Raw genomic sequence first — 72,089 nt, 5'->3', positions numbered from 1 at the left:
ACGCACAACCACTTATGTCTCCAGATGAAGAGGACATGGGAATACCACCACAGCAGAGTCACCGACTCTCTGATGATGACGAAACACAGGTGCCCACTGCCGCGTCTTTTTGCAGTGTGCAGACTGAACAGGAGGAGGTCAGGGAGGGAGACTGGGTGGAAGACGATGCAGAGGACGATGAGGTCTTAGACCCCACATGGACTGAAGGTCGTGGCGATGACTTTCACAGTTCAGAGGAAGAGGTAGTGGTGAGACCGAGACAACAGCGAAGCCAAAGAGGGAGCAGGGGGCCAAAGCAGACGAGCCGCCGCCCCCAGAGTTCGCCTGCTACTGGACATCGCCAACAGGGACCCAGCCCCACAAAGGCAGCTTCAAAGAGTTCCCTGGCATGGCACTTCTTTAAACAATGTCCTACCGACAAGACCCGAGTGACTTGCACGCTCTGCCATCAGAGCCTGAGGCGAGGCATTAACGTTCTGAACCTCAGCACAACCTGCATGACCAGGCATCTACATGCAAAGCATGAACTGCAGTGGGGTACACACCTTAAAAACCAGGCACTCGCTGAGGCTCCCCCTGCTCCCTCTACCGCTGCTGCCTCGGCTTCCGCCTCGAGAGGAATGTTGCCACCTGCCGAGCAGCAAACAGAGGATGTGCCACCGACACCACCACCACCGCCACCGTCAACTAGCGTCTCCACTATATCACACAGCAGCGTTCAGCTCTCAATATCTCAAACCTTAGAGAGGAAGCGCAAATTCCCCCCGAGTCACCCTCGAGCCCTTGGCCTGAACGCCAGCATTTCTAAACTGCTGGCCTTTGAAATGCTGTCATTCCGGCTGGTGGACACAGACAGCTTCAAACAGCTGATGGCCATGGCTGTCCCGCAGTATGTGGTTCCCAGCCGCCACTACTTCTCCAAGACAGCCGTGCCTTCCCTGCACATGCAAGTGTCCGATAAAATCAAGTGTGCACTGCGCAACGCCATTTGTGGCAAGGTCCACCTAACCACAGATACGTGGACCAGTAAGCACGGCCAGGGACGCTATATCTCACTAACTGCACACTGGATGAATGTAGTGGCGGCTGGGCCCCCGGCGGACAGTTCCTTGGCGCACGTCCTTCCGCCCCCTAGGATCGCAGGGCATCATTCTCTGCCTCCTGTAGCCTCCTCCTCCTACTCGGCTTCCTCCTCCACTGCTTCCACCAGCTCATCCGGTCAGCCACACACCTTCACCACCAACTTCAGCACAGCCCGGGGTAAACGTCAGCAGGCCATTCTGAAACTCATATGTTTGGGGGACAGGCCCCACACCGCACAGGAGTTGTGGCGGGGTATTGAACAACAGACCGATGAGTGGTTTCTGCCGGTGGGCCTCAAGCCAGGCCTGGTGGTATGCGATAATGGGCGAAATCTCGTGGCAGCTCTGGGACTAGCCGGTTTGACGCACATCCCTTGCCTGGCGCATGTGCTGAACTTGGTGGTGCAGAGGTTCATTCACCACTACCCCAACATGTCAGAGCTGCTGCATAAAGTGCGGGCCGTCTGTGCGTGCTTCCGCCGTTCACATCCTGCCGCTGCTCGCCTGTCTGCGCTACAGCGGAACTTCGGCCTTCCCGCTCACCGCTTCATATGCGACGTGCCCACCCGGTGGAACTCCACCTTGCACATGCTGGAGAGACTGTGCGAGCAGCAGCAGGCCATAGTGGAGTTTCAGCTGCAGCACGCTCGCGTCAGTCGTACTGCCGAACAGCACCACTTCACCACGAATGATTGGGCCTCCATGCGAGACCTGCGAGACCTGTGTGCCCTGCTGCGCTGTTTCGAGTACTCCACCAACATGGCCAGTGGCGATGACACTGTTATCAGCGTTACAATACCACTTCTATGTCTCCTTGAGAAAACACTTAGGGCAATGATGTTAGAGGAGGTGGCCCAGGTGGAGGAGGAGGAGGAGGATGAGGGCTCGTTTCTAACACTTTCGTGCCAGTCTGTTCGAAGTGGCTCAGAGGGAGGTTTGTTTAAGCAGCAGAGGACAGGTTCACAAGTCGCCAGCCAAGGCACTGTACTGGAGGACGAGGAGGAGGAGGAGGTGGAGGGGGACGAGGATGACGCAAGTTCACAGCGGGGTGGCAGCCCAGGCCCATCACTGGTGCGTGGCTGGGGGGATACGGTGGACGATGACGATACGCCTCCCACAGAGGACAGCTTGTCCTTACCCATGGGTAGCCTGGCCCACATGAGCGAATATATGCTCCAATGCCTGCGCAACGACAGCAGAGTTGCCCACGTTTTAACGTGTGCAGACTACTGGGTGGCCACCCTGCTGGATCCCCGGTATAAAGACAATGTGCCCACTTTAATTCCTGAACTGGAGCGCGACCGTAAGATGCGCGAGTACAAGCGCACGCTGATAGAGGCGCTCTTGAGAGCATTCCCACATGTCACAGGGGAACAGGTGGAAGGTGAAGGCAGAGGAGTGGCAAGAGGTCGCCAACGCAGCTGTGTCACGGCCAGCTCATCTGAGGGCAGGGTTAGCATGGCAGAAATGTGGAAAAGTTTTGTCTCCACGCCACAGCTATCTGCACCGACACCTGATACGGAACGTGTTAGCAGGAGGCAGCATTTCACTAACATGGTTGAACAGTATGTCTGCACACCCCTCCACATCCTGACGGATGGTTCGGCCCCATTCAACTACTGGGTTTCGAAATTGTCCTCGTGGCCAGAGTTAGCATGTTATGCCTTGGAGGTGCTTTCCTGCCCGGCGGCCAGCGTTTTATCTGAACGCGTATTCAGCACGGCAGGGGGCGTCATTACTGACAAGCGCAGCCGCCTGTCCACAGCCAACGTGGACAAGCTGACCTTCATAAAGATGAACCAGGCATGGATCCCACAGGACCTGTCCCTCCCTTGTGCAGAGTAGTCCTTATTAACTGCCTAAAACATGTCTTGTTGTGCTACGGGCCACTTCTTTATTTGATACAAATTTTATGAAACCCACAGTTGAATGAAACTCTTCTCTGTCTGGGCGCCGGGGCCTAACCAGATGAAAGTGGCCGGTTAAACTAACGGGTGACATGAAGCCATAACCTCTGCCATGCTACCTCTGTCTTCTGTCTGGGTGCTGAGGCCTAAGTCAAATAAAGCGGTCTTCTGCTGTGCTGGGGGATATGAAGCTAATCTCTGACCTCTCTCCTCTGTCTGGGTCCAAAGGCCTAAATCACTGAAAGAGGCCTTCTCCTGTGGTGTGTGATATGATGCCAGAATATGTGCTGTGGGGCCTCTCTCCTCTTCCTGGGTGCAGGGGTCAAATAAACTAAATTGTGGCCTACTCCTGTGGTGGTTGATATGATGCCTGATTCTCTGATGTGGAACCTCTCTCCTCTGTTTGGGTGAAGGGGTCAAAGTAACTAAATGGTGGCTTCTCCTGTGGTGGCTGATATGATGCCAGAATATGTGCTGTGGTGCCTCTCTCCTCTGTCTGGGTCCAAAGGCCTAAATCACTGAAAGAGGCCTTCTCCTGTGGTGTGTGATATGATGCCTGAATATGTGCTGTGGTGCCTCTCTCCTCTTCCTGGGTGCGGGGGTCAAAGTAACTCAATGGTGGCTTCTCCTGTGGTGGCTGATATGATGCCAGAATATGTGCTGTGGTGCCTCTCTCCTCTGTCTGGGTCCAAAGGCCTAAATCACTGAAAGAGGCCTTCTCCTGTGGTGTGTGATATGATGCCTGAATATGTGCTGTGGTGCCTCTCTCCTCTTCCTGGGTGCGGGGGTCAAAGTAACTCAATGGTGGCTTCTCCTGTGGTGGCTGATATGATGCCAGAATATGTGCTGTGGTGCCTCTCTCCTCTTCCTGGGTGCGGGGGTCAAAGTAACTCAATGGTGGCTTCTCCTGTGGTGGCTGATATGATGCCAGAATATGTGCTGTGGGGCCTCTCTCCTCTTCCTGGGTGCAGGGGTCAAAGTAACTCAATGGTGGCTTCTCCTGTGCTGATTGATATAAAGCTGATGGTTGTGCCATCTGACATGGTTGCCAGGGTCTGATTCAATGGGGGCCTACTCCTGTGGTGGGTGATCTAAATGCCTGATTCTCTGCTGTGAAACCTCTCTCCTCCGTCTGGGTGTAGGGGTCAAAGTCTTTCAAAGTCGCCTTCTCCTGTGCTGATTGATATGAAGCTGATGGTTGTGCCATCTGACATGGTTGCCGGGGTCCCATTAAATTGTGGCCTACTCCTGTGGTGGTTGATATGATGCCTGATTCTCTGATGTGGAACCTCTCTCCTCTGTTTGGGTGAAGGGGTCAAAGTAACTAAATGGTGGCTTCTCCTGTGGTGGCTTATATGATGCCAGAATATGTGCTGTGGGGCCTCTCTCCTCTTCCTGGGTGCAGGGGTCAAAGTAACTCAATGGTGGCTTCTCCTGTGGTGGCTGATATGATGCCAGAATATGTGCTGTGGTGCCTCTCTCCTCTTCCTGGGTGCGGGGGTCAAAGTAACTCAATGGTGGCTTCTCCTGTGGTGGCTGATATGATGCCAGAATATGTGCTGTGGTGCCTCTCTCCTCTTCCTGGGTGCGGGGGTCAAAGTAACTCAATGGTGGCTTCTCCTGTGGTGGCTGATATGATGCCAGAATATGTGCTGTGGTGCCTCTCTCCTCTTCCTGGGTGCAGGGGTCAAAGTAACTAAATGGTGGCTTCTCCTGTGGTGGTTGATATGATGCCTGATTCTCTGCTGTGAAACCTCTCTCCTCCATCTGGGTGTAGGGGTCAAAGTCTTTCAAAGTCGCCTTCTCCTGTGCTGATTGATATAAAGCTGATGGTTGTGCCATCTGACATGGTTGCCAGGGTCTGATTCAATGGGGGCCTACTCCTGTGGTGGGTGATCTAAATGCCTGATTCTCTGCTGTGAAACCTCTCTCCTCCGTCTGGGTGTAGGGGTCAAAGTCTTTCAAAGTCGCCTTCTCCTGTGCTGATTGATATGAAGCTGATGGTTGTGCCATCTGACATGGTTGCCGGGGTCCCATTAAATTGGGGCCTACTCCTGTGGTGGGTGATCTAAATGCCTGATTCTCTGCTTTGAAACCTCTCTCCTCCGTCCGGGTGTAGGGGTCAAAGTCTGTCAAAGTCGCCTTCTCCTGTGCTGATTGATATAAAGCTTATGCTTGTGCCATCTGACATGGTTGCCGGGGTCTGATTCAATGGTGGCCTACTCCTGTGGTGGGTGATCTAAATGCCTGATTCTCTGCTGTGTAACCTCTCTCCTCCGTCTGGGTGTAGGGGTCAAAGTAACTAAATGGTGGCCTACTCCTGTGGTGGGTGATATGATGCCTGGTTCTCTGCTGTGGGACCTCTCTCCTTTGTCTGGGTGCTGTGGTCAAAATAATAGTAAGTGACCTTCTCCATTGGTGGGTGACTTGAAGCCTGATTCTGTGCTATGGGACCTCACTCCAATTAATATTGTTTAATTTTTATTTATTTTATGTTAACTCATCATTTCCCTATCTACATTTGTTTGCAGGGGATTTAACTACATTTTGCTGCCTTTTGCAGCCCTCTAGCCCTTTCCGGGTGTGTTTTACAGCCTTTTTAGTGCCCAAAAGTTCGGGTCCCCATTGACTTCTATGGGGTTCGGGTTCGGGATGAAGTTCGGGTCGAGTTCGGATCCCGAACCCGAACATTTTTCGAAAGTTCGGCCGAACTCGTCGAACCCGAACATCCAGGTGTTCGCTCAACTCTACATAGAATAAAAATATAAATACATAAATAACAAAAAAATGGGCATCACTGCGTCCAATTTGACATTTATCGCTTCTCTTACCCAAAACAATGTACTGCTGTACGGGCACGGCATTACGCAGAAGGGTGGAAGACAGGGAGATCCCAACCAAGCTGCGGCAGTTCGTGGGGTCGGCAGTGCTTACGGTGTCAAGTGGAGTGCTTGGAGTCTTCGGGAAGCATTGGAGCATCCCTCAACGGAGGTACCCAGTCGGGGTGCCAGGAGAGCCGCTACAGTTGTGGCAGCAGTGGGATTGCGCCCTAAGGCGAGGAGAAGCAGCTCGGAGACACCGTTAATGTGTGCAGTATATTGAGGACAACGCTAGTATCCGTACAGCGCCCCTAGATAGGGCAGAATGGAATCTGCTATTCTCCGGACAGCGTTCCATGACGAGGAGGAGGAGGCGGCCGCAGACTACAGAGATGCAGACAGAAAGGAAGTCTGGTATGATGCCCTGGAAAATGCACAGTGGCGGCGAGGTGAGAATCTCCCCAGTTATGAGCAGCGGCTACAGAAGTGTGTGGCGTTGCGGATGGGTCTCTTGGGAGAGCAGCCCCTGGACGAGTGGGTAACAGAGCTCCAGAGCCTGGTATGTAAAGAGATTTGGCTAGAGGATGCTTACCGGGCCCTAAGGTGGCATGTCATTCAACATACCCCCTGGACGGCCGAGCACGACTTACCCGAAGGGAAGGATTATGATGGACCTGGATTACTATGGGAGGCCTTGGAGGAGGACATTGATCTCGGCAGCACGGAGTCTAGGTTTTGGGACATCTACGACTAACGGATGGGCGTGCATGTTTATGCTGACGGATGGGAGTTGAGCAAAGACATGACCCACCTGGTAACAAGGGAGTGGGAGCTGGAGCAGACCTACCAAGACCTGCTCAGCTCCGTTCAGCCCCAACCTACCCAACAAGCAGAGCCAGATCTGCCATCCTACAACTGGGAAGACTGGGCGGGATACCCCCTGCTTCCCTACCAGCTCCCAAAGTAGGGAACTTCATCGACTGGTTCTGGGAAGACCTCCCGATGGCAGGTAGAGATGGGACCAAAGTCTCTCCACCAGCCCTACAGGGATGCTGGGCAGCCGGCCCAGATCCCCAACTACAGTCACGTTACCCAGAGTCCAGACAGTCGGTCTGACTCCCCAGCGGCAGCTTACCTTACAGGGAAAGATGACAACCGGTCTTTCTCCCCAGTGGCAGACAGGATTTCAGGGAGAGGAGATTGTTGGTCCCTCATCCCAGCAGCAGCAGGCGGTTAATCCCCAAGCAGCATTACCGGGAGTCGAGACAGTCTGTCTTACTCCCCAGCGGCAGTGTTTTGTAAAGGGAGAAGAGACAACCAGTCTCTCTCCCCAGCGGCAGTGTGTCCTACAGGGAGTGGAGACTCCTGATCCCATGCCCCAGCGGCCGTGTACATTACAGAGAGAGGGGACAACAGGTGCCCCTCTCCAGCAGCAGCTGCTCAACCGAGTCCTGGGGGTAGTGAAGGAGACATTAATACCCACTGACACCCTTCCAGCAGATGAGCTGGCATCTGGGCAGAGCGCAGCCGGCCTCTGCCCTCCCCTATCCTCTTGTCCAGAGCCTGACTCCCCACAGGCTACCCCAGCGGAAGAGCTGGCATCTGGGCAGGACAACAAGGACAGGAGAAGCAACAGAAGACTTGGAGTAGCGGTTTAATATCAGGGGTCTGAGGAGAGACACATGATTGGAATTGGAAATGTAGAGAGATGTCAGAAGACAGCGCTTGTAACAGGCAGGGCTGACTTGAGAAATAGGTCTTAGAAATCAAGGAGCAAATTTGAAAGATGACATCTTGAGGTGAATATTTTTTCAAGACAACCAGATCTTGTCACCAGGGGGATAATTGTGGGGCATTTCTTCATCTATTATCTTCCTTTTTCTTAATAGATATTGCGGATTGAGAAAGAGCAGCCTCAGTCTCCCGCAAGATCTGGAAAAAGTCCCTGATTGTGGCATACGCAGTTGGCACATAAGCTTCAGGCACCTGAAGATGTTGACCATAAATAATAATGAAAGGAGACTTGTCAGTAGATTCATTGGACTGATATGGCAGAATTCAGCCCATGGGCGCAGAGAAACCCAGTTGTCTTGCTTAGCAGAAACAAAGAAGTATAGATAGTTCTCAAGAACCTGGTTAATTCTTTCTACCTGCCCGTGGATGATATGCAGATGAGAAATCCAATTTTACTTGCAACAACTTGCAGAGGAAACTCCAGAATTTAGAGGTGAATTGTAGTCCCCTATCAGAAACAATGGGTTTAGGAAGACCGTGCTGATGGAAAATGTGCTAAAAAATAAGTGGGACAGTTGTCTAGAAGTTGGTAATTCAGGTAAAGGGACAAAAGGTGCCATCTTAGAGAAGCAATCTAGAAATAAACTGTCCAACCTGGACCCGATACCCCAGAGAAGAATATTTTCTGACTACCTAAGGGAACATAAGTCTTTCCTGGAGGAATATTTTTAATTTGTACTGGAGCAATGGAGATGCAAGTCAGTTCTATAATATGTTGAAAAGGTTCCCCTTGATCAGTGAAGTCAAAGGATCTAGATAGGGCACCTGGTTTCACATTCTTGTCTGGAGGACGGAAAAGCCACTAATAATTAAAACAGGCAAAAAACAAGGGCCAACTTGTCTGATGAAGATTAAGTCTAAGCTGATAGCAAATATGTCAAGTTTTTTTGATGTGTATAAATAATGGGATGATTGGCACCCTCCAGCCAATGACGCCACTCTTCCAAGGCTAGCTTGATGGCCAGCAAATCCAATGGAGTAGTTGTGCTCAGGGAAAACCTTTGAGAAATAGCCACAAGTGACCATTTTACCTGTGGAGGTTTTCTGTGCAAGATCCATCCACCTCTAAGAAGAACTGTTTAGACATGTCAGGATGATGGAGTGCTGGAGCTCTGGCACCAGTTTGAGTGTTAGAAAAGTAGATTCGGTCTCGGCCTCGGCATATTTTGGGATCCATTCCTTTCTTGGTCAGGGCATAGATAGGCACTGTCAGAGTGGAGAAATAAGGAGTGAACTTCTTGTAATACTTTTAAACCCCAGAAAATGCTGTAAAGCCCAATGGCCGGTGGGTTGAGGCCTATTCAAGACTGCAGATAATTTTTCTGGATCCTTCTGTATACCCTGGTCGGATATGATGTACCATAAAAATAGAAGGGACATTTTCTCAAATCAATTCTTTCTCAACCACTGAAGCACCATGTGTACTTGCTTGTGATGGCTAGAAAAATTTGGAGAATAAATGAGGATGTCATCTCAATAACAATTACACAGGTGTACAGGAGGTCCTGGAAAATGTTGTTCACAAACTTCTGAAAGACATTGGGGAGCCAAAAGGGCATGACCCAGTACTCATAATGACCATGCCTCGTATTAAAGGTGGTCTTCCACTCGTCGTCCTCTCTGATCCGTATCAAATTGTAAGCGCCTCACAAATTCAGCTTGGAAAAAGCTCTGGCTTCCTGCAGCCAATCAAATAGTTCAGAGATTAGAGTTAAGGGATATTGACAGTTATCTTGTTCAACCCCTGATAATCAATGCAGGGTTGGAGGGATCCATCTTTCTTTTTTACAAAGAAAAACCCCTGCTCTAGCAGGGATGAGAAGGGTCTCTTTAATGTATCCAGACATGGCTTGGGCCTCAGGCACCAACAAGGGATAGACACGAAGAAAAATAAAAATAAAAATAAATGTGACGCACAAGAGTAACTACAGCCCCAAGAGGTGCACTCAGTCGGGTGGACTCACCCTGTCCACTCCCAGAAATAATAAATATAGAATAAAATTAACTGGGAACTCTCAGGATATCTGCACCAATTGAAATTTATTAGCATATATTACAATAGCACTGAACAACAGTATGTATTGGCGGTAATAATAAAAAATATATAACAATATATAAATAAACACACAACATGCAGTAATATGTAAAACAACTGGAAAATATAGATCTAAAATGTGATAAAATTGGAATACTCGATAGTAAAATGATCGTATAAATACTCAGCCGAATATTTATATGGAAAAGTCACCTCGGATACTGGTCGCAATAAACGGTGGATAGACACGACCTCTAAGGGGAATAGTTCCTGGAACAAGATAAATAAGGCAATCGTAGGGTCGATTAGAAGGTCCTGTCAAAGAAATCAGCGTAACTACAGGATTGTGGCTGGTAGACTGTACAGACTTGGTGGAATGGTTGTTCACTAGAGATGAGCGAATAGAAGTGGACAAGTGGAATTCGATCCGAATTTCAGGAAAAGTTTGATTCGCTGCTATACATGTGAGGACATGGAGCAAAGAACTCTGGGAACGAGGTATCATCCACAATGCCAGGCATGCAGCCAATCAGCAGCCAGCCAGCCCCTGTGATGTCACAGCCCTATAAATAGCCTCAGCCATCTTGGATTCTGCAATTTTCCAGTGTACTTAGTGCAGGGAGAGACGTCAGCAGGCGCTAGAGACAGTGCTAGGAAAGATTTCATTGTGCTGAAAAAACTATTTACAAGTTCATGGAAAAATTATTCAAGGTGTAGGGAAAGGATAGGGAGGAATCATCTACACTATAAAAGGAGAACAGGGTACAATAGGAGTGTACAACCTGGGTAATAGGAGCAATTCTATTACAGCCTGCTGCACTAATTGGGGATCCAAATTGCTACTTTCAGGTTGTTTGCACTACATGATACATAAGTAATTCCAGCAAACCTTGCTTGTTATTGGGGTGCAAGTGCTGTGTGATGCAGCCATTTACAGGGTGTATTAATAGGAAAGATACATACGTCCTTTTAGCCATTCTGCATTGATTTTATATTGTTTTACATTTTTGGGGAGTGTATTAATAGAAAAAAATAGGAAAGAAATATATGTCATAATTGCCGTTTAGCGGTGAAGTTACATTGTACTACAGCCATTTATGGGGTGTATTAACCCCTTTACGCATTGTCACGTACATGTACGTGGGGGAATGTGGTGGCTTACCGCATTCGCACGTGCGTGTACATGATGGGATCGGGTGGGTGCAGGAGCTGCACCCGCCCGATCCGCAGCACGGGCCTGGCTGTTACTAATAGCCGGCCCCCTGCTGCATCCGCTGGCATCGCTGTATGCCATGGGTGGCATTGTCAGACAGCAGCGGTGCTGTTTGACTCCTGGGTCCCGCCGCCTACTAGGGCAGTGCCGCTTTGTCACCCCATTTTCGCTGCGCCTCTTTGTCAGAGTAGGTCCCACTCAAAGAGGCGACCTTGGCGTGGTGAGTGGGCTTATGCCTTTTGATCAAAATGTACACTAATGCCTCTTGTACAGCATGCAGTATGGGGGGCTGTACACTTTAATATAGCGCTGAGAAGCGAGTTGAATTAGATCAAAGCATAGCATTGTGGATGTGCGATCCAGTTCTGTTTTCTCCCCCTGATAATTGTTATTTGAATCTTCCTTCTTTACTACTGGTATCAGCACTCCTCCTATTCGGCACCGGTGGTTTTAATCACAGAAGTCTGCATCCCCTCAGACACTGACTCCAGGAGTCCTTCCTCGTGCACCTCCGATATTGGATGGGACCTACGAGCACAACTAAGAGCCTTACCTACAAAGGAGGACTTAGAACATTCGGTCTCCCGCCTCGAGCAAACTTACAAGTCAGAGATGGAGGTACTGAAGGGGGAGATTGTACATTTGGGCCAGCGGGTGGAGGCCTCTGAGAAAACGCAGGAGGCTGTCTTCAAACACCTTGCAGATCACCAGCAGGTGCTTTCTGCCCACTCCTTACAGATATCCCAGATTTTATCCCCCATTGACGACATCGACAAGCGTCACCGTAGAAATAACCTACGGATAAGGGGACTGCCGGAATCTGTTACACCGGCTGACTTGGAGGCCTCTGTTCAGAAGTTATTTAGCTCCCTCGAACGATTCCCCCATTGAGCTCGATCGGGTCCACAGGGCCCTTGGGCCTAAATCAGCTGACCCTAACAGACCGCGGGACATTGTGTGCCGGGTGCATTTTTTCAGAGTCAAGGAGGACATTATGAAGGCAGCGCGCCAGTCCGAGGACTTGTCCTATCAAGGGACCTCGATTCAGATCCTGCCTGACTTATCAAGGAGAACACTGCAATTACGGAGAGCGGTGCGCCCTATTCTCACCCTGCTGAAAGAAAGGGACATCATATACCGATGGGGCTTCCCGTTTCAGCTTCATGCCAGGAAGGACGGCAAGACAGCGACGTTCCGAGACCTGGAAGATCTTCAGAAGTTCCTGGAGACTTTCTCGCTGCCCAAAGTTTCTCTCCCTGATTGGCCAGTGCTGCCATCCCCTGAACAGCTGCCAGACAGAGTACAGTGGACACAAGTTTCTCCGCGGTCCGCAAAGCCTAAGAAGTCCCCATGATTTTCGTGGCTAGTCTCCTTATGTTGGCCTATTCCTAGTCCATCTATTAAGTGGACCACTACACCCGTTTTGCATTCTTTGGGCCCATGTACTCAGTTTTCTGTCCATTGGTCTATCTAATCTATTCTGATTGTTTTCGGTTCTCATTTATACTCACCTATGTGTGTTTCCTGTAATATTGTTAGTGCTGGCCGTGCCTAGGCCCCCATTTGGGGATTGCCGTATGGGCAGTACTATGTTATATATAATAGCTATTCGCCTGTTTTCCGTTCATTATGAATGGCGGGAGGGTGTCAGCTCATCCTGGGCTTCCACCGCTCCTTCCGACAGAGTTTGTGTGGCAGAGACTCCCCTGAGATGTCGTCTTCTCATACTGTTTGCCACTGGTTCATGCCTCATGTGCTAAGTGTGAGTTTATGTGTTGTCCACCCTGTTCTGTCCTGTCTTCCTTGTCATTCTTCCCCTCCCCCTTCTGCCCCTGACAATGATGTTCTTTGGTCTCTTGTGCTTACTTCCTTAGATGGCGTCTGTTAGAATCAGTTCTTATAATGTGAATGGATTCAATGAACCTGCTAAGCTCAATCAAATTTTGTATAGCATGCATAAACAAAAAGTCTCAATAGCTCTTTTGCAGGAGACACACTTTAAAACTGGTCATGTGCCCTCCTGCAAAAATAGGTATTTCACGACTTGGTCTCATTGTACACATTCCGAGTCCAAATCTCGGGGCGTGTCCATTGCTGTCCACAAATCAGTACCGTGCGAAATTTTAGACACAGTCTCTGATGTTTCTGGTCGTTTCCTCTTTATTAAGGTGTCCTTGTCGTCAAGACTCTTGATAATCGCTAACGTTTACTTTCCTAATGCAGGGCATTCTTGTTTTGCATCCAAGATGTTCTCCACCTTGATTGACTTCGCAGATGGCTTGCCGATCGTCCTGGGAGGTGATATCAACTTTCCCCTGGACGTATCTCTAGATGCCTCCTCCGGTAGATCCTCTATCTCCCCTGGGGTGGCCCGTGGCTTCAAGAGACATCTCAGATCCCTTAAACTAGTAGACGTGTGGCGAATTTTATTCCCTACCATGAAAGATTACACCTACTTTTCTGCATCTCACAACACATATCACCGCTTGGACTATATATTTATATCCCACTCCCTACTCGACTCGCGCCCAGTTGCAGGGATTGAACCTGCTTTATTTTCAGATCATTCCATGACATGGGTGACCCTTGACATTGGTGACCCCTCCAGGTCATTCGGTTCTTGGAAACTCAATGACAATATACTTAGGGATCCTGTCTGCGCTGCGGACATTAGATCCGCCCTCACCGACTTTGCCTTAAACCACAAATCTGACCCTTCTACTCCGACCATTCAGTGGGAAGCCCTGAAATGTGTAATCAGAGGCAGATTCATTTCACACGTTTCTAGACTTAAGAAAATCAGAGCTGGGGAAGTTAAATCACTATTGATAAAACTAGTGGATCTGGAGCAGAAGCATAAGGGATCACTCTCAAATGAGGCTTTTCAGGAGCTATGTGAGACTCGCACAGCTCTGAGGAAAATAATTGATCAAAAGTACCTGGGCGCTAGGGATAGATTACAAAAGCTCTTCTATGGTCATGGTGATAAAAGTGGCAGACTGTTGGCGAGGATGCTGCGGCCCAAATCGAACGCTTCTTATATTCCTTCCCTGAATCGCAGATTAGGTGGGAAAATACATGCTACAGGGGACATACTCGCTCCTATTACGAAGAATTGTATAACATTAAGGGGAAGTATGCGGATTTATCCATAGAAGCTAAAATTAAAAAGATTAGGGACTATATGTCCAACTTGCTTGGCCCAACATTGTCCGTTGAACAGAGAGAAGAATTAGAAGGAGAAATAACTGAGATGGAGATCCATAAATCTATTAAGGGCTCATAGGCGTGCGCACGGGGTGTGCCGGGTGTGCCTGGGCACACCCTAATCACACCCCTGTGCTCCGCCTCCTGTACTGCCGCCTGCCACTTGAGCCCCGGCTGCCAGCCCTGGACAGCTTCAATGACATACATCTGCTTATACGACTGCTCACTGCTGCTGCGCTCCGTCTCCCGGCGGCCGGCCGCGTAACTTCACTCACTCCGACGTCACGCGCCTGCTCCGCCTGCTTCATTAATAAAGTGGGAGGAGCAGGCGCGTGCGGCGTGACGGAGTGAGTGACGTCACGTTACGCTGCCGCCGGCCTAGTTTGAATATTTGAAGAGCCTGCCTGCCCGCCCAGTGCCCATGCCCAGTGAATATGGTGATTGTGTCAAAAAGAAAAACTGAATACCAGCTGGAGTCCTGTCCAAGTAAGTTAGTAATAGATTAAATAGTACTAGTAGTACAATTTGGCACAAGTTTAACAACACTTTACATAAGGAACGCAGCAGGGTCTTACAATAGTTGCCAGCCTCCACCCCCTGTTGGGGGGTCACTGTCAGGGAGACTGTTATGGGGGGGATCTGTGGATGATGACACATATATTGAACAAGATGCTGCTATATATGTGTCATCCACAGATCCCCCCTGGCCCCCCATAACAGTGTCATCCACAGATTCCACACAGATGCCCCCATAACAGTGCCACCCACAGATATCCCCTTAATAGACTGTTAAGGGGATATCTGTGTGGAATATGTCACCTTTTATGGGGGATATGTGGATGATACTGTTATGGGGGGATCTGTGGATGACGCACTGTTAATAACAGTGCGTCATCCACAGATGCCCCCATAACAGTGTGTCATCCACAGGTCCCCCATAACAGTGTGTCATCCACGATGCCCCCATAACAGTGCGTCATCCACAGATGCCCCCATAACAACCCTAATGTCGGTTTGCGCTGTCTCCGAGTCAGGCTCGAAGTCAAGTGGGCAGCGGCCTCCTTGCTTCAAGTAAATCTAAGCCCGCCCCTTACCCCCTCCTCTACAATTAGATGGACATGCTGCCGGGATCGCGATCTTCTAACGCATGCGCGGTACGCTGCCTGTTACAGCGTGACGGCTGGGCGCACGCGCAATCAAACTGTCCGGAGCATCCGCAGTCAGCAAAATGTAGGCGGGTGAGTGAGGATCGCGTTGTAACAGGCAGCGTACCGCGCATGCGCTAGAAGAGCGCGATCCCGGCAGCATGTCCATCTAATTGTAGAGGAGGGGGTAAGGGGCGGGCTTAGCTTTACTTGAAGCAAGGAGGCCGCTGCCCACTTGACTTCGAGCCTGACTCGGAGACAGCGCCAACCGACATTAAAACAACGTTTTTAACAAGTATGAAGAAACGCAAAGAGCAAAGAAAAATATGATTAGCAACACACTGGGGGATACTGTAAGGTACTGTGGTCGGTTTAATATGCGTTTTGCAGGTGACAGGTTCCCTTTAAAGGTTTCCGTTTTGCATTCCATCTTGCCATTCCGTTATATTTCGTTTGAAATGGAACCTATAACGGAATGGGATAACGCAGATGTGAACCCACCCTTAGGAATAGATTGTTTCTGAATACTCAAGCGTACAGAGGAAGAAAGGAAAACTCTTGAAAGCTTGTCTTTTAAGTATTAGGTTAGTACAATCAAAATTGACACACTGTTGGGGAGGATCTGTGGATATTTGTGTGTGTATATATATATGTGTATATATATATATATATATACACACACACACGGCGTGTGTGTTTGTGCTTTACGGTGCACACCCTAATGCAATAGGCTGCGCACGCCTATGTAAGGGCTTAATGGTCGGCAAAAGCCCAGGACCGGACGGCTTTACGCCTCGCTTTTATAAGAACTTTTTGAACGAGATCTCATCCCCCTTTGCTAGAATGTGTAACTCCTTGGCGAAGGGCTCGTCTTTCCCTCCTCAGGCTTTAATGGCCCACATATGTGTTATCCCGAAACCGGGGAAAGACCCGTTAGTTTGTGGCAATTATCGCCCTATTTCTCTGATCAACGTAGACATATAACGCAAATATGTGGGCTGATCAACGTAGACATATAATGCTAGCAAAGGGGGATCTCCTCTGTGTCTCTTGTCGATTGACGCAGGGAAGGCGTTTCATCGGGTAGATTGGTCCTTCTTATCTGAATCCCTAAAGGCATTCGGTTTCGGCCCTAGCATGATCGATGGGATTCTAGCATTGTACCGTGATCCTAGCGCCCAGGTCCGAGTTAACGGATCATTATCAACTCCCTTCCATATCCATAATGGAACCAGACAAGGATGCCCACTTTCCCCTCTGCTATACATTATGGTTATGGAATTTCTAGCTAGAGCTCTATGGGCCAATGATTCCATCAGGGGCCTAAATACGGGTGATTTGGAGTCAAAGATTGCCATTGATGCAGATGACCTCCTGGTCTTTTGCACAGATCCGCTAGTTAGCTTCCCTAACATTCTAAAGGAATTCTCGATCTTTGGTGACCTCAGTAATTTTAAAGTTAATCTTCATAAGTCTGAGGTCCTTAATATTACTTTGTCCCAGGAACTGGTCGGTAGCCTACAGTCCTCCTTCCCCTTTCGCTGGGCCCGCGGCCACATATCTTATTTAGGTACGATCATTCCCTCCGACTTGACCAACCTCTTTTCTTTGAATTTTACTCCCCTTATTGAGGAGGTCCGTAGGGATTTGAAGGACTGGAGGGGGTTGCCCTTGTCCTGGTTTGGTAGGATTCACACACTTAAAATGAATATTCTCCCTCGTATACTATACCTTTTTCGCACCTTACCAATACCCCTCCCGAACACCTTTTTCAGGACTCTGAGATCTATGATCCTTAAATTTATTTGGGCAGGGTCCTCCCCTAGGTTGGGGATGAGATTTTTGGTGTGCAGCAGGTCAAGGGGAGGAGCGGGGGTTCCGGATCTACCAAATTACCATAAAGCAGCAATCCTTTCTTACATTTTATATTGGTTTCATAACAGGCGCTCTAAAAGGTGGGTCCAGTTCGAGAAGCAGGTGGTGGGATTTCCATCTCAAAATCTACTTTGGATTTCTAAATCCAAGAGGCCCTCGCGACTCCCCTTACTGACCTTGGGTATCTTGAAAATCTGGGATCGAATAGCAATTCCATTAGGTCTCACTCAGTCCCCCAGCCCTTTAACTCCCCTTCTTAACAATCCTGACTTTCCTTTGGGCTTAGGTTGTACGTCCTTTCTGGGGTTAGACAGCGCGGACAATCCTACGGTTTCTGTGGTTTGGGTGAGGGGATCCTTTCAGCCAATTTCCTCCTTCCCAGGAGGGTCAGCTACAGGGGCTTGGCTTAAATACATCAGTTTGAGAGACTTTTTATCCTCACTTGGCCCCAATAACACTTTATCTAGGGACCTTTCCCCATTTGAGGCGCTATGCACCCAAACGCATTTAGTGTCTCTGGTTTACGGGCTACTCCAGGGGAGAGATGATACCATATCTGACCTTCCCTTTGTAAGGGCTTGGGAACGAGAATTAGGAAAATCTTTTCCTCCTGACATATGGGAGAAGGCATTCGAGATATCCTATAAATCGTCAATAAGCAGCAGTCTTCAGGAGAAGAATTTTAAGATTTTGTCCAGATGGTACAGGACCCCGGTCCTGCTGCACTCTTTCTTTCCTTCTTGTCCCAGCACTTGTTGGCGATGCGGCCATGAGGAGGGTAGTATGTCCCATATCTGGTGGTTCTGCAACAAAATCACTCCTTTTTGGGAGGCTATTAATGATCTATACGATATGGTTTGTGGCAGCTCCTCCAGATGGACTCTTGAGGGCGCTTTGCTCTCCATGTTCCCTAGATCTATATCTGCTCTGAAAAAGGGTCTTCTGAGATTCTTTGTTCAGGTTGCACGTCTGGTTATCCCTAGATTCTGGAAGTCCACGCGCGCCCCTCTCCCTAGGGACTGGCTCACCACCTTTAAAAAAATTTATAGAATGGAGGAGCTTTGGGCGGAGGACATGGGCGACTCTACTAAGTTCTTGAAAACTTGGACTCCTTGGATCCTGTTTAAGGGATCTCCTGATTTTATCACGTGGTTGAACAGAGGGGTCGCCAGTCCCTAGGGAGACTACACATCCCACTAGATCTTATTCCACCTGTATTCGGCACGCCTTAAAAGGATATATTTTACATTGTCCTTTCTATCTCTACTTGTCTGGTCAGGGATTCCCCTTCTCCTTTCCCTCCTCCCCCTCTGTGGTCCTGTCCTTGTTTGTCTTAAATTGCAGTGTAATTTAAGTGGGAGCTTCCGATACCTCTTTTCCCGTAACTGGGTCTATGAGATTCCTTTACTTTAGATGTTGGGATCACTTGTTATATATTTTTTTTCATATTCATGTCTACAAAGGCACTTGCTTACATTTATTGTGACCACATACTTGTATGCTGATATTGTAAACAGCCCCGATTTGTAATCGGGCTGTCCTCAATGTAAAGTGATTATTTTGGCTCTTGCTAATAAAAATATTTGAACAACAAAATGTACACTAATGCCTCTTGTACAGCATGTAGTATGGGGGGCTGTACACTTTAATATAGTGCTGAGAAGCGAGTTCAATTAGATCAAAGCATACCTGTATCATTGTGGATGTGCGATCCAGTTCTGTTTTCTCCCCCTGATAATTCTATTTTTTTTTGCAGGGCTACGGAACAGACAGACTGATGCGGACAGCACAAGGTGTGCTACCAGAAAAAAAGACCGGCACTCGCTGTTAGTATATAATCTTGCTGTGATTTATTGCCACATTTCACAGCAAGATTATATACTAACGCTGTTAGTATATCGCTGAATGCCGGTCCTCTTTTCCTGTTATCTACATGGGACGCCTGCCCCTGGACACATGCACCGCCACTGTTTCCCGCAGTGCCGATCGATACATTGTGAGCACAAGGTGTGCTGTTTCATTGAAATGAATGGGTCCGCATCCGGACACGGAAACAAACAACGTTTGTGTGCAAGACGCTGACAGTTCAATTCAGTACAATACATAATGTATTGTACTGAATTGAAACAGGGATCAAACCCTGAAAATGTGAAGTCCCACAGTGGGACAAATATAAAAAGATGAAAAAATGTGTTTATTAATAATGAAAAAAAAATAAGTTTCAAGTAAAAATAAAAAGCGTCCTTTTCCCAAAATAAAGAAAAGAAATCGAAATCGCACCGCATCCGCACTTGCTATGGGGCCTGCGTTACGTGAAAAACGCACAAAGAGGAGCATGCTGCGATTTTCACGCAACGCACACGTGATGCGTGAAAATCACCGCTCATGTGCACAGCCCCATAGAAATTAATGGGTCCGGATTCAGTGCGGGTGCAATGCGTTCACTTCACGCATTGCACCCGTGTGAAAGGGGCATTACATTATGGGGACACTAAAACATGATTTTTTTGGTTTCAAAAATGATATTATTGTGTGAAACTTAAATAAATAAAAAAGTATACATATTAGGCATTGCCACATCCGTATTGACCGGCTCAATAAAAATATCACATGACCTAACCCCTCAGGTGAACATTGTCCCCAAAAAATAAAAACGTGCAAAAAAAATTTTTTTTTGTTACCTTACATCACTAAAAGTGCAACACCAAGCGATCAAAAAGGCGTATCCCCCCAAAATAGTACCAATCAAACTGTCACTTCATCCCACAAAAAATGAGCCCCTACATAGTCGCCCAAAAAATATAAATAAAACTATGGCTTTCAGAATATGGAGACACTAAAAAATAATTTATTTCAAAAATGCTTTATTATGTAAAACTGAAACAAACAATGTCATATTTGGTATTGTGGCATCCATAACAACCTGCTCTATAAAAATACCACATGATCTAACCTGTCTGATGAACATTGTAAATAACAAAAAAATCAAAACTGTGCCAAGACAGCTATTTTTTGTTACCTTGCCTTACAAAAAGTGTAATATGGAGCAACCAGAAATCATATGTACCCTTCAAATGTGACATGGCAACTTAAAATTATCCCAGTAAAATCTGCCTTCCAAAAATAATATGGCGTTTCTTTCCTTCTGCGCCCTGCCATGTGCCCGTACAGCAGTTTACGACCACATAAGGGGTGTTTCTGTAAACTACAGAATCAGGGCAATAAATAGTGAGTTTTGATTGGCTGTTAACCCTTGCTTTGTAACTGGAAAAAAATTATTAAAATGGAAAATCTGCCAAAAAAGTAAAATTCTGAAATTTCATCTACATTTTCCTTTAAAGGGTTTCTGTCACCCCACAAAACTCATTATTTTTTTTTTGGATAGTTATATTCCTTATAGCGCGATATAGGAGAATATAATAGTCTTACTTACTTTCATGCGGCCGATTCTTTAAAAAACGAAGTTTTATAATATGTAAATCAGGGCTCTACCAGCAAGTAGGGCGTCTACTTGCTGGTAGCCGCAGCAGAAAACCGCCCCCTCGCCGTGTTGATTGACAGGGCCAGCCGGGATCTCCTCCTCCGGCCGGCCCTGTCAGTATTTCAAAAATCGAGCGCCTCTGGTCATTCGGCGCAGGCGCTCTGAGATATGAGAAAAAATAAAATGTCATTTTCAAAATGATCCAAACATGAAGTAGACATATGGGGAATATAAAGTAATAACAATTTTTGGAAGTATTGCTATCTATTACAAATTTTGAATTTTTGGTAAATTTTGTATTTTTTTAAAAATAAAAATGAAATATTTTGACTCAATGTTGCCACTGTCATGAAGTGCAATATGTGACGAGAAAACAATCTCAGAATGGCCTAGATAAGTAAAAGCGTTTTAAAGTTATTACCACATAAAGTGACACATGTCAGATTTGAAAAATTAGGCTGCGTCCTGAAGGTAAAAAATGTCCTGAAGGGGTTAATAGGAAAGATACGTATTTCCTCATAGCTGTTCTGCATTGATTTTACATTGTTTTACTTTTTTTGGGGGTGTAATAATAGAAAAAAAAAAGGGAAAAATAGATGTCATAATTGCTGTTCAGAGGTGAAGTTACATTGTACTACAGCCATTTATGGGGTGTATTAATAGGAAAGATACATATGTCCCATTTGCCGTTCTGCGGTGTACTGTGATTGTTATATTTCTTTTTGGGGTGTATTAATAGGAAAAAAAAGGAAAAAATATGTCATATAATTGCCGTTCTGTGTTTATTTTACATTGTTTGACTTTTTTGTGGGGGTGTATTAATTGAATTTTTTTTTAAATAAAATATATATATATATATATGTCATAATTGCTGTTCAGCGGTGAAGTTACATTGTACTAAAGCCATTTACGGGGTGTATTAAAAGAAAATATACGTACGTCCCATTAGCCGTTTGGGGGGGAATTGTGATTGTTATATTTCTTTTTGTGGGGTGTATTAATGGGAAAAAGAATATGTCTTAATTACCGTTGTGTGGTGAAGTTACATTGTACTACAGCCATTTACGGGGTGTATTGAAGTGAAATAAACCTACAACCTATTATCTGTTCGGCAGTGAATTGTGGTTGTTAATTTTTTTTTGGGGGGTATATTAATCGGAAAAAATATATGTCTTAATTGCTGTTTTACGATGAAGTTACATTGTACTACAGCCTTTTTTGGGGGGTATTATTTTAATTATTTTATTATACAGTATGCCAGACAGACAAGTGACAGGCCCTTTAAAGGAAACGGGCAGTGGCCAAAATGTTTCTGTTGCAGGCAGCAGAAGAAGGGGGGCAGCAGGAGTCGCACCAAGAGGCCTGAGCTCCCGGTGTCATCTAGTGGTCATTAGAGATGGCCCGAACTATCCGACGGCGAACAGTTCCCGGCGAACATAGCTTGTTCGCGTTCGCCTCTGCCGGGCGAACACATGCGATGTTCGGTCCGCCCCCTATACATCATCATTGAGCAAACTTTGACCCTGTACCTCACAGTCAGCAGACACATTCCAGCCAATCAGCAGCATACCCTCCCTCCCAGACCCTCCCACCTCCTGCACAGCATCCATTTTAGATTCATTCTGAAGCTGCAGTCTTAGTGAGAGGAGGGAGACTGTAACTGCTGCTGATTTAATTGGGAAATCGATAGCTAGGCTAGTGAATTCAGTGTCCACTCCAGTCCTGAAAGACTCATCTGATCTCTGCTGTAAGGACAGCGTCCTGACAGCACCCCAAAAAGCCCTTTTTAGGGCTGCAACATTAGTCTGCTTTTTTTTTTTCCTTTATATACATATTGCAGTTGCCTGGCCTGCCTGTGTGTGAGGAGCTGCAGGCCCACAGACTGTAGTGTGCCCACTGCCAGTGCTCACCCCTGTCATTCCGTGTGGCACAGGACTTTGCTTAAAAAAAGGCACTTAATTTTTACACTTTAATCTAAGGTTAGTTGCCTGCCAGTGTGTGTCAGGCTGACTTCCACTGACTGTAGTGTGCCCACTGCCAGTGCCCACCACTCATACCGGCTGGCACAGGACTTTGCATAAAAAAGGCATTTAATTTTTACACTTTAGTGTAATTTCAGCTGCTTGCCTGCTGCTAGTGTGTGTCAGGCCGACTTCAACTGACTGTAGTGTGCCCACTGCCAGTGCCCACCCCTGTCATCCCGTGTGGCACAGGACTTTGCTTAAAAAAAAGGCACTTCATTTTTACACTTTAATCTAAGGTTAGTTGCCTGCCAGTGTGTGTCAGGCCGACTTCAACTGACTGTAGTGTGCCCACTGCCAGTGCCCACCCCTGTCATCCCGAGTGGCACAGGACTTTGCTTAAAAAATAGGCACTTAATTTTTACACTTTAATCTAAGGTTAGTTGCCTGCCAGTGTGTGTCAGGCTGACTTCCACTGACTGTAGTGTGCCCACTGCCAGTGCCCACCACTCATACCGGCTGGCACAGGACTTTGCTTAAAAAAGGCATTTAATTTTTACACTTTAATGTAATTTCAGCTGCTTGCCTGCTGCTAGTGTGTGTCAGGCCGACTTCAACTGACTGTAGTGTGCCCACTGCCAGTGCCCACCCCTGTCATACCGAGTGGCACAGGACTTTGCTTAAAAAATAGGCACTTAATTTTTACACTTTAATCTAAGGTTAGTTGCCTGCCAGTGTGTGTCAGGCTGACTTCCACTGACTGTAGTGTGCCCACTGCCAGTGCCCACCACTCATACCGGCTGGCACAGGACTTTGCATAAAAAAGGCATTTAATTTTTACACTTTAGTGTAATTTCAGCTGCTTGCCTGCTGCTAGTGTGTGTCAGGCCGACTTCAACTGACTGTAGTGTGCCCACTGCCAGTGCCCACCCCTGTCATACCGAGTGGCACAGGACTTTGCTTAAAAAATAGCCACTTAATTTTTACACTTTAATCTAAGGTTAGTTGCCTGCCAGTGTGTGTCAGGCTGACTTCCACTGACTGTAGTGTGCCCACTGCCAGTGCCCACCACTCATACCGGCTGGCACAGGACTTTGCATAAAAAAGGCATTTAATTTTTACACTTTAGTGTAATTTCAGCTGCTTGCCTGCTGCTAGTGTGTGTCAGGCCGACTTCAACTGACTGTAGTGTGCCCACTGCCAGTGCCAACCACTGATACCGGGTGGCACAGTAGCTTGCCGATAAATAAGGCATTTAATTTTTAGACAGTAGTCTAAATTCAGTTGCTTGCCTGCTGCCAGTCAGTGTGTCAGGCCCTCTTCCACTGACTGTAGTGTGCCCACTGCCAGTGCCAACCACTCATACCGGGTGGCACAGTAGCTTGCCGATAAATAAGGCATTTAATTTTTACACTTTAGTGTAATTTCAGTTGCTTGCCTGCTGCCAGTGTGTGTCAGGCCCGCTTCTACTGACTGTAGTGTGCCCACTGCCAGTGCCAACCACTGATACCGGGTGGCACAGTAGCTTGCCGATAAATAAGGCATTTAATTTTTAGACAGTAGTCTAAATTCAGTTGCTTGCCTGCTGCCAGTGTGTCAGGCCCGCTTCCACTGACTGTAGTGTGCCCACTGCCAGTGCCAACCACTGATACCGGGTGGCACAGTAGCTTGTCGATAAATAAGGCATTTAATTTTTACACTTTAGTGTAATTTCAGTTGCTTGCCTGCTGCCAGTGTGTGTCAGGCCCGCTTCCACTGACTGTAGTGTGCCCACTGCCAGTGCCAACCACTGATACCGGGTGGCACAGTAGCTTGCCGATAAATAAGGCATTTAATTTTTAGACAGTAGTCTAAATTCAGTTGCTTGCCTGCTGCCAGTCAGTGTGTCAGGCCCTCTTCCACTGACTGTAGTGTGCCGGGTGGCACAGTAGCTTGCCGATAAATAAGGCATTTAATTTTTACACTTTAGTGTAATTTCAGTTGCTTGCCTGCTGCCAGTGTGTGTCAGGCCCGCTTCTACTGACTGTAGTGTGCCCACTGCCAGTGCCAACCACTGATACCGGGTGGCACAGTAGCTTGCCGATAAATAAGGCATTTAATTTTTAGACAGTAGTCTAAATTCAGTTGCTTGCCTGCTGCCAGTGTGTGTCAGGCCCGCTTCCACTGACTGTAGTGTGCCCACTGCCAGTGCCAACCACTGATACCGGGTGGCACAGTAGCTTGTCGATAAATAAGGCATTTAATTTTTACACTTTAGTGTAATTTCAGTTGCTTGCCTGCTGCCAGTGTGTGTCAGGCCCGCTTCCACTGACTGTAGTGTGCCCACTGCCAGTGCCAACCACTGATACCGGGTGGCACAGTAGCTTGCCGATAAATAAGGCATTTAATTTTTAGACAGTAGTCTAAATTCAGTTGCTTGCCTGCTGCCAGTCAGTGTGTCAGGCCCTCTTCCACTGACTGTAGTGTGCCCACTGCCAGTGCCAACCACTCATACCGGGTGGCACAGTAGCTTGCCGATAAATAAGGCATTTAATTTTTACACTTTAGTGTAATTTCAGTTGCTTGCCTGCTGCCAGTGTGTGTCAGGCCCTCTTCCACTGACTGTAGTGTGCCCACTGCCAGTGCCAACCACTGATACGCGCAGTGCCCCAATTTGGGAGTAAGAGGACCGACCAAGCTGCTTTTTCCATCTCCCGGTTCCTGAAATCAATTCAGTTTAGTGTATGAGAGTTTGGTCTGTCACTGTGAAGGCAGTCGAAGGTACCCGGCCTAAATTTTTTTTCATAAAAGGCAATTCCTGATATGGGACGTAACAGGGATTAAACTGATGAGAATAATACTACAGAAAATACCACTCATATCGGTGGAGGGAGCCAGCGTTTTTTTAACCATCTCCCCGTTCAAAAAATCTATTTAATAAATGGCCCCCAGATTGGGGATGTTAGAGGGATTAAACTGATGAGAATAGTACTACAGAAAATACCACTCATATCGGGTGTGACAGTAAATTGCACGGCGCAGACGCAGTCACCGTGGATAAAAACAAAGGGGAGGGAGCCAGCGTTTTTTTAACCATCTCCCCGTTCGAAAAATCAATTCAATTGACCTTTCGGGGACCCTTGGTGTTGTACGTGGCTGGGTGGAGGAAGAAACCTTCAATGACATCACCGGGACGTGGCTAGCTTGGTATCCAACCTTGTGCAAATGGGGAGTTTGCGGTTGTGCAAATGAACTGTTTGCGGTGCATTAAAAGGGGAGTTTGGTCTGTCAATGTCTGTGATGCGGGCGTAACCCTTACACTACCTGATCGATACAACATCATACCTGATCGTATACACACACTGGATGTTTTAAAGCACGTAATTCCAAACAATTTAGGAATGTTAGTTGATTTATGCCCTTTATGGATTAAAACCCGACTCTGCGTCCACTACGTAATTTTCCATGGGAGTTTTGCCATAGATCCCCCTCCGGCATGCCACAGTCCAGGTGTTAGACCCCTTGAAACAACTTTCTCATCACTATTGTGGCCAGAAAGAGTCCCTGCGGGTTTTAAAATTCGCCTGTCTATTGAAGTCTATGGCGGTTCGCCCGGTTCGCCAGTTCGCGAACATTTGCGGAAGTTCGCGTTCGCTGTTCGCGAACTGAAAATTTTATGTTCGCGACATCACTAGTGGTCATGTCTTGACCAGCAACCCAGCGGTGCTTGAATGGTTCGACTTTGTCACAAGTGACTTCAGACGCCCCCAGCCAAGAGTCGGTGGGTTCCTCTGACATGATGCTTAGTTGGTATGGCCTGGGAGCAGGCCCTATGCCCCCAACTGTCCTCAACCTGCCTCTGTCGTTTTCTGTTCCCTCAGCGCGAGAAGTATTATATGCCATAGGCTTGGCTCCACTTTTTAGCGAGGACCAGGGCCGTCTTTAATATTAATTGGACCCTGGGCAAGAATTTACTTGGGCCCCCTGGATCCTGCCTTCCCACACCTTAAAAAAAAGCGAAAATCTTATACTCACCTGTTTCCTTTCACTGGCGCTCACTAGCTGCTGGTACGGCGAGGGATGGTGCAATGCAGACGTGCACACCTCACTGCGTCCTGGCACAGGCGGGCGTGATGACATCATCACGCCTGCCTGCGCTGGGATTTCACTACCAAATAGACCTCAGGCCTGTAGTCTATGACAAGTCTTGTCGCCATCTGCAAATTTTAAGGCACATTTGCGACCATTTTGCTCGCCATCTGGAGCGCTGTATTGCATCAGTGACATGAACACTCTCCACATATAATGATATATTACATCAGTGACATCACCGCTCTCCACATATAAGTGATATTTTACATCAGTGACATTACCGCTGTCCACATATAGGCGATATATTATATGTGATGAGCGGTGATGTCACTGATGTAATATATTACTTACCGGTATATGTGGACAGCAATGATGTCACTGATGTAATATATTACTTATGTGTGGAGAGTGGTGATGTTACTGATGTAATATATCACTTATAAGTAATATATTACATCAGTGACATCACCGCTGTCCATATATAGGTGATATATTACATCTGTGACATCACCGCTCTCCACATATAAGAGGCATATTACATCAGTGACGTCATCCCTTGGCGCTGGGGTGCGCAGCCAGGGCCGGCCTTAGGTGTTCAGGCGCCCTGTGCGAGCTAACCTTGTGGTAGTGTTACCTGCAGTCCTATGTAAAACCACAGATAACACTAGTGCTAAATAATGTACTAGTGTTACCTGCAGTCCTATGTAAAACAACAGATAACACCAGTGCTAAATAATGTAGTAGTGTTACCTGCAGTCCTATGTAAAACCACAGATAACACTAGTGTAGATCATGTGGAAGTGTTACCTTCGTCCTTAGTGTGCCTCCCTGTGTCTATCGCACGGACTCCATGCTGGCGCTGCCTCCTCTTCCATCTTCTTCCTCTTGTCCCACACAGAACGTTCTGAAGCAGCTGCGTCAAGACATAGGAACACTCTGGGCATGGTGACACACACAGGGACGGACACACACACACACACACAGGGACGGACACACACACACACACAGGGACGGACACACACACACACACACAGGGATGGACACACACACACAGGGACGGACACACACACACACACAGGGACGGACACACACACACACACACACAGGGACGGACACACACACACAGGGACGGACACACACACTGGCACACTCAACATCAGCAGCAAGGAGTTAAAGTCCAACCCTTAATGCCCCCAAGATCCCTGGGGGGGGGGTTGATGTAGTAGCAGGAAAGCACACACTGTCCCCCTGTCCTATATGAGCCCCCCCCCCTGTCCTATATGAGCCCCCCCCTGTCTGTCCTATATGAGCCCCTCCCCTGTCCTATATGAGCCCCCCCCTGTCCTATATGAGCCCCCCCCCTGTCCTATATGAGCCCCCCCCCTGTCCTATATGAGCCCCCCCCTGTCCTATATGAGCCCCCCCCCCCCCCTGTCCTATATGAGCCCCCCCCCCCCCATGGCTACCAAATACCTGTAAGTTCAGTTGCTTGGCTGGCTCAGGCTGTCTGTTGTGGCTGCCGGCTGGGGCTCCGCCTCCTTCTTCTCTCAGCCTGTGCGGCAGCTGCATCACGCTCCAGCAGCCACTGGTCTGCTCTGTTAAAGAGACAGGCAGGCCAGGCAGCAGAGCGGAGCGCAGAGCGGCCCCGGGCCCCGCCCCCTCCTCACTCTCTCTTTCTATAGTCCGGACCATGACTTTGTTATGTTACATGGCCGGCGGGCGGTGGCGGCAACAAAATATAGGGGGCCCAAGTAAAATCCAAGTAAAATGCTGCTTGGGCCCCCCAGGACTACCTCTTGAAGCTCATCAAGAGAATGCCAAGAGTGTGCAAAGCAGTAATTAAAGCAAAAGGTGGCTACTTTGAAGAACCTAGAATATGACATATTTTCAGTTGTTTCACACTTGTTTGTTATGTATATAATTCCACATGTGTTAATTCATAGTTTTGATGCCTTCATAGTCATGAAAATAAAGAAAACTCTTTGAATGAGAAGGTGTGTCCAAACTTTTGGTCTGTACTGTATATATATATATATATATATATATATATATATACATACAATATCAGGAGAAGTGTTTCTGGGTAAAAACAGTGCCAGAACCGGAAGTGTCCTGTCGTCACATCCACTCCGCTGTGGAACGCACAATGCGCTCGACCGTGGCCGGAAGTATAGGATTGCTTGACTCGCTCAATGAATGGAATTCCTTCATCATGCTCCACCATGATGAAGGAATTATCGCGGTACTTGGAGGGAGCGCACCAGACAAGTGATAAAGGGTAGGGGAGCAAGTAGGGAAAATATATGTATATACAGGGAGTGCAGAATTATTAGGCAAATGAGTATTTTGACCACATCATCCTCTTTATGCATGTTGTCTTACTCCAAGCTGTATAGGCTCGAAAGCCTACTACCAATTAAGCATATTAGGTGATGTGCATCTCTGTAATGAGAAGGGGTGTGGTCTAATGACATCAACACCCTATATTAGGTGTGCATAATTATTAGGCAACTTCCTTTCCTTTGGCAAAATGGGTCAAAAGAAGGACTTGACAGGCTCAGAAAAGTCAAAAATAGTGAGATATCTTGCAGAGGGATGCAGCACTCTTAAAACTGCAAAGCTTCTGAAGCGTGATCATCGAACAATCAAGCGTTTCATTCAAAATAGTCAACAGGGTCGCAAGAAGCGTGTGGAAAAACCAAGGCGCAAAATAACTGCCCATGAACTGAGAAAAGTCAAGCGTGCAGCTGCCAAGATGCCACTTGCCACCAGTTTGGCCATATTTCAGAGCTGCAACATCACTGGAGTGCCCAAAAGCACAAGGTGTGCAATACTCAGAGACATGGCCAAGGTAAGAAAGGCTGAAAGACGACCACCACTGAACAAGACACACAAGCTGAAAAGTCAAGACTGGGCCAAGAAATATCTCAAGACTGATTTTTCTAAAGTTTTATGGACTGATGAAATGAGAGTGAGTCTTGATGGGCCAGATGGATGGGCCCGTGGCTAGATTGGTAAAGGGCAGAGAGCTCCAGTCCGACTCAGACGCCAGCAAGGTGGAGGTGGAGTACTGGTTTGGGCTGGTATCATCAAAGATGAGCTTGTGGGGCCTTTTCGGGTTGAGGATGGAGTCAACCTCAACTCCCAGTCCTACTGCCAGTTTCTGGAAGACACCTTCTTCAAGCAGTGGTACAGGAAGAAGTCTGCATCCTTCAAGAAAAACATGATTTTCATGCAGGACAATGCTCCATCACACGCGTCCAAGTACTCCACAGCGTGGCTGGCAAGAAAGGGTATAAAAGAAGAAAATCTAATGACATGGCCTCCTTGTTCACCTGATCTGAACCCCATTGAGAACCTGTGGTCCATCATCAAATGTGAGATTTACAAAGAGGGAAAAGAGTAAAACTCTCTGAACAATGTCTGGGAGGCTGTGGTTGCTGCTGCATGCAATGTTGATGGTGAACAGATCAAAACACTGACAGAATCCATGGATGGCAGGCTTTTGAGTGTCCTTGCAAAGAAAGGTGGCTATATTGGTCACTGATTTGTTTTTGTTTTGTTTTTGAATGTCAGAAATGTATATTTGTGAATGTTGAGATGTTATATTGGTTTCACTGGTAAAAATAAATAATTGAAATGGGTATATATTTGTTTTTTGTTAAGTTGCCTAATAATTATGCACAGTAATAGTCACCTGCACACACAGATATCCCCCTAAAATAGCTAAAACTAAAAACAAACTAAAAACTACTTCCAAAAATATTCAGCTTTGATATTAATGAGTTTTTTGGGTTCATTGAGAACATGGTTGTTGTTCAATAATAAAATTAATCCTCAAAAATACAACTTGCCTAATAATTCTGCACTCCCTGTATAAGTGCAGAGGGAACTAATATCACTTAAAATCAGAAGGATATACCATAAAATTAAATAATATAAATGAAAGGATATACATTCAACAAAATATATGTGCAAATATAAATGTACATAAAAAAAACTATACGCTTAAAAGACATACACTGTATATAGAAAATATAAAAAGTGTATATATATACAGGGTGGGCCATTTATATGAATACACCTTAATAAAATGGGAATGGTTGGTGATATTAACTTCCTGTTTGTGGCACATTAGTATATGTGAGGGGGGAAACTTTTCAAGATGGGTGGTGACCATGGCGGCCATTTTGAAGTCGGCCATTTTGAATCCAACTTTTGTTTTTTCAATAGGAAGAGGGTCATGTGACACATCAAACTTATTGGGAATTTCACAAGAAAAACAATGGTGTGCTTGGTTTTAATGTAACTTTATTCTTTCATGAGTTATTTACAAGTTTCTGACCACTTATAAAATGTGTTCAATGTGCTGCCCATTGTGTTGGATTGTCAATGCAACCCTCTTCTCCCACTCTTCACACACTGATAGCAACACCGCAGGAGAAATGCTAGCACAGGCTTCCAGTATCCGTAGTTTCAGGTGCTGCACATCTCGTAATTTCACAGCATAGACAATTGCCTTCAGATGACCCCAAAGATAAAAGTCTAAGGGGGTCAGATCGGGAGACCTTGGGGGCCATTCAACTGGCCCACGATGACTAATCCACTTTCCAGGAAACTGTTCATCTAGGAATGCTCAGACCTGACACCCATAATGTGGTGGTGGGTGCACCATCTTGCTGGAAAAACTCAGGGAACGTGCCAGCTTCAGTGCATAAAGAGGGAAACACATCATCATGTAGCAATTTCGCATATCCAGTGACCCCCTTAGACTTTTATCTTTGGGGTCATCTGAAGGCAATTGTCTATGCTGTGAAGATACGAGATGTGCAGCACCTGAAACTACGGATACTGGAAGCCTGTGCTAGCATTTCTCCTGCGGTGTTGCTATCAGTGTGTGAAGAGTGGGAGTAGAGGGTTGCATTGACAATCCAACACAATGGGCAGCACATTGAACACATTTTATAAGTGGTCAGAAACTTGTAAATAACTCATGAAAGAGTAAAGTTACGTTAAAACCAAGCACACCATTGTTTTTCTTGTGAAATTCCCAATAAGTTTGATGTTTCACATGACCCTCTTCCTATTGAAAAAACAAAAGTTCGATTCAAAATGGCCACCATGGTCACCACCCATCTTGAAAAGTTTCCCCCCTCACATATACTAATGTGCCACAAACAGGAAGTTAATATCACCAACCATTCCCATTTTATTAAGGTGTATCCATATAAATGGCCCACCCTGTATATCAATGAAAAACAGAGCAGCACTTTCTCAAGGTTTCATGTTGGAGCCGAAACGTTGCGTCACCACTGGGTGAATAATCAGCTTCTTTTTTTTTCACCATACTGGAGTGCTGCTCTGTTTTTCATTGAAATTATCCTGGGACACTATTCCCATTGGAGCTTGCACCCAATCTTCAACATTTCAAGGTTGGTGCTGCCCTTTATTACATTATATATATACAAACCGGATTCCAAAAAAGTTGGGACACTATACAAATCGTGAATAAAAACTGAATGCAATGATGTGGAGGTGCCAACTTCTAATATTTTATTCAGAATAGAACATAAATCACGGAACAAAAGTTTAAACTGAGAAAATGTACCATTTTAAGGGAAAAATCTGTTGAATCAGAATTTCATGGTGTCAACAAATCCCAAAAAAGTTGGGACAAGGCCATTTTCACCACTGTGTGGCATCTCCCCTTCTTCTTTACAACACTCAACAGACGTCTGGGGACCGAGGAGACCAGTTTCTCAAGTTTAGAAATAGGAATGCTCTCCCATTCTTGTCTAATACAGGCCTCTAACTGTTCAATCGTCTTGGGCCTTCTTTGTTGCACCTTCCTCTTTATGATGCGCCAAATGTTCTCTATAGGTGAAAGATCTGGACTGCAGACTGGCCATTTCAGTATCCGGATCCTTCTCCTACGCAGCCATGATGTTGTGATTGATGCAGAATGTGGTCTGGCATTATCTTGTTGAAAAATGCAGGGTCTTCCCTGAAAGAGATGACGTCTGGATGGGAGCATGTGTTGTTCTAGAACCTGAATATATTTTTCTGCATTGATGGTGCCTTTCCAGACATGCAAGCTGCCCATGCCACACGCACTCATGCGACCCCATACCATCAGAGATGCAGGCTTCTGAACTGAGCGTTGATAACAACTTGGGTTGTCCTCTTTGGTCCGGATGACATGGCGTCCCAGATTTCCCAAAAGAACTTCGAATCGTGACTCGTCTGACCACAGAACAGTCTTCCCTTTTGCCACACTCCATTTTAAATGATCCCTGGCCCAGTGAAAACGCCTGAGCTTGTGGATCTTGCTGAGAAATGTCTTCTTCTTTGCACTGTAGAGTTTCAGCTGGCAACGGCGGATGGCACAGTGGATTGTGTTCACTGACAATGGTTTCTGGAAGTATTCCTGAGCCCATTCTGTGATTTCCTTTAGAGTAACATTCCTGTTTGTGGTGCAGTGTCGTTTAAGGGCCCGGAGATCACGGGCATCCAGTATGGTTTTACGGCCTTGACCCTTAAGCACAGAGATTGTTCCAGATTCTCTGAATCTTCGGATGATGTTATGCACAGTTGATCATGATAGATGCAAAGTCTTTGCAATTTTTCGCTGGGTAACACCTTTCTGATATTGCTCCACTATCTTTCTGCGCAACATTGTGGGAATTGGTGATCCTCTACCCATCTTGGCTTCTGAGAGACACTGCCACTCTGAGAAGCTCTTTTTATACCCAATCATGTTGCCAATTGACCTAATTAGTGTTAATTGGTCTTCCAGCTCTTCGTTATGCTCAAATGTACTTTTTCCAGCCTCTTATTGCTACTTGTCCCAACTTTTTGGGGATTTGTTGACACCGTGAAAATTGGAAGCAACGTATTTTTCCTTTAAAATGATACATTTACTCGGATTAAACGTTTGATCTGTCATCTACGTTCTATTACAAATAAAATATTGACATTTGCCATTTCCACATCATTGCATTCAGTTTTTATTCACAATTTGTTTAGTGTTCCAACTTTTTTGGAATCCGGTATATATATATATATATATATATATATATATATATATATATATATATATATGGTATATATATATATATATATATATAAATTATAAAAAATATAAATATATAAATATATATATACATATATATATATGTTGAGAGTCTATATACGTTTTTGCTAATTATGATAAATGCATAGAGAACTGAATGAACTGTATATAAGATACTGATGGTCATATGATTATCAGTGGTATAGAGTGATATGTACATATATCAATGGAGCTGGTCATAATATACACTCACCTAAAGAATTATTAGGAACACCATACTAATACGGTGTTGGACCCCCTTTTGCCTTCAGAACTGCCTTAATTCTACGTGGCATTGATTCAACAAGGTGCTGATAGCATTCTTTAGAAATGTTGGCCCATATTGATAGGATAGCATCTTCCAGTTGATGGAGATTTGAGAGATGCACATCCAGGGCACGAAGCCCGTTTCACCACATCCCAAAGATGCTCTATTGGGTTGAGATCTGGTGACTGTGGGGGCCATTTTAGTACAGTGAACTCATTGTCATGTTCAAGAAACCAATTTGAAATGATTCGAGCTTTGTGACATGGTGCATTATCCTGCTGGAAGTAGACATCAGAGGATGGATACATGTTCTCATTCTGTTTACGCCAAATTCGGACTCTACCATTTGAATGTCTCAACAGAAATCGAGACTCATCGGACCAGGCAACATTTTTCCAGTGTTCAACAGTCCAATTTTGGTGAGCTTGTGTAAAATTGTAGCCTCTTTCTCCTATTTGTAGTGGAGATGAGTGGTACCCGGTGGGGTCTTCTGCTGTTGTAGCCCATCCGCCTCAAGGTTGTGCGTGTTGTGGCTTCACAAATGCTTTGCTGCATACCTCGGTTGTAACGAGTGGTTATTTCAGTCAACGTTGCTCTTCTAGAAGCTTGAATCAGTCGGCCCATTCTCCTCTGACCTCTAGCATCCACAAGGCATTTTTGCCCACAGGACTGCCACATACTGGATGTTTTTCCCTTTTCACACCATTCTTTGTAAACCCTAGAAATGGTTGTGCGTGAAAATCAAAGTAACTGAGCAGATTGTGAAATACTCAGACTGGCCCGTCTGGCACCAATAACCATGCCACGCTCAAAATTGCTTAAATCACCTTTCTTTCCCATTCTGACATTCAGTTTGGAGTTCAGGAGATTGTCTTGACCAGGACCACACCCCTAAATGCATTGAAGCAACTGCCATGTGATTGGTTGACTAGATAATTGCATTAATGAGAACAGGTGTTCCTAATAATTCTTTAGGTGAGTGTATATATATTTGATACTAGTGATCAAATACATAGAGAACTCATAATATAAAAAAACTAGTGATCATATAGTTATCAATAGTTAAAAATGATATGTACATATATCATGAATATAAAATGATATGTACATATATCAGGGATATAAAATGGTGTGTATGTATATGGAAGAAGCTGGTCATAGTATGTATATTTGATACTAGTGAACATATATAAAAGAACAACGTAAAAAAATTCAACGTATGCTAATATAGGATCACGAGGGACGTGTGAGATGAAAATGTACAGTACAGACCAAAAGTTTGGACACACCTCATTCAAAGAGTTTTCTTTATTTTCATGACTATGAAAATTGTAGATTCACACTGAAGGCATCAAAACTATGAATTATCACATGTGGAATTATATACATAACAAACAAGTGTGAAACAACTGAAAATATGTCATATTCTAGGTTCTTCAAAGTAGCCACCTTTTGCTTTGATTACTGCTTTGCACACTCTTGGCATTCTCTTGATGAGCTTCAAGAGGTAGTCCCCTGAAATGGTTTTCACTTCACAGGTGTGCCCTGTCAGGTTTAATAAGTGGGATTTCTTGCCTTATAAATGGGGTTGGGACCATCAGTTGCGTTGAGGAGAAGTCAGGTGGATACACAGCTGATAGCCCTACTGAATAGACTGTTCGAATTTGTATTATGGCAAGAAAAAAGCAGCTAAGTAAAGAAAAACGAGTGGCCATCATTACTTTAAGAAATGAAGGTCAGTCAGTCAGCCGAAAAATTGGGAAAACTTTGAAAGTAAGGGCTATTTGACCATGAAGGAGAGTGATAGGGTGCTGCGCCAGATGACCTGGCCTCCACAGTCACCGGACCTGAACCCAATCAAGATGGTTTGGGTGAGCTGGACCGCAGAGTGAAGGCAAAAGGGCCAACAAGTGCTAAGCATCTCTGGGAACTCCTTCAAGACTGTTGGAAGACCATTTCAGGAGACTACCTCTTGAAGCTCATCGAGAGAATGCCAAGAGTGTGCAAAGAAGTAATCAAAGCAAAAGGTGGCTACTTTGAAGAACCTAGAATATGACATATTTTCAGTTGTTTCACACTTGTTTGTTATGTATATAATTCCACATGTGTTAATTCATAGTTTTGATGCCTTCATAGTCATGAAAATAAAGAAAACTCTTTGAATGAGAAGGTGTGTCCAAACTTTTGGTCTGTACTGTATATAAATAGCAAAAGAATGAGTCAGCACTCCAGACATCAGGTGAAAAAGATAGTGGATCCTTTATTCCCCTCTGCAACGTTTCAACCGCTCAATGCGGTCTTTATCAAGCATAATTCAAGGTGTCATACAGGGGTATATATACCCAGAGTGCATAGTGACAATACAAGTGATAATCATTCAATTAAAAAGATGTATATACATAAAAACAAATCAAAAATAGTAGGAAATATCACCATAACAGGAGTGACCTAGCAGTGATACAATACATAATGTAAACGGAAAATGCAAATGTGATCGCACACTACATCCAGCACTCTGCCCTCCATGCTGGACGAGACATTGGTTTATATTTTGGCCAAAGCATAGTAAGCCACTCACCGCGTCAAGGTTGTCTCATGAGTGGTCCCTAACTCTTGTTCCTACCTGTTCATGGGCCATGACAGCCACATAAAATCCAGGGAATGCAGGTCAGCATGCAAGCCAAGTACACTTTGCTTGTAACCCCGTCCGGTGCCATTACAGCTTTCATCGGATCCAGGGATGCAAGTACCAACATGCATGCTGAACCCACCATATACTTCTCCTGGAGCCAGATGGCTAATGGTAGGTTCTATACAAGCAGACTCAGTTTTATACTGACTTTAAAACCAGCCTCAAGGACAGATTAACTGGTCAGGTGTGCAATGACTCCAAGGAGATCGCCACGCCTCCAATATATACTACAAAGAAAAAAATAAGGGGTTGGGTCAGCACAACCTGCCTGTAGGTGCACATCACTATGGCGAAATACATATACAAACGGAAAATGCAAATGTGATCGCACACTACATCCAGCACTCTGCCCATGAACAGGTAGGAACAAGAGTTAGGGACCACTCATGAGACAACCTTGACGCGGTGAGTGGCTTACTATGCTTTGGCCAAAATATAAACCAATGTCTCGTCCAGCATGGAGGGCAGAGTGCTGGATGTAGTGTGCGATCACATTTGCATTTTCCGTTTGTATATGTATTTCGCCATAGTGATGTGCACCTACAGGCAGGTTGTGCTGACCCAACCCCTTATTTTTTTCTTTGTAGTATATATTGGAGGCGTGGCGATCTCCTTGGAGTCATTGCACACCTGACCAGTTAATCTGTCCTTGAGGCTGGTTTTAAAGTCAGTATAAAACTGAGTCTGCTTGTATAGAACCTACCATTAGCCATCTGGCTCCAGGAGAAGTATATGGTGGGTTCAGCATGCATGTTGGTACTTGCATCCCTGGATCCGATGAAAGCTGTAATGGCACCGGACGGGGTTACAAGCAAAGTGTACTTGGCTTGCATGCTGACCTGCATTCCCTGGATTTTATGTGGCTGTCATGGCCCATGAACAGGTAGGAACAAGAGTTAGGGACCACTCATGAGACAACCTTGACGCGGTGAGTGGCTTACTATGCTTTGGCCAAAATATAAACCAATGTCTCGTCCAGCATGGAGGGCAGAGTGCTGGATGTAGTGTGCGATCACATTTGCATTTTCCGTTTGTATATGTATTTCGCCATAGTGATGTGCACCTACAGGCAGGTTGTGCTGACCCAACCCTTATTTTTTTCTTTGTAGTATATATTGGAGGCGTGGCGATCTCCTTGGAGTCATTGCACACCTGACCAGTTAATCTGTCCTTGAGGCTGGTTTTAAAGTCAGTATAAAACTGAGTCTGCTTGTATAGAACCTACCATTAGCCATCTGGCTCCAGGAGAAGTATATGGTGGGTTCAGCATGCATGTTGGTACTTGCATCCCTGGATCCGATGAAAGCTGTAATGGCACCGGACGGGGTTACAAGCAAAGTGTACTTGGCTTGCATGCTGACCTGCATTCCCTGGATTTTATGTGGCTGTCATGGCCCATGAACAGGTAGGAACAAGAGTTAGGGACCACTCATGAGACAACCTTGACGCGGTGAGTGGCTTACTATGCTTTGGCCAAAATATAAACCAATGTCTCGTCCAGCATGGAGGGCAGAGTGCTGGATGTAGTGTGCGATCACATTTGCATTTTCCGTTTGTATATGTATTTCACCATAGTGATGTGCACCTACAGGCAGGTTGTGCTGACCCAACCCCTTATTTTTTTCTTTGTAGTATATATTGGAGGCGTGGCGATCTCCTTGGAGTCATTGCACACCTGACCAGTTAATCTGTCCTTGAGGCTGGTTTTAAAGTCAGTATAAAACTGAGTCTGCTTGTATAGAACCTACCATTAGCCATCTGGCTCCAGGAGAAGTATATGGTGGGTTCAGCATGCATGTTGGTACTTGCATCCCTGGATCCGATGAAAGCTGTAATGGCACCGGACGGGGTTACAAGCAAAGTGTACTTGGCTTGCATGCTGACCTGCATTCCCTGGATTTTATGTGGCTGTCATGGCCCATGAACAGGTAGGAACAAGAGTTAGGGACCACTCATGAGACAACCTTGACGCGGTGAGTGGCTTACTATGCTTTGGCCAAAATATAAACCAATGTCTCGTCCAGCATGGAGGGCAGAGTGCTGGATGTAGTGTGCGATCACATTTGCATTTTCCGTTTGTATATGTATTTCGCCATAGTGATGTGCACCTACAGGCAGGTTGTGCTGACCCAACCCCTTATTTTTTTCACAATACATAATGTGCAGGTAGTGTAAATCAATAATCTACATAATCATACCATAGCTATAGCCTAAATACTGTAAATAGGGCTCATTATGCCAGTGATACACCACATGTGAAAACGTGTTAATAATAATCATGATTAATACATAAAACAACTCACACAATGGTAGACGGATGGCGGCGCCAAAGTCCGCGTCCTCCAGAGCCAACTGCTCATGTCACAAGCACCTAGCAACGTCACCCAAACAAACCAAGTCAAGAGACGTCACACAGGTCACGGGATCGATCACCTGATCAACCACATGACCCCCGCAACCCTCGCGAGACCTGTCAGAGGGCGGCGCTGGAAAACGTCACGCCGGCGGGGGAGTGGCAACCGTCGACGGGCCAACAGTGTCAGCTAACTGGCGTCGTTGCCCCAGCAACCAAAAGCAAACCCCCGTAGGCAAGCCGCGTCCAAGCCAGGGAAAAAGGACAAACGCAGCCGGAGCAGACAGGGAGTGGGAGAAATAGTGGGCACAACCCAATTAAGAAGTAATAAAGGACAAGGGAAATGGATGTCTGAATTGAAAATACACAATTAGATGTATAAAGACACCCAAACGGTCGCTCTGTTCAGCCTAAGGACAGGAGTGAGCGTGGTATTACAGTATATCAGCACCCAGAGGGACCTGTACAGGATCGGTGCCATACCTATAGAGGAGGAGAAGAGAGGAAAACAGGGAGAGGCCACAGGTTATACCATTTCCATGACCATAACCATAGGCCCACAACGGGTCCGAGGTCAAGGACATGTCCATGCCCAAAAACCCCAACACCCAATATCACCCCAAAACTCTCAAATTTAAATAAATAGTCTAGTATAGTATAAATGGATATTTGTGCCCCATGGATCCCCACACATACCAAAACAATGTATAAGGAAAGACGTGAAATTCCGGAACCGCCGTCCGTCAAAACCGCTGCAAAAGCATTGATAGAAGTAATCTAAAAAAAGACAAGAGAAAAATAAGGTTAAACTAAGGCAACTAAGGAGCCCCATATTATAACACACTCCATTTGAAATCAACATTAAGTCCAGTAGGTCTCAGGGTGTTGAGGCGATGGATCCACCGTAGCTCTCTCTGTTTGAGAGCCAGTGTCCTATCACCTCTCCTCCTGGACAACTTAATCTGGTCTAAAATAAATTTAAGATCCTTCTCCTTGTGATTTGCTTCAACAAAATGTTTTGGGACTGGCAAGTCTTTTCTCTTACGCCTAATCGAAAAACGATGATTGTTTAAACGTGTCTTCATGTCACATGTGGTCTCCCCAACATAGAGGAGACCACATGGACAGGAGAGCACATAAACAACATATGAACTGTCACATGTCAAGTAATCAAGGAAAAATCCCAGCAATCGTGTCTTCAATCAATAGGATATTTATTTCATCAAATCAAAAATGTCCACAATCCTGGACGCGTTTCGGCTAGCATGCCTTCATCAACAGTTGATGAAGGCATGCTAGCCGAAACGCGTCCAGGATTGTGGACATTTTTGATTTGATGAAATAAATATCCTATTGATTGAAGACACGATTGCTGGGATTTTTCCTTGAATATATGTGGATTTGATTCCTATCCTGTGCAACGTGCAAACAGAGTGACTGCCGACTATTTTCTTGTGACATGTCAAGTAATGACCAATAACAAATTGGGCTCCTGTTTGGGGATGGGTAAATCTCTCCCCCTTGATCATGTATGAACAATTCACACAACCAAGGCAAGGGTAGCATCCCTTCCTACGTGACCCAATGTAAGTTTGTGTCAAGATTTTAGCTGGAATATCAGCCCAAACCAGTTTATCACGAAAACTGGTGGGGCGCTTATAAGAGAACAGGGGAGGCACGGTAAACGCTGTAATGTTCGGGAGATTACTCTTTAGTATAGACCAATGTTTGCGGACAATTTTTGCAACTATCCCACTTTGTTCTGAATAAGTGGAGATGAATGGAATCCTCTTCACTTTATTCTGTGTAACAACAGATGGCACCTGTTGTATATCCCTCACCTTATTAAGATGTTTGTCAATAACCCGGGAGGGGTAGCCACGTTCCCTGAACTTGTGTACCATCTGTGCATATCTATTAGGTAATTTCTCAGCATCCTGTACTACCCTTTTGACCCTGAGAAGCTGACTGTACGGTAATGAGTCAATGGTAGACCTAGGATGGCAACTACTATAATGCAACAATGTGTTGCAATCAGTAGGCTTGGTAAAAATATCAGTCGATAATTTATCACCAGCTACAGAGACAGTGGTGTCAAGGAAATGTACATGGGTCTCAGAGTATGTCAAGGTAAATGCAATGTCCGGATCCAATCCATTCAAAAAATTATGAAATGACTCCAGAGAAGCTGAGTCACCATGCCAAATGAGGAAGACATCGTCTATGTATCGCCACCACCCCAGTACCTGACTGAAGTGGTGGGACACATAGACAAGGTCCTCCTCGAGGGCCGCCATGAAGACATTGGCGTAGGTGGGCGCCACATTCAACCCCATGACGGTCCCTCTTAGCTGCAGAAAAAAATTATCCATGAACAAAAAATAATTGTTCTTCAGAACCAGATCCAGTAGTTGGACAATAAACTCCTGACATTCCAAGGAGTAATCACTGCCGGATAGTTGTCTCCGGACAGCAAACACCCCCCTGATGTGATCGATGGAGGTGTATAAACTCGTGACGTCAAAAGACGCCACGAGACAGCCATCGGGCAATCTGATACCAGAGATTTTGTCAAGAAAATCTCCCGTATCCCTGATGGAGGATCTGGCACTGACTGCATATTGGCGAAGTAAACGGTCCAAAAATTTTTTAATATTTGAGAAGATGGATCCGGTACTAGCAACAATAGGCCGACCGGGAGAGTCAACCATTGATTTATGAATTTTTGGTAACACGTATATGACAGGTGTATATAGAGAGAGAGAAAGAGAGAGAATTAGAGCACTACTACTCCTATCCAGATATTAAGAACAGTGATACCGTGAGAGATACTTGTTTAAAAAAAAAAACTTACTATTCATGACCTGTCTTCAGGATAGGTCATCAATATCAGATTGGGTGGGGTGGGGGGCCTGTAGTAAATTTGTTGTGGGGCCCATTCAGTTCGAGCTACACCCCTGTCCCTGATGCACTAACTACGGGATGAGGCGACAGTTTTTTTGGGATACATAGGATTTTTGATTGGCCAATATTACACCTTTTTGTGACGCAAGTTAACCACAAAATGGCTGTTGTGGCACCGTTTTTTTTTTTTTTGTTTTTTTACAGAGTTTTCATGACAGGATCATGAGGTGACAAGATCATGTGGTGTTTTTATAGAGCAGGTTGATACGGACGCGACATTACCAAATATGTATATTTCGAGTTTTTTTTGTTTGTTTGACATAATAAAACATTTTTGAAAATAAAAATAATGTTTTTGTGTCTTGATTTTCTAAAAGCTACATTTATTTTATTTTTCTGAAGACCATCTTGTGCATGTACTTTTTTTTGCAGGAAGAGCTGGTGTTTTGGGGCAAGGTGACAAAAAAATTGCTATTTTGGCACAGTTTTTATTTTTATTTTTTTTAACAGCGTTCACCTGAGGGAGTAGATCATGTAATATTTTTATAGAGCAGGTAATTAGGATGTAGCAATACCTAATATGTTTTATACAATAAAAGCATTTTTGAAAAAAAAATCATGTTTTTTGTATCACCATTTTCTGAAAGGTATATATTTTTTTTATCATTTTAATGCCAATTGTCTTGTGTAGGGGCAAATTTTTTACCGGAATAGTTGACATTTTCATATGTACCATTTTTGGGTGCATATGACTTTTTTGATCACTCAATATTACACTTTATAATGCAAAGTGACCAAAATATTGGTTGTTTTGGCACAGGTTTTTTTTTCTTTTCTTTTTTTTTACGCAATTAACCTTAGGGGGTAGATCATGTGATATTTTTATAGAGCAGATCATTACGGATGTTGATATTACACTTTTTTGTGATGTAAGGTGCCAAAAAAATTGCAGTTTTGGCACCGTTTCTTTTTTTTACGGTGTTCACCTCATGGGGTAGATCATGTGATATTGTTATAGAGCAGGTCATTACGGACGCGGCGATACCTAATATATCTGTTATTTATTTATATATTTTTTATTATACACCATTTTATGGTGAAGGGACTTTTTTTTTTCTTTACTTGAAACTAAAAAAAATTGTCATTAAAAAAACACTTTTTTCACTTTCTTTTACTTTTTATAGTTGTCCCACTGTGGGACTTCAACTTTTCAGGGTTTGATCTCTGTTTCAATACAGTACAATTCTGTTTTCTACTGCATGGAGCTGTCAGCGCCTTACTGTATAAGATGCTGACAGTTGTCTAGGAGACCCAGTCTGGGGGCTGGATCTTCTGGGTTTCCGTAGCTGGCAGGTTCTGATGCCTATGTAAGGCATCGGGGCTGCAATGGCAACCATTGATTTCCTGTCACATAAGAGTGGGGCTGCTGATGGAGTCAGAGGGAGCTACTCCCTCTGTAAACCCCACAAATGCCTCGTCAGCGCTGACCTCGGCATGTGAAGAGTTAATCTCCTGGCATCGCCGGATACAACGATGCCGGCGGATATAGCAGGGACCCGGCTGTCAGTAACATGGGTGAAGGAGCTGCACCCGCCCGATCACATCATGTACATGCACGTGAAGATGTGGCAAGAGACTGCATTCTCTCACGTACATGTACATGATAATGCACAAAGGGGTTAATTAATGACAAGGCATGCACCTCATCTTCTAGCAGCTTAGAAAACAGCCTTCTTGATAAATCTCCCCCAAAAAATTTATACTAAGCATAAGCTTTCTGTTCTCATTGGTACAATATGTTGAACCCATCCTACCCTCTCAAGATTGGTATAGAACACCCTCTAGTCATCTAGGACCATTTTGTAAACTTTTTTTTTCTTCCAAATTTTATCTCCTGATCCAGGCTGTCTGTCAACCTCTAAACCAAGAAGGTTACCCCCTCCCAGTATCATGTGACCCTCTGTCTTCTTCCACCTTCATGTTTTTTTCGCCACCAAAATTAACAGTAACATTTTGTATCAGTCTCCTGTCTTTGCACCTTACCGCCAGCAACACCAAATGCAGTCTGCCTTCCATCAGGCTAGAGACCCCAACCAGGGTGTGCCCTGAGAGAATAACATAAGGTGCATCCCTTCTTCACTGTAAGGCCTCTTTCACACGGGCGTCATGTTTTTGGCTCGAATAAGATGCGCGTGAGTCACGGGAAAATGCACAATTTTTCCGCGCAAGTGCAAAACATTTTAATGCATTTTGCACGCGCGTGAGAAAAATCTGCATGTTTGGTACCCAAACCCGAACTTCTTCACAGAAGTTCGGGTTTGGGTTAGGTGTTCTGTAGATTTTATTATTTTCCCTTATAACTTATAATAGCATTCTTAATACAGAATGCATAGTACAATAGGGCTGGAGGGGTTAAAAATTTATAAAAAATAATTTAACTCACCTTAATCCACTTGTTCGCGCAGCCAGGCTTCTCTCTGTCTTCTTCTTTGAGGAATAGGACCTTTGATGACATCACTGCGCTCATCACATGGTCCATCACACGATCTTTTACCATGGTGATGGATCGTGTGACGGACCATGTGATGAGCGTAGTGATGTCACCACATGTCCTTTTCCTGTGCACAGCAAAGTAGAAGACAGAAGAGAAGCCGGGCTGCGCGAACAAGTGGATTAAGGTGAGTTAAATTATTTTTATTTTTTTTAACCCCTCCAGTCCTATTGTACTATGCATTCTGTATTAAGAATGCTATTATTTTCCCTTATAACCATGTTATAAGAAAAAATAATAATGATCGGGTCTCCATCCCGATCGTCTCCTAGCAACCGTGTGTGAAAATCGCACCGCATCCGCACTTGCTTGCGGATGCTTGCGATTTTCACACAGCCCCATTCACTTCTATGGGGCCTGCGTTGCGTGGAAAATGCATAAAGAGGAGCATGCTGCGATTTTCACGCAATGCACAAGTGGTGCGTGAAAATCACCGCTCATGTGCACAGCCCCATAGAAATTAATGGGTCCGGATTCAGTGCGGGTGCAATGCGTTCACCTCACGCATTGCACCCGCGTGGAAATCTCGCCCATGTGAAAGGGCAGGAGCAGGAAAGCTGACACTGTGACCACCACCTCCTTAGCCACTACTACCACTTCCATCCTCTCTCCGAACACCTCCTATATGGGAAGATACATATGGGCATGCCTATGCTAGGGACTTTGATCATTTTATTTAATTATACAGACATATACAATACAAATAAATCTGTACAAATCTCATTTCCCACTTTTTCTTATCACGTATACAGCAGCAATTTAATTTTGTTCAGTTTTAACAAATGTGTCCACTAGGTGGAGATCAATCTTTAGTTTTACCCTTGGCCTGCTGTACAAAAAAAAAAACGGGTTTATTTTACATAAAACCCCATTATTGTTTTTTATTTGTGGTATAACAAATAAAAAAGAATAATGTGGTTTTCTGTAAAATAAACCCTTTTTTTTTTCAATGAATGGCATCATCCAGAGACTGAAAACCCATACAGTCTATAGTACTGATCTATGTTTTTCTTTTTTCTTTTGATTTACTCTACTTGCTGATCATCAAATAATGTCTTGGTTAAATTTTGTGTTGATATTATTTACATATATAGTTTATAAGGGTACTTTCACACTTGCGTTGTTTGATTCCGGCAGGCAGTTCTGTTGCCTGAACTGCCTGCCTGATCAGGCAAACTGTATGCAAATGTATGTCATTATTTCTGACTGATCAGGCATTTTTCATACTGATCAGGATCCTGATCAGTCTGAAAAATGCCTGATCAGTCAGAAAAATGCATTGCAATACCGGATCCGTTTTTCCGGTGTCATCAGGCAAAACGGATCCGGTATTTATTTTTTTCTCATTTTTAAAGGTCTGCGCATGCGTAGACCGGAAGGACGGATCCGGCATTCCGGTATTTTGAATGTACTAATAAATTGCTATGGGAAAAAATGCCGGATCCGCCATTCAGGCAAGTCTTCAGTTTTTATCGCCGGAGATAAAACCGTAGCATGCTACGGTTTTCTCTTTTGCCTGATCAGTCAAAATGACTGAACTGAAGACATCCTGATGCATCCTGAACGGATTACTCTCCATTCAGAATGCATGGGGATATGCCTGATCAGTTCTTTTCCGGTATAGAGCCCCTGTGACGGAACTCTATGCCGGAAAAGAAAAACGCCAATGTGAAAGTAGCCTAAGGCCTCATGCACGCGACCGTTGTGTGCATCCGCGTCCATTCCATCATTTTTCACAGTTTAGCGGAGGTCCCATTCATTTCTATGGAGCTGTGAAAAAATACTGATAGTCCTCTGTTTTTTCTCTGCGTCCGTGATCCGTGATTCCAGTCCGTCAAAAAAATATAACCTGTCCTATTCTTGTCAGTGGAAAACGGAGGATGGACCCATTCAAGTCAATGGGTCTGTCCAAAAAAACGGATGCATAACTGGTATGTCATCCGTGTCCGCATCCGTTTTTTTCTACAAGACCTTGGTGCAATAAAATTACACTTTTCATTAACCTTCCTTTTTTCCCCCCTGTCAGACAAAAAAAAGGAAGACACAAGGAAACACAACTGAAGCAAAATCGGACACGGACCACTGAAGCCAAATCACTGACAGTGAAAGAACACTGTCGTGTGCATGAGGCCTAAGGCGGAAAAAAGACATTTGTCCATCTAGTTCAGCCTGTTTTATATAGTCTACACCAAATAAACCTTATAGTTAAAAAGCCTGCCTGCTGACTGTATTCGTCCAGGTGGTCCATAAATAACTCTGCATGGGTGTTCCTGCGGAAGAGGGGAGCCCGCTGTCAGTGAGAAAATAAAAAAGAAACAAATATAAATAATTTAATAAAAAACCACCACCACAAGCCAGAGGGCAGCTTGTAGCTCCCAACCCTGACTGTTATAATTTAAAGGGTGAATACTGGAAAAAATGAAAATCAGACATCATATAAGACATGACAATATCTTTCTAACAAAGCTTAAACCAGCCCTGTACCTCACATGGATCCAGAGATCTCCTCATTCATTGCTCTGCTAGATTTATATAGAGCTGACAGCTCAAGGGGAGTGTCTTTTCTGCTGCAGCTCAGGAGGCGTGTCTATGCTCTCCTATCACAGCTCAGGAGGCAGGTGAAAGATGAAACTGAGCATGTGCGGCATACCTAATGAGCCAGTCAAAGAAATAAGAAATTAACCACTTTACGTCCGCCCATAGGATATAAACGTCCGGGAGGTGGATCTCTATTTCTGAATGGACGTTCCAGAATGTCCATTCAGAAACTGCAGCTGCACGCTAATCGTGCAGCTGCTGATCGGGTTGCCCGCTGTCAGTGACAGCAGGGCAACCCAGAGAGAAGGCAGGGACAGTTCCCAGGTGTCCCTGCCTTCTGGATCGCTGCATACACAGCGCTCACCGAGCGCTGTGTATGCAGAGCAGGAAGCGCTATGCAGGAGCTGTGTGAGGTCTTTCAGAGACCTCAATCAGCCCTGTACTGAGGCTGTACAGGGCAGAATTACGCTGTACAGCCTCTCTGGGGGGTGCATTTCTTCTGTAACTGGGGCTACTATGTCAGCCCCAGTTACAGGAGAAATCAACATTGAAAAAAAAAAGAAAAAGTGAAGTAAATGTCCCCCAGAGGTCTTGTATGACCTTATGGGGGACGAAAAGTGTAAAAAAATAAAAATTAAAAATAAAAGGTTGAAAAAAATAAAATAAAAAAAGTTTCACATGTAAAAAGAAAAAACGTCCCCAAGTAAGGAATGAATTTTTTTTTTTAAAAATAGAAAAAATAAAATAAAATGGACATATTTGGTATTGCCGCGTCCGTAAAAACCAGCTCTATAAAAATATCACATGACCTAACCCCTCGGGTGAACACCGTAAAAAAAAAAAAACTGTGTCAAAACACGCAATTTTTGTCACCTTACATCACAAAAGGTGCAACACCAAGTGATCAAAAACGCGTATGTCCCACAAAATGGCACATCATTTTTTTGGTTTTAAAAATGCTATTATTGTGTTAAAGTGAAACAAATAAAAAAAAGTATACATATTAGGTATTGCCACGTCCGTAAAAACAAGCTCTATAAAAATATCACATAAGCTAACCCCTCAGGTGAACACCGTAAAAAAAAAAAAAAAAAATGTGTCAAAACAAGCAATTTTTGTCACCTTGCATCACAAAAGGTGCAACACCAAGTGATCAAAAATGCGTATGTCCCACAAAATGGCACCAATAAAACCGTCACCTCATCCCGCAAAAAATGAGCCCCTACATAAGAAAATCTCTCAAAAAATAAAAAAACTATAGCTCTTAGAACATGGAGACACTAAAACATCATTTTTTTGGTTTCAAAAATGCTATTATTGTTTAAAACTTTAATAAATGAGAAAAAGTATACATATTAGGTATCGCCACATCCGTAACAATCTGCTCTATAAAAATGTTCACCCCTCAGGTGAACGCTGTAAAAATAAATAAATAGAAACTGTGCTAAAACAACCAATTTTTGGTCACCTTGCCCCATAAAGTGTTATAATAATGAATGATCAAAAAATCATATGTACCCAAAAATAGTACTAATAAAACTGGCACCTTATCCCCTAGTTTCCAAAATGGGGTCACTTCTTGGGAGTTTCTACTGTAAGGGTGCATCAGGGGGCTTCAAATGGGACATGGCATCTAAAAACCATGTGGAGTTCCTTTTCTTCTGCGCCCTGCCGTGTGCCCATACAGCAGTTTATGACCACATGTGGGGAGTTTCTGTAAACCGCAGAATCTGGGTAATAAATATTGAGTTTTGTTTGGCTGTTAACCATCGATGTGTTAAAGAAAAAAATTGATTAAAATGGAAAATCTGCCAAAAAAGTGAAATTTAAAAATTTGATCTCCATTTTCCTTTAATTCTTGTGAAACGCCTAAAGGGTTAACAAAGTTTGTAAAATCGGTTTTGAATACCTTGAGGGGTGTAGTTTCCACAATGGGGTCATTTATGGGGGTATCCACTATGTAGGCCCCAAAAAGTGACTTCAGACCTGAACTGGTCCTTAAATAGTGGGTTTTGGCAATTTTCTTAAAAATTTGAAGAATTGCTTCTAAACTTCTAAGCCTTCTAACGTCCTAAAAAAATAAAATGACATTTCCAAAATGATGCCAACATAAAGTAGACATATGGGGAATGTTAAGTAATAAATATTTTATGAGGTATCACTTTCTGTTTTAAAAGCAGAGAAATAGAAATTTAGAAAATAGCGAATTTTTCAAATTTTTGGGTAAATTTGGAATTTTTTCATAAATAAAGGTGAAATATTTTGACTCAAATTTATGACTATCATGAAGTACAATGTGTCACGAGAAAACAATCTCTGAATGACTTGGATAAATAAAGGCGTTCCAAAGTTATTAGCACATAAAATTAGATATGTCAGCTTTGCAAAATTTGGCCTGGTAAGGAAGGGGGCAAATGGCCCAGATGGCAGGTGGTTAAGTGGTACTATACAGATACATTTTATTGAATAACTCAGTAGCTATACAAGATTTTTAATTACATGCAATTACTAAAGTATTCAGATCCAGGTGCTGGTTTGAAAACTGTGGAATATTTTTCGTGGGACAACCCCTGTAATACATCCCACATATCAAAATGACCATTGGAAAACTGACTCAATTTTTAAAAAGTATTTAGTTGCACTTTATGCTAGTATTACCGTATTTTTCGTTTTATAAGACACATTTTTTTCCCCTCCAAAGTGGAGGTAAAAAGTCACTGCGTCTTATAAAACGAATGCGATGCAAATTAGGTGGCCATTAATCTGTTGGGTGGGCTGGCGGCTTCACTGAAGGCTTCTGCCGCCAGCCCACGCTTCCTTAACAAGACCGCACCAGGGATGGGCAGGCTGGCGGCTTCACTTATTATGCTCCACTGCCGCCAGCGCCCGGGACAGGAGCCCGCAGCTCCAATGAGTGAAAGTGTTTTCCCCCTGTCCCCTCCTCCAGCCGCCAGCCTGCACATCTGGTGCGCACCTGGCACCGGAGTCCTTAGCTCCTGTAAGTGAAAATTTTCCCCCCTGTCCCCTCCTTCGAGCGCCAGCCCGCGCTTCTGGTGCACACCCGAGACCGGAGCCTGCAGCTCCAGTAAGTATAATCTTCTCCCCCCTGTCCCCTCCTCCAGCTGCTGCCGGGGGACCCCGGCACTGACCTGAGCTCCAGGGTCTCGCTCTTCTCGTCTATGTGCTGGATGCCTGTCACACTGTGCGCTCCAGCGCCTCTGTTATTGTGCCTGCCAGCCCTGCTGCTCTCTGCTCATACACCCCCCATGTACTGCAGTGTATGGATTCCTATGGATGAGGGGGGTTATAGTATTTAATATAAACACTGTCCAGGGACTGTTCTGTAATTAGCATGTGTTTATATTAAAGGGTTTCTATCACTTAGTATGACATAATTTGCTCTCAGACTTGTGGGGCAGCGGTTTTGCTAAAAAACTAATTTTTATAAATATGCTAATGAGCCTCTAGGTGCTATGTGGGCGTCATTAGCACCTAGAGGCTCCGTCTACCTTCATACACAGCCGCCGCCCAGCGCGTCCCTCCAGCCCGCCCATGTCCTCCTCCGTGTGACGCAGCGGACGAGTTCTCGCGCATGCGCCGTGCGCGGCTGTATTCGGCGCATTTGAGATCTCAGCTCGGAGCGGTCAGACATTCAATGCGCATGCGCCGAATACAGCCGCGCATGCGCATTAAATGTCTGACCGCTCCGAGCTGAGATCTCAAATGCGCCGAATACAGCCGCGCACGGCGCATGCGCGAGAACTCGTCCGTTGCGTCACACGGAGGAGGACATGGGCGGGCTGGAGGGACGCGCTGGGCGGCGGCTGTATATGAAGGTAGACGGAGCCTCTAGGTGCTAATGACGCCCACATAGCACCTAGAGGCTCATTAGCATATTTATAAAAGTTAGTTTTTTAGCAAAACCGCTGCCCCACAAGTGATTATAGTAGGATGGTTGGCCAGAGCAGACACTAGCAGATCGCTAGTGTCTGACAGCTAATTATGTCATACGAAGTGATAGAAACCCTTTAAATATGACTATAACCCCCCTCATCCATAGGAATCCACCCATGAACTGCAGTATATGAGTGGATTCCTATGGATGTGGGAGGTTATAGTCATATTTAATTTAAACACATGCCAATTACAGAACAGTCCCTGGATAGTGTTTATATTTAATCTGACTATAACTCCCCTCATCCTTGAGAATACACCAATGTACAGTAACTACAGTACATCAGTGTATTCTTTAGGATGATTGGTGTTATAATCACATAAGTGTCATCCACAGACCCCCCATGACAGTGGCATCCACAGATCCCCCATAAGTGTGTCATCTACAGATCCCCCCATAACAGTGTCATCCACAGATCCCCCATAAGTGTGTAATCCACAGATCCCCTATAATAGTGTCATCCACAGACCACCAATAGTTCAAAACCCACCAAAAGCACACTTTTTGGTTCAAAATATATTTTTTCTTATTTTCCTCCTCAAAAACCTAGGTGCGTCTTATCTTCAGGTGCGTCTTAAAAAAGCGAAAAATACGGTAAATAGAAAAGTGAAAAATAGACTATTTTCTGTTTTATTTAAAGCATTTCCACAGGTCTAAAAATAAAAATAAAGCACTATGTATCACTGAAAATAGGCTCAAAAATTATTTAGCTCATAAATGGAAAAAAAATTCATGGCTTTCACTATTATGGCATCTATATTCTGTTAGGGGGGTTCACATAGGCGTTTTCAATCTCATAGCTTTCTGACAGGACTTTTTTTCCGTCCAAAATAACAGAAACCAGACGGATTATAACTAAAGTTGAGCGGACACCTGGATGTTCGGGTTCGACGGGTTCGGCCGAACTTCATCAAAAAGTTTGAGTTCGGGACCCGAACTTGACCCCGAACACCATTGAAGTCAATGGGGACCCGAACTTTTGAGCACTAAAATGGCTGTAAAAATGTCATGGACAGGGCTAGAGGGCTGCAAATGGAATAAAAATGTGGTTAAAAGCATGGCAAGTGCTCTGCAAACAAAAGTGGATAGGGAAATGACTTTAAATAAAAAAAAAACGTAAAAATTAAAAATTATAATCTTGATCAAGGAGGACGAGGTCCATATGGAGTAGGAGTTTGAGAAAGCGGTGGATGTGGCGGTGGAGGTGAAAGCGGCGGTGGAGGAGGAGGAAGTAGCCTTTTTGTTTTTAATATATATATTTTTAAATTAGGGTACACCCCAAAATATTGGGAAATATAACCTGTGATAACCCCCTCCAGTCAAGCTCACGCCATGAGCCCAATTTGGAGACCCAGAAGTTCAAGGGAGATACAAGTATTAAATTTTTTTGGGATCGAGCGGAAATATGGGAAAAGTTATTGAGGCGCAAATGTGGGACAAATTATTGAAGCGCAAATGTGGTACAACTTGTTAAAGTTTAAGCATTGAATGAAAGGAGGTGGCGTGCATCAATTAAAGAAGAATTTCTGAAATTTTATTCCCTGTCACCTATGCAGAGCAGGGGTTTATTCACATCCAAAATTGTAAAATGTCAACCCAATAATGTAACAGAAAAATTACAGAAATTTATTAACCTGTCTACTTGGTAGAGCAGGGGTCTATGACAGAAAAAAATTGTTTTTTGTCACTCAAAAATGTAAAAGAAAAATTATTGAAATTTATTAAGCTGTCAACTAGGTAAAGGAGGGGTATATTGCACCCAAAAATTGGTGAATTTCACTAGAAAATGTAACAGACAATTTTTTTTTAACCTGTCTACTAGGTAAAGCAGTGGTACATCACACCCAAAAATTTGTGAATTTCACCAGAAAATTTAACTAATAATTATATTTTTTTTTACCTGTCTACTAGGTATAGCAGTGGTACATCACACCCAAAAATTGGTGAATTTCCCCTGAAAATTTTACTGACAATTATTATTATTTTTTTACCTGTCTACTAGGTATAGCAGTAGTACATCACACCCAAAAATTGGTGAATTTCACCTGAAAATGTAACTGCCAATTTTTTTTTTTTACCTGTCTACTAGGTTTAGCAGTAGTATATCACACCCAAAAATTGGTGAATCTCACCCAAAAATGTAACAAACAAAGTAGTGAAATGACCTAGAATAAAATAAACTTTGTACAAAAAAAACATAAAAATTTGATTTATGAGGTGGAGATCCATATGGAGTAGGAGTTTGAGGAGGCAGTGAACTAAGCGGTATAGGTGGAAGGGGCGGTGGAGGAGGACGAGGTAGCCAACACTGGTTTTTGGTTTTAATTTATATATTTTAAAAAAAATTAGGGTACACTCCAAAAGAGTGTGAAATATCCAAAATACAAGAATGAGCAATTGCACTGCAGTATAACAATGGCTGGTTAAGGCCGGTATACATGTCTATTCTGCACAAGGTACGGACAAGTCCTGTGGGATCCATGCCTGGTTCATTTTAATGAACGTGAGCTTGTCCACATTGGATGTGGAAAGGGGGCTGCGCTTGTCTGTGATGAAGCCCCCTGCTATGCTAAACACACGTTCAGATAATACACTGGCTGCAGGGCAGGCCAGCACCTCCAAGGCGTAAAGGGAAAGCTCAGGTCATGTGCCCAACTTGGAGACCCAGAAGTTGAAGGGGGCAGACCCGTCATTCAGTACGTGTAGGCGTGTGCACACATACTGCTCCACCATGTTGGTGAAATGCTGCCTCTTGCTAAGACGTTCCATGTCAGCTGGTGGTGCTGGTTGTTGTGGCGTGCCCTGCCTTCTGAGGTGCCCCAGCTGCATTGACGACCTCATCCTCTGCCTTCGCTTTGTGCATCCACTGTGCCCCCGATGTCAGGTGGGAATGCCACCAGCAGTGCATCTACCAGCCTGCGCTTGTACTCGCGCATCTTACGATCACGCTCCAGTGAGGGAATTAAGGACGGTACGTTGTCCTTGTAACGGGGATCCAGCAGCGTGGCCACCCAGTAATCAGCACAAGTTAGAATGTGGGCAACTTGGCGGTCGTTGCAGAGACACTGCAGCATGTAATCGCTCATGTGTGCCAGGCTGCCCAGAGGCAACGAAAAGCTGTCCTCTGTGGGAGGTGTATCGGCTGTGTCCTCTGTATCCCCCCAGCCACACACCAGTGATGGCCATGAGCTGGTCTGGGTGCCACCCTGCTGTGAACATGGTTCCTCCTCCTCCCTCTCCTCCTCCTCATCCTCCACCTCGTCATCCTGGAGAACTGTGCCCTGGCTGGACAATTGTGTACTTGGCGTTTGTGGGTGCAGGAACCCACCCTTGGAGCCACTTGTGATCCCTCTTCCTCCTCCTCCTTCTGTGCCACATCCTCTTCCATCATCGTCAGCAACGTTTTTTCAAGGAGGCATAGAAGTGGGATAGTTACGCTGAGAACGGCGTTATCGGCACTGGCCATGCTGGTGGATTACTCTAAACAGCGCAACAAGGAACACAGGTCTCGCATGAAGGTCCAGTCATTGGTGGTGAAGTGGTGCTGTTCCGCAGAGCGACTCACCTGTGCCTGCTGCAGCTGAAACTCCACTGTCGCCTGCTGCTGCACGCACAGTCTGGCCAGCATGTGCAAGGTGGAGTTCCACCTTGTGGGCACGTCGCATATGAGGCAGTGAGGAAGGCCGAAGTTTCGCGGAAGCACTGACAGGCGAGCAGCAGCAGGGTGAGAACGCCGAAAGCATGCACAGATGGCCCGCACTTTATGCAGCAGCTCTGACATATCGGGGTAATTTTTAAGGAATCTCTGCACCACCAAATTCAGCACATGCACCATGCATGGGAGGTGCGTCAAACCGGCTAGTCCCAAAACTGCTACGAGATTTCGCCTATTATCGCACACCACCAGGCCGGGCTTGAGGCTCACTGACACCAACCACCCAACGGTCTGTTGTTCAAGGCCCGTCCACAGCTCCTGCGCGGTGTGGGGTTTGTCTCCCAAACAGATACATTTTAAAACTGCATGCTGTCATTTACCCCTGGCTGTGCTGAAGTTGGTGGTGAAGGTGTTAGGCTGACCGGATGAGGAGCGGGTAGAGGATGAGGAAGCGGAGTAGGAGGAGGAAGCAACAGGAGGCAAACTGAAGCGCCTTGCAATCCTCGATGGTGTAAGGACATGCGCCAAACTGCTATCTGCCTCAGGCCCAGCCGCCACTGCATTTACCCAGTGTGCTGTTATGGAGATATATTGTCCCTGACAGTGCTTACTGGTCCATGTATCCGTAGTGAGGTGCACCTTGCCACAGATGGTGTTGCGCAGTGCACAACTCATTTTGTCCCCCACTTGGTTGTGCAGGGAAGGGATGGCTTGTCTGGAAAAGTAGTGGAAGCTGGGCACGAGGTACTGTGGGACAGCCACCGCCATAAGGCCTTTAAAACTATCTGTCTCCACCAGATGGAATGACAGCATTTCAAAGGCCAGTAATTTAGAAATGCTGGTATTCAGGGCTAGGGATCGTGGGTGGGTAGGGGGGTACTTCCTCTTCCTCTCCAGTGTTTTGGAGATCTGAACGCTTCCGTGGGACATTGTGGAGATGCTTGGTGACCCAGCTGGTGGTGTTGCTGGTAGATCCTCTGTTTGCGGGGTGGCAGGTGCCACTGTCACTCCAGAGGTGGATGAAGAGGCCGAGACTGCAGCAGAAGAGGAAGCAGGAGGAGCCAGAGACCTTTCTTGGTTTTTGAGGTGTCTACTCCACTGCAGCTTGTGCTTAGCACTTAAATGCCTGGTCATGCAGGTTGTGCTCAGGTTGAGAACCTTTATGCCTCGCTTCAGGCTCTGATTGCACAGCGTGCAAACCACTCGTGTCTTGTCGTCAGCACATTGTCTGAAGAACTGCCACGCCAGGGAACTCCTTGGAGCTGGCTTTGGTGTGCTCAGTCCCTTGCTGCGGTGGGCAGTAGCAGGCGTACTGTATACATGATGGCCGCACCACTTTTGCACCCTGCTCCCTTTTCTGCTGTGCTGGTGGCTCTGTGCGACCACCGCCTCTTCCTCCGAACTACACAGGTCACTCGCATGACCTTGATTCCATGTGGGGTCGAGGACCTCATCGTCCTCAACTTCATCTTCCACCCAGTTTTCACCCCTGCCCTCCTTGTCGGTCTGCACACTTTCGAAAGCCCCAGCAGTTGGTACCTGTGTTTCATCATCATCCGAGACGTGCTGCGATAGTCCTCCCATGTACTGATCTTGAAACATAAGTGGTTGGGCATCGGTGCACTCAATCTCTTCCATTTCTGGGGCAGGGCTAGGTGGATGGCCCTGGGAAACCCTGCTAGCAGAGTCATCAAAAATCAGAAAAGACTGCTGCATGACTTGGGGCTCAGACTGCTTGGCTGATTTGCAAGGGGGTGAGGTGAAAGACTCATGGACATCGGCTGCAGGTGCCAACTCTGATCTTTCAGCAGGAGACTGGGTGGGAGACAATGTGAAGGAACTGGAGGCACTGTCAGCAACCCAATCTGCAGTACTATCGCCTATACTTGTTCAGGCCTCACCATTCATAGAGCAGCATTAGGCCCGACCAAATATCACTGCAGGTTCTGTCGCCTACTCGCACCTGAGGAAGGGGTTTGACTTGTGCGTGTAGCTGGCACAGATCGACCACGTCCTCTCCCTGCAACAGGAGCTCCACCAGCAGCACCACGACCTGGGCCATGTCCCTTATTTGACACTCTCCTCATATTTCTCATATTTAGGATCTTGCCTTAAATGGGTGTTTAATTAATAGCAGAATAGAACGACAGTATGTAAAGGGTGTATCTCACACGCCCTGATCCAGACTAGGCCACAAATAAAGATTTGTTATCAAAATGGGTGTTTGTTTAATAACTGAATAGAACCACAGTATGTAATGGGTGTATCTCACACGCCCTGATCCAGACTAGGCCGCAATTAAAGTTTTTTGCCCAAAATGGGTGGTTTTTTTTTATAACTGAATAGAACCACAGTATGTAAAGGGTGTATCTCACATGCCCTGATCCAGACTAGGCCGCAATTAAAGCTTTTTGCCCAAAATGGGCGTTTGTTTAATAGCTGAATAGGACAGCAGTATATAACCCTTGAATCTCACATGTGCTGATGCTGCAAGGCCAGAAAAATTGTGTATTTTGCCCAAAAAAGAGTGTTTTATGTTTAAACAATTTTTATTGAACTTTTTCATAAGTCCTAAAAGAATAAATGTACATACAACAGATCTATGCAAGCATGTTGATTATGTAAACACAAATAGTCTTAACAAAGCATGTAAATAATAAAGTTAGCTGAGTAAGACACCCTGTCAATTTATTTGACGAGTATGTCCTCTTGATAACGCAGATCTGTAAGTCACCGGCAGAGAGGAAAAGAGAATTAACCGGTGAATAAGAGTAGATAAGAAGAGGGTAGAGGGGGAGGGAAAGAGGAGAAGGGGCTAAAATAATAATAATAATAATAATTTTATTCCCCTTGAAGTTGAATCATTTGTTCATACTTGGTCTAATAGAGACTATCTGATCAAGCAGACAATAGAGAAAGAAACTCTGGGGAGTCATGCGAATCTCTCCAGCATGCCCAGGTTTTTAGGTATTTTGACGTCTGATTTAATGTCTCTGCAGAGATTTCTTCCATTCTCGCTATACATTGCATTTCCTGAAACCATCCCCTCATAGTAGGGACATGTGCCGTGCACCAATGTCTGGGTATAACCGATCTAGCTTCCGTAATGCAGAACCGCAATATACTCCCCTTCTGAACAGCAATGGATCCGGGTAGTATAGAGAGGAGCGCCATTTGCGCAGAACCCTTCACAGTTTTCCCCGTGATACTCTGAAATATTTTGAATACACTATCCCAGAACGGCTTTATCAGGTTGCATCCCCACCAAACATGTAACATAGTACCCTTTTCTGTGCCACAGCGCCAACATGAATCAGAGACGGTAGGGAAAATTCTATGTAGTTTAACTGGATATCTGTACCATCGAGTTATAATCTTATAATTTTTTTCTTGTGCAGAGCAAGCCATTGAGAGTTTATGGGAAAATAGGAATGCCTTTTGTAGATCCGGACAACCTATTGCAATGCCTAGCTCCCCTTCCCATCCCTTAACAAAATCCGGTAGGTCCCCGTGGTAGTCTGCTAGTAGATTCTTATATAACTGAGAGGTCAAGTGCGTCGGTGGAGAGTCCAATGTAAACAGCTTTTCGGTCTCTGTCAAGGTGGAGCTAAAGAAACCCTGCTCCCCTTCTGCCGAAATGTAGAACCTCAACTGTTCATATTCTAGCCAGGAAATTTGCGTGTTTGTGAGTTTTGCAGACATCGTGTCAAAGGAAGGTAATGCGGCCCCTAATAAAAGGTGATGGAAACGGGGATCGTCTGATGCTAGTAAGCCCAAAAAAGTGTCCCTGCCTTTGCTAGCGGGAAGTGCTGGGTTATTAAAAATCGGGTAAGTGGGCTAGACCTTCTGGCACAGATACTCTTGTTGGTTAAGGCATCCCACAACTTAAGAGTTTGTCAGAGCATTGAGTTTTGTTTATTAATATGCGGGCGGACCCCAGGAGCAATCCACGGCGCATGTTTAAGAGGTAGCGGATACATTGACTGTTCTAAGTTTACACATTGCTTTGCTGCCCCATTATATTGCCAATTAGAGTTGAGCGAACACCTGGATGTTCGGGTTCGAGAAGTTCAGGAAAGGGCTAGAGGGCTGCAAAAGGCAGCAAAATGTAGGTAAATCCCCTGCAAACAAATGTGGATAGGGAAATGAATTAAAATAAAAATAAAATTAATTAAAATTAACCAATATCAATTGGAGAGAGGTCTCATGGCAGAGAATCAGGCTTCATGTCATAGCAGAGAAACAGGCTTCACGTCACCCACGACTGGAACAGGCCATTGTCAAATATTTAGGCCCCGGCACCCAGACAGAGGAGAGAGGTCCCATAGCAGAGAATCAGGCTTCATGTCATAGCAGAGAATCAGGCTTCAAGTCATAGCAGAGAATCAGGCTTCATGGCATAGCAGAGAATCAGGCTTCACGTCACCCACCACTGGAACAGGCCATTGTCAGATATTTAGGCCCCAGCACCCAGACAGAGGAGAGAGGTCCAATAGCAGAGAATCAGGCTTCATGTCATAGCATAGAATCAGGCTTCACGTCATAGCAGAGAATCAGGCTTCATGTCATAGCAGAGAATCAGGCTTCACGTCAACCACCACTGGAACAGGCCATTGTCAGATATTTAGGCCCCGGCACCCAGACAGAGGAGAGAGGTCCCATAGCAGAGAATCAGGCTTCATGTCATAGCAGAGAATCAGGCTTCAAGTCATAGCAGAGAATCAGGCTTCATGTCATAGCAGAGAATCAGGCTTCACGTCACCCACCACTGGAACAGGCCATTGTCAGATATTTAGGCCCCGGCACCCAGACAGAGGCGAGATGTCCCATAGCAGAGAATCAGGCTTCATGTCATAGCAGAGAATCAGGCTTCATGTCACCCACCACTGGAACAGGCCATTGTCAGATATTTTTAGGCCCCGGCACCTAGACAGAGGAGAGAGGTCCCATAGCAGAGAATCAGGCTTCATGTCATAGCAAAGAATAAGGCTTCATGTCACCCAACACTGGAACAGGCCATTGTCAGATATTTTTAGGCCCCGGCACCCAGACAGAGGAGAGAGGTCCCATAGCAGAGAATCAGGCTTCATGTCATAGCAGAGAATCATGCTTCATGTCACCCAACACTGGAACAGGCCACTGTCAGATATTTTTACGCCCCGTCACCCAGACAGAGGAGAGAGGTCCCATAGCAGAGATTCAGGCTTCATGTCATAGCAGAGAATCAGGCTTCATGTCACCCAACACTGGAACAGGCCACTGTCAGATATTTTTAGGCCCCGGCACCCAGACAGAGGAGAGAGGTCAAATAGCAGAGATTCAGGCTTCATGTCATAGCAGAGAATCAGGCTTCAAGTCATAGCAGAGAATCAGGCTTCATGTCATAGCAGAGAATAAGGCTTCATGTCACCCAACACTGGAACAGGCCATTGTCAGATATTTTTAGGCCCCGGCACCCAGACAGAGGAGAGAGGTCCCATAGCAGAGAATCAGGCTTCATGTCATAGCAGAAAATCATGCTTCATGTCACCCAACACTGGAACAGGCCACTGTCAGATATTTTTAGGCCCCGTCACCCAGACAGAGGAGAGAGGTCCCATAGCAGAGATTCAGGCTTCATGTCATAGCAGAGAATCAGGCTTCATGTCACCCAACACTGGAACAGGCCACTGTCAGATATTTTTAGGCCCCGGCACCCAGACAGAGGAGAGAGGTCAAATAGCAGAGATTCAGGCTTCATGTCATAGCAGAGAATCAGGCTTCAAGTCATAGCAGAGAATCAGGCTTAATGTCATAGCAGAGAATCAGGCTTCACGTCACCCACCACTGGAACAGGCCATTGTCAGATATTTAGGCCCCGGCACCCAGACAGAGGCGAGATGTCCCATAGCAGAGAATCAGGCTTCATGTCATAGCAGAGAATCAGGCTTCATGTCACCCACCACTGGAACAGGCCATTGTCAGATATTTTTAGGCCCCGGCACCCAGACAGAGGAGAGAGGTCCCATAGCAGAGAATCAGGCTTCATGTCATAGCAGAGAATAAGGCTTCATGTCACCCAACACTGGAACAGGCCATTGTCAGATATTTTTAGGCCCCGGCACCCAGACAGAGGAGAGAGGTCAAATAGCAGAGATTCAGGCTTCATGTCATAGCAGAGAATCATGCTTCATGTCACCCAACACTGGAACAGGCCACTGTCAGATATTTTTAGGCCCCGTCACCCAGACAGAGGAGAGAGGTCTCATAGCAGAGATTCAGGCTTCATGTCATAGCAGAGAATCAGGCTTCATGTCACCCAACACTGGAACAGGCCACTGTCAGATATTTTTAGGCCCCGGCACCCAGACAGAGGAGAGAGGTCAAATAGCAGAGATTCAGGCTTCATGTCATAGCAGAGAATCAGGCTTTATGTCACCCAACACTGGAACAGGCCACTGTCAGATATTTTTAGGCCCCGGCACCCAGACAGAGGAGAGGTTCATTCAACTTTGGGTTGCCCCGCAATATAATGGTAAAATGAAAATTTAAAAAGGATTGAATGAGGAAATGCCCTGGAGTACAATAATATATGGTTAAGGGGAGGTAGTTATACATGTCTAATCTGCACAAGGGATGGACAGGTCCTGTGGGATCCATGCTTGGTTCATTTTTATGAACGTCAGCTTGTCCACATTGGCTGTAGACAGGCGGCTGCGTTTGTCTGTAATGACGCCCCCTGCCGTGCAGAATACACGTTCAGACAAAACGCTGGCCGCCGGGCAGGCCAGCACCACCAAGGCATAAAAGGCTAGCTCTGGCCACGTGGACAATTTGGAGACCCAGAAGTTAAATGGGGCCGAACCATCAGTCAGTACATGGAGGGGTGTGCACACGTACTGTTCCACCATGTTAGTGAAATGTTGCCTCCTGCTAACACGTTCCGTATCAGGTGGTGGTGTAGTTAGCTGTGGCATGGTGACAAAACTTTTCCACATCTCTGCCATGCTAACTCTGCCCTCAGAGGAGCTGGCCGTGACACAGCTGCGTTGGCGACCTCTTGCTCCTCCTCTGCCTTCGCCTTGGGCTTCCACTTGTTCCCCTGTGACATTTGGGAATGCTCTCAGTAGCGCGTCTACCAACGTGCGCTTGTACTCGCGCATCTTCCTATCACGCTCCAGTGCAGGAAGTAAGGTGGGCACATTGTCTTTGTACCAGGGATCCAGCAGGGTGGCAACCCAGTAGTCCGCACACGTTAAAATGTGGGCAACTCTGCTGTCGTTGCGCAGGCACTGCAGCATGTAGTCGCTCATGTGTGCCAGGCTGCCCAGAGGTAAGGACAAGCTGTCCTCTGTTGGAGGCGTATCGTCATCGTCCTGCATTTCCCCCCAGCCACGCACCAGTGATGGGCCCGAGCTGCGTTGGGTGCCACCCCGCTGTGAACATGCTTCATCCTCATCCTCCTCCACCTCCTCCTCCTCATCCTCGTCCTCCAGTAGTGGGCCCTGGCTGGCCACATTTGTACCTGGCCTCTGTTGTTGCAAAAAACCTCCCTCTGAGTCACTTCGAAGAGACTGGCCTGAAAGTGCTAAAAATGACCCCTCTTCCTCCTCCTCCTCCTGGGCCACCTCCTCTTCCATCATCGCCCTAAGTGTTTTCTCAAGGAGACATAGAAGTGGTATTGTAATGCTGATAACGGCGTCATCGCCACTGGCCATGTTGGTGGAGTACTCGAAACAGCGCAACAGGAGGCTCAGTCATTGGTGGTGAAGTGGTGCTGTTCCGCAGTGCGACTGACCCGTGCGTGCTGCAGCTGAAACTCCACTATGGCCTGCTGCTGCTCGCACAGTCTGTCCAGCATGTGCAAGGTGGAGTTCCACCTGGTGGGCACGTCGCATATGAGGCGGTGAGCGGGAAGGCCGAAGCTGTAGCGCAGACAGGCGAGCAGCGGCAGGATGTGAACGCCGGAAGCGCGCACAGACGGCCCGCACTTTATGCAGCAGCTCTGACATGTCGGGGTAGTTGTGAATGAACTTCTGCACCACCAAATTCAGCACATGCGCCAGGCAAGGGATGTGCGTCAAACCGGCTAGTGCCAGAGCTGCAACAAGATTTCGCCCATTATCGCACACCACCAGGCTGGGCTTGAGGCTCACCGGCAGCAACCACTCGTCGGTCTGTTGTTCTATACCCGACACAACTCCTGTGCGGTGTGGGGCCTGTCCCCCAAACATATGAGTTTCAGAATGGCCTGCTGACGTTTACCCCGGGCTGTGCTGAAGTTGGTGGTGAAGGTGTGTGGCTGACTGGATGAGCAGGTGGACGAAGAGGAGGAGGAAGCCGAGTAGGAGGAGGAGGCAACAGGAGGCAAAGAATGTTGCCCTGTGATCCTTGGCGGCGGAAGGACGTGCGCCAAACAGCTCTTCGCCTGGGGCCCAGCCGCCACTACATTTACCCAGTGTGCAGTTAGGGAGATATAGCGTCCCTGGCCGTGCTTACTGGTCCACGTATCTGTGGTTAGGTGGACCTTGCCACAGATGGCGTTGCGCAGTGCACACTTGATTTTATTGGATACTTGGTTGTGCAGGGAAGGCACGGCTCTCTTGGAGAAGTAGTGGCGGCTGGGAACAACATACTCTGGGACAGCAAGCGACATGAGCTGTTTGAAGCTGTCTGTGTCCACCAGCCTGAATGACAGCATTTCATAGGCCAGTAGTTTAGAAATGCTGGCATTCAGGGCCAGGGATCGAGGGTGGCTAGGTGGGAATTTACGCTTTCTCTCAAATGTTTGTGAGATGGAGAGCTGAACGCTGCCGTGTGACATGGTTGAGATGCTTGGTGACGGAGGTGGTGGTGGTGTTGGTGGTACATCCTCTGTTTGCTGGTGCCAACGTTCCTCCAGAGGCGGAGGGAGAGGCAGAGGCGGCGGCAGCAGCAGAAGAGGTAGCAGGGGGAGCCTGAGTGAGTTCCTTGTTTTTAAGGTGTTTACTTCACTGCAGTTCATGCTTTGTATGCAGGTGCCTGGTCATGCAGGTTGTGCTAAGGTTCAGAACCTTGAAGCTGCCTTTGGGGTGCTCGGTCCCAGATGGCGGTGGCCAGTAGCAGACGGACTCTCTTGGCGGCGGGTGTTCTGCTTTTGCCCACTGCTCCCTCTTTTGCTACGCTGTTGGCTCGGTCTCACCACTGCCTCTTCCTCCGAATTCTGAAATTCAGTGGCACGACCTTCATTCCATGTGGGGTCTAGGACCTCATCGTCCCCTGCATCGTCTTCCACTCAGTCTTCCTCCCTGACCTCCTGTTCAGTCTGCACACTGCAAAAAGACGCAGCAGTTGGCACCTGTGTTTTGTCATCATCAGAGACGTGCTGAGGTGGTATTCTCATGTCCTCATCATCAGGAAACATAAGTGGTGGTGCGTCAGTGCATTGTATGTCTTCCACCGCTGGGGAAGGGCTAGGTGGATGCCCTTGGGAAACCCTGCCAGCAGAGTTTTCAAACAGCATAAGAGACTGCTGCATAACTTGAGGCTCAGACAGTTTCCCTGATATGCATGGGGGTGATGTGACAGACTGATGGGCTTGGTTTTCATGCGCCATCTGTGCGCTTTCTGCAGAAGACTGGGTGGGAGATAATGTGAACGTGCTGGATGCACTGTCGGCCACCCAATTGACTAATGCCTGTACCTGCTCAGGCCTTACCATCCTTAGAACGGCATTGGGCCCCACCAAATATCGCTGTAAATTCTGGCTGCTACTGGGACCTGAGGTAGTTGGTTCACTAGGACGTGTGGCTGTGGCAGAATGACCACGTCCTCTCCCAGCACCAGAGGGTCCACTAACACCACCACGACCATGTCCGCGTCCGCGTCCCTTACTAGATGTTTTCCTTATTGTTACCGTTCACCACAATAAGAAAAAAATTATTTGGCCCAATGTATTGAATTCAAATTCAGGCCTTTTTTTACAGGCACCTAACACTATCTGGCTATCTATTTAGGTACCGTATTACACTAATACAGGCACAGCAGTAACGACAGATTTAGCTGAATATAAATAGTAGGCCTAGTATTTAGGCGCTGGATGACAGGTATCCCTTTTACGGACAGAATTAGACTTGGAAATGCACGGTAGCGTGTGAAGTTATTGAGGATGACCCTATCAGCACCTTCAATCTAATATACCCTTTTATGGATAGATTTAAACTTGGCCTGATACAGCAGAAAACAATTATTTAGGGAATTGCTAAGTTGGGAATTGTATTCAACCCAGATTTAGGGTACTGCTATTTTGGCAATTGTATTTTACCCCTCAATAAAATAGCAAGCACAGCCAAGCTCCTGATGTAGGATATAGCAAAAAAACAAACACACTATTGATGGCTAAAAATGGACTTGGTGGCAGCTTGTGCTGGCGCAACACAAGACACAAAATGGCCGCCGATCACCCCAGAAAAAAGTGACTGAAAAACGCTCTGGGCAGCCTTAAAACAGTGAGCAATTGAATAGCTGAGGTTGTATGATACACAGCTGTATATCGATCACTTCAGTAAGTAAATCCCTGCCTAATCTGGCCCGAACAGCAGCAGCTGCATCCTATCCCTACACTGATCAGAGCAGAGTGACGTGCGGCGCTACGTGACTCCAGCTTAAATAGAGGCTGGGTCACATGCTGCACTGGCGAATCACAGCCATGCCAATAGTAGGCATGGCTGTGATGGCCTCTTGGGGCAAGTAGTATGACGCTTGTTGATTGGCTGCTTTGCAGCCTTTCAAAAAGTGCCAAGAAAGCGCCGAACACCCAACCCGAACCCGGACTTTTACAAAAATGTTCGAGTTCGGGTCCGTGTCACGGACACCCCAAAATTCGGTACGAACCCGAACTATACAGTTCGGGTTCGCTCATCCCTATTGCCAATCCAATAATCTAACAAGGGAAGTTGCTGAGTGGTACAGTTTTAGGTCCGGGAGACCTACCCCACCTTGGGATTTAGATCTGATCAAAGTAGAAAGACCTATTCGTGGGCGTAGATGTCCCCATATGAATCTGATGAATGCCGTTTTTAATTTTCGAAAGAAATAGGAAGGTAATGTTAACGGAATAGCTTGAAATATATAAAGGAACTTGGGAAGAATATCCATTTTTAATACATTTATTCGCCCAAACCATGACAGATTTTTTTTAATTAAAAGGTAGCCAGCTCTCTCAATGTCTTCTCAAGAAGAGGAATATAGTTAATCTCGAAAAGAGCGTTTCCGTCTACTGGTATGTGTACACCCAGATAAGTAAGTGTGATTGGCTGATGTCGGAATTGAAACGCGGTTAGCAGTCTGGCAAATGTAGTCTGTGGGATGGTGATATTGAGTAATTCAGTTTTCGTATAATTGACTTTAAAGTTACTTATATGGCCGAATCTTTCAAATTCCCTCAGAATTGACGGGAAAGATATAAGAGGTTGAGTGACATATAGTAGGAGGTCGTCCGCATATAACGCTGTTTTATAATGTGAATTCTTAACTGTAAATCCATGTATTGAGGGGTTGTTGCGGAGTGCATTTGCTAGATGTTCCATCACCAATACATATAGTATTGGAGATAACGGGCAACCCTGCCTAATGTGTACTTCCAGTGATTGTTTGGGAAATCCCATAGCCATGCCAATGCTATTGAATACCTTTGCTAAGAAAGGAGATATAAGATCAGTGAATTGTTTGTAGAAGGCTGTCGTGAAGCCGTCTGGGCCTGGACTCTTCCCCGACTGAGAATTTTGTATGGTAGCCCTGACCTCTCCTTCAGTATGTTCTTCTGATTACCCTTTTTAATATGAGGGATAATATGGGGGATAAATGTTTGCGACGTTCTAGGATGTATTAAGCATGCTAGAGGCTTTCCGCATTTATTTGAGTATTCATAGAAGAATCTTCGCCCCCGGTCTCTGTAATTTTTGTATTGTTGATCTAGTAAGGTTTTGATAGATTCTCTAACTCCAACCCTCTTCTCCCACTCTTCACACACTGATAGCAACACCGCAGGAGAAATGCTAGCACTGGCTTCCAGTATCCGTAGTTTCAGGTGCTGCACATCTCGTATCATCTGAAGGCAATCGTCTATGCCAGGGATCAGCAACCTTCGGCACTCCAGCTGTGGTGAAACTACGACTCCCAGCATGCACACCTCCTTGGCTGTATTCAGAACTCCCAAAAGAGTGAATGGAGCATGCTGGGAGTCGTAGTTTCACAACAGCTGGAGTGCCGGAGGTTGCTGATCCCTGGTCTATGCTGTGAAGATACGAGATGTGCAGCATCTGAAACTACGGATACTGGAAGCCTGTGCTAGAATTTCTCCTGCGGTGTTGCTATCAGTGTGTGAAGAGTGGGAGAAGAGGGTTGCATTGACAATCCAACACAATGGGCAGCACATTGAACACATTTTATAAGTGGTCAGAAACTTGGAAATAACTCATGAAAGAATAAAGTTACGTTAAAACCAAGCACACCATTGTTTTTCTTGGGAAATTCCCAATAAGTTGGATGTGTCACATGATCCTCTTCCTATTGAAAAAACAAAAGTTGGATTCAAAATGGCCGACTTCAAAATTGCCGCCATGGTCACCACCCATCTTGAAAAGTTTCCCCCCTCACATATACTAATGTGCCACAAACAGGAAGTTAATATCACCAACCATTCCCATTTTATTAAGGTGTATCCATTGAAATGGCCCACCCTGTATATGAATGGATGGCGAGAGTGTTTGCTTGTTCCTTATTTCTAAATCATGGGATTTTTTAAAAGTGAGCCGTGTTTGATAAAGGTCCTTCTAAGCATGCACTTTAATGCCTCCCATTGCATTGGTAAAGGGGTATTGTCTTAGGTATGTATCTGTAGGAATTCCCTAATTGTATTTTAAATGTCGGCTGAACATGCTAAATCCTTAAGGAGATTGTCATTCAGTCTCCAGTTCCACGGTTTAAATACTGCATCAGGTAGTTCTATAGCAAAATATATTGGTGCGTGGTCAGAAAACAAAATGTCTCCAATAGATGCCTGAGGGTTCCATGTTAGGGTATGATGAATAACCAGAAAAAGATCAATACGACTGTATGACTGGTGTGGGGAGGAAAAAAATGTATAATCTTTACCTTGTGGGTATAGAACTCGCCATATGTCCACGAGCTGAAGAGAATGAAGGTGTGACAGTAGAGGTCTCAACTGTCGATTGGGAGTATTATTCCTGCCCGAGGTGGAATCCATAACTGGATGTAGTGTGAAGTTCTCCACCGACTATCACCTGTCCCTCCATAAAGTCAGACAATTGGTTCAGGTATGATCTGCAAGTAGAAATCTGTCTCTGGTTAGGCAGGTACCAATTCACCACCGTTATTACATTTGAGTAAACCCGCAATTTTAGAAAATTATAGCGCCCCTCTCCATCCATTTTAACATCCACCACTGTTCCCTGAAAGGAGCTATGCAGTGCAATAGAGACGCCCTTAGAACGTGAATCTGGGCTTGGATTATGGTACCATTGCGAAAAATACCTATCTCGTAGTGCAGGCACATGTCCTTTTTTAAAATGAGTTTCTTGTAAAAGTAAGATTTTGACCTTCTGTTTGTGCATATGGTAAAGAATCTGCAACCTTTTTTGTGGAGTACTAAATCCACAGGTATTTAGTGATCCTACCTTCAAGGACGTCATCTTTTATTTGGGCTACTGAAAAGAAAAGGTAGGTAAGAAGGGGTGGGAAAGTAAAGAGACAGAGAGGAGAGAAAAAAAAAAAAGGAAGAGGGGGGGGGGGGGGGGAATGTGAAGTTAACAGGAAATAGTTGGAGAAGGAAGGAAAGAAAAAAGTTGGGTGTTTAACCCCAACCTGAAAACCACTCAGATGTACTTTGGGTATGGAATATGCTTTATGGATGCATCACACCTCTGGGCTCAGACCGCCAGATCAAGTGCGCCCCTATGGGACCTCACATGGGCCCATGGTAAATGAGAAATCTTTGATATCGCCCATCTAATATCTCATATCACACAATCAAAAGCATCCTATAGACCTACTAAGTGCTAAATTTATACATTCAAAACACCAGGTTATAACAGTTATTAGCTCTAGCTACTGGTAATCAAAACTTCTCTAACTTAGGTAAGAGTAGCAAACTGATGCTCAGATCCCTGAGTCTGCACCCAAAGTTATGTTTAAGTGGCATATTAAGAAAAGGTGTATGTCCATGACTTGAACTATTTGACTGAGGCTTATGATCACACTACTGGAGCCTCCTCCATGTCGCCCTGTGGGTCTTGGCTTCTGTTGGTGCAACGTGTCTTGCGACGAGGTGGTCTAGGCTCTCTTTGAGGCAATGGGGCTGATTCCTTTCTGGTACAGTCTGGTAGAGTTGGCCATTCTGTGATTTTCACTGATGGAATGCCCACCGCTGTAATAAAGGTGTTGAGATCACTGGGATGGCTCAAAGCCACCATTTTGCCATTAAGGAGAACCTGTAGGCGGAAGGGAAATCTCCAGGTATACTCAATTTTGCGCTGTTGTAGCACATCCAGAAGAGGGCGTAGTGCTTTCCTTTTTAGAAGGATAAAGCGGGAGAGGTCGGATAAGATTTGTATGGGTTCGCCCCTGTATTGTATTATACCAGCCTCCCTGGCCTTTTGCATGATGGTTGCCTTCTTTTTATAGTGGTGTACCCGACATATAACATCTCTGGGTCTTCCGGGATCTGTAGGTCTAGGTCCCAGGGCGCGATGAGCTCTATCTAGCTCTAAGGCTGTATCCTTAGGCACTCCCAGTAGATCATTAAAAATGGAATGTAAAGTATTGTCCAAGTCCTTTGGAGCTACAGTTTCAGGGAGTCCCCTTACTCTCACATTATTCCGTCTCCCTCTGTTTTCCATATCGTCCAGCCGATAAGTAAGGTACTGCAATTTGAAAGTATGTGCATCAGAGATAGAGCCCTGTTGTTCTTGTTTGGCGGTTACAGTCTCTATGGATTGTTCCATCTCTGATATTTTTTCTCCCATGGAGAGCATGTCTGTTCTAATATTGTTGACCTCAGTTCTATATACTCTCTTCAATCTGGAAATATATGATTCCATATCTTCTTTGGTGGGTATGGCTGAGATCTGTGCGTACAGATCCCTAAACTCTGTTAGGGTTGGATTCCTAACTTATTTTTGTGGCACAGAGCAGGACCCTTCTTTGGATGTTTCTGAGGGGGATATAGGGGAGGCCCTATATGGTGAGTGAGTGTGAAAATGCGGCTCATACAATGGAGACTTCTCTCATACCACCCCACTCTGTTCTGCTGCTGATGATTAATGGCAGATTCCCGTGCTTCCTGCAAGGAGCTGCACTGTGATGGCACGCTTATCTCCTGCTGCAGCTTCCCCCCTGGTACCTGTGCTGTCTGCTCTGTGGAGCACGAAGACTCTTTGTTCTGGCCTGCTGAATTGTTAATCTTCTCCTCCATAAATATGTCTGGAGAGTCCGTCTCTGTCAGCTCGTCCATGCGAGGCTCCTCTGAAGATGGCGCGGTGGCGGCAAGCTGGGTCTGTGATCCCACGCTGAGGAATCTTTCAATACCTTGTGCCTGCATGATGTCTGGTTGACTGAGTGTCGTCCTCCTCTTCCTCCCCACCATTGTGAGCTCGTCAGCTATGTTTTAACTGTCTGAAAGGGTCTCTCAATAGCACCTAGGGCAGGAGCCGAGATGAAATATGTCTCTACTCCTCCATAGCCAGCCCACGCCCCCCAAAAGGGTGTTTTATTAATAGAAGAATATAACCACAGTATCTAAATGGTGTATCTCACACCGATGGATCCAGACTAGGCCGCAATTAAATTTGTTTGCCCAAAATAACTGTATTTCAAATAACTGAATAGAACCACAGTATGTAAAGGGTGTATCTCACAATGACATATGCAGCAAAGGCTGCAAAATAATTTTTTTGCCCAATACGGGTGTTTGTTTAATAACTGAATATGACAGCAGTATATAACTGTTGAATTTCACACGTGCTGATGCTGCAAGGCCAGAAAAATTTTGTATTTTGCCCAAAAAAGGGTGTTTTATTAATAGAAGAATATACCACAGTATCTAAATGGTGTATCTCACACCGACTGATCCAGACTAGGCCGCAATTAAATTTGTTTGCCTAAAATGGCTGTATTTCAAATAACTGAATAGAACCACAATATGTAAAGGCTGTATCTCACACATACTGATCCAGACTAGACCGCAATTTAAGTTTTTTGGCCAAACTGGGTGTTTGTTTAATAACTGAATATGACAGCAGTATATAACCCTTGAATTTCACACATGCTGATGCTGCAAGGGCTGTAAAATTGGGTATTTTGGCAAAAAAGTGTGTTTTTAAAAATGCTGAAAATTATGGCTGTATTTCTAGCTTAAATTGCACACTGACTAATCCAGATGTTGGATATTGCCAAAAAATTAGTTTTTTTACTAACTGAATATGAAAGCTGTATATAACCCTTGAATTTCACACGTACTGATGCTGCAAGGGCTGTAAAATTGTGTATTTTGCCAAAAAGGGTGTTTTTAAAACCCAGAAAATTATGGCTTTATTTCTAGCTTAAATTGCACACTGACTAATCCAGATGTTGTGTATTGCCAAAAAAGTTAGTTTTTTTAGTAACAGAATATGAAAGCTGTATATATTAAGCTTGAATTTCGCACGTGCAGATCTGTAAAATAGTGGATTTTGCCAAAAAGGGTGTTTTTAAAAACCCTGAAAATTATGGCTGTATTTTTAGCTTAAATTGCACACTGACTAATCCAGATGTTGCATGATGCCAAAAAAGTGTGTTTATTTACTAAAAGAATATGAAAGCTGTATATAACCCTTGAATTTCACACGTGCTAATGCTGAAAGGGCTGTAAAATTGTGTATTTTGGCAAAAAAGTGTGTTTTAAAAACCCAGAAAATTATGGCTGTATTTCTAGCTTAAATTGCACACTGGCTAATCCTGCAAATGCACCAGATGTTGTATATTGCCAAAAAAGGGTGATTTTTTTAAAACCAGATTATTAGTACAGTATTTCAAGCTTGAATTTCAATGTCACAAAAGCTCAGATGCAGTGCTGGTGCACTGAGCTTGCAAAAAATGGCCCCCGCCGCCGCCCACCTAACTAACAGACGGATAAAAGTTATTTTTTTCTGTCACTGGGCTCAGGGCAGGGTAAAAAGATTGTGCACTGCACCCACACAACTTAATGTATGTAGATCGCTGAGTTAGATTTGAGTTCTGATCACAGATTCTCTCCTATTCTCTCCCTGAAATCACCAGCAGCATCCTCTCCCTACACTAGTAACAGCAGAGTGATGTGCAGCGCTACGTGACTCAAGCTTATATAGAGACTGGGTCACATGCTGCACTGGCCAATCACAGCCATGCCATTAGTAGGAATGGCTGTGATGGCTTCTAAGGTCAGACAGTTAAACGCTTGTTGATTGGCTGCTTTTCAAA

The sequence above is a fragment of the Bufo bufo genome, chromosome 8 (genome assembly GCF_905171765.1).
Source record: "Bufo bufo chromosome 8, aBufBuf1.1, whole genome shotgun sequence".
NCBI classification, from domain to species: Eukaryota; Metazoa; Chordata; class Amphibia; order Anura; family Bufonidae; genus Bufo; species Bufo bufo.
The sequence above is the reverse complement of the archived record's forward strand: the minus strand, read 5'-3'. Positions refer to the sequence as shown.